Genomic DNA, 71,219 nt, shown 5'->3' on the forward strand with positions numbered 1-71,219 from the left:
TGGCCTCCCGAAGCACAGACATACTCACCTACGTGTACCTGCATACGTGTGGCTACATGCATACAAACACATGCACATAATACACACATACACAATTTTCCTTTGTCCAAGGACAACATACAGAGCTTATTTACAGCAGGTTAGGAGGCTTTTTGTTGTTGCTGCTGCTGCTGCTGCTGTTTTGAAACAAGGTCTCATGTATCCCAGGCTGGCTTTGGATTTAATATGTAGCCAAGGATGACTTTGAACTTCTGATCCTTTGGCCTCTAAATTCTGGGATTATAGGTATATGCCCATCTTGTTTATAGCAGGTCTAAATGAGGGATTTGAAATAAAGTGGTAGACCATTTCCCATACTCATTAAAGGAAGTTATCGTCTTACAACCCAGGTTGTGAGAGAACCTAAATGAATAACGAAACTCCCATAATCATGACCTGGAGATGGTTGTAAGAACTAGTTACAGTTCACCCAGGCCTAAGGTTTCTTGTGTTCCTCAGTTTGCAAGAAATATACCGTACACCTCTAAACCCAGACTGTTTCTGAAATGACACAGGATCCTCAAGCCACACCAAACTCAATCTTCAATCCTCTCCCTGGAGTGGCACATACCTCTTGTGGGGGCCAACCTATCATTTGGGAAGAAGGGAGCCTGGAAGAGGTTCTTTCCCATTCAAACACGTACAAGCCTGTGATACGATAGTGTAAAGGCCTCCCAAGATATTAGAGACTCCTGATAGGTGAGACTCACTTCCCATTTTGAGCGCCAGTAGAAAAAGGACAAAACAGTGTTTTTGCCAAGGATGGGTTCCTTTACAGCTAGACTTGTGGGGAAGGTTTTGTGAGGGAACTGCATGTGAAAAGTGTTCCACTCCTTAAATAGATGTAATGTTAAGACCAGGCTATTTTATTTTATAATAAAGCTTATATTTATCCAGCAGCTATGCTCATGAGCTGGTCATTCCTATGCTCAGATCATGGGGCAAAGAGGCTGGTCTGATCCTCTATACTGAATATTAGCAACAAGTAATCAGTAAATCGTGGCACTAGTTGATAATCAGAGTCTCCAAGTCTGTAGATAGCATTTATCACACCCTAGATAGAGGATCACTCTTTGAGCTGTTTAAAAATAAATCTGAATATATTCAAGCATCTTTCTTTACTTTCTTTACTCCAGTAACATAAGCTAGAGTGAGGGAGACGTATTTACTGATGTGGATGGGGACCAATGGGGGCGAGACTAAAAATGAGAGGACATTCAGGAAGAAATTAAATTGGTACCAAACTTCATAAAGTTCCGTTCCCAGGAACTGAAGGGGCTGAAAAGTGAGTACATTTTTCCTCAGCATTCGTTCGGTTGAGAAAAGAGAGTCACTTAAAAGTAGGTGCCTATCTTCAAAATATTTTCACTTTTTTTTTTTTTTTTTGCCTTCTATCTTTTTCAGTGGGTCTGTTTGTGTTCTGATGAGTTTCTTTCAATGTAATAAACACTTCGGCAAAAGCCAGAACAAAACAAGAAAGTCCCCACAGTGGTTCAAAAGTAGGACTCTCTCCCACATGGCCCCACAAACAAGCAACAGAAAATTCCTGAGGTACCAGGTGATGGGGTTAATTATCCAGGGCGCTTTCTCCGGAGTCTCCTTGCACCTAATCACAAGGCCCGAGGTAGGAAAGGGTAAATTTCTTCCCAGCCCCCACTCTAGCTGGCTTTAGTGCCCGAGGCAGCCTATCTCCCTTTGCTCTGCAGCACCCCCATGGGGCTAAGAGTGGTGTGGCAAAGGGAACACAGGGTGGACAAACTGTTTAAGGCTGTGGGTAGAAGAAGTCAAGGGATGAGGCAGATGGCTGCTTTGGCAAAAAAAAAAAAAAAAAAAAGTGGCCAAAAATCTCAGAAGTAATCCTGTTTAGAAGATCCACAATATAGCAGAGATCTATCCAATTCATACCCACACCACACCTACGCAGCAAAGAAACTCCAAAGGTAGAGATCAGATCTATACCTACACAAAGCAAATCACGTCAGCAAAATTGGGGTGTCATTTTTTTAGTCCAGTGGGATCCGTTTCAAACTCTAAAGTGAGAAGTAAGGGGATTGGGTTAAGAATTTAAAAGCAGCATGAATGTGCACTTGACAAAGTCGTGTGTCTCTGGGAGTGAAATGTTCAACAACAGTGACAGGATTAGGCCTATGTATATTTTTCAAAAATCCTTCACAAAACAGGGTTTCTGCAAAGACTGCAATAATCCATCTGTCAATACGCATTAAAATATTCTGATTTCATAGGGGCAGACAAGCGTAATTCCCAACTTCCAGCCTCCATGGAAAACACTCAGCTCCTCTGGGTCTCTGTCAGTTCTAGAAGCTGGGATGCAGCCTTTAGAAGGGATGGGGGGGGGGGTGCGTGGACCACAGCCCCTCTCACCATAGCTTCCTACTGGCCATCAAAAACCAACATTCCCCATTTTCCAGCAAACAATCAGCAGTCTTCCGAAGCTGTACCAAAATTTTAGGGTTGTGATCTGTAGATTCTTTGGCGGGATATCTTTATTAGAAATTAAGATGTGAAGAAATTTTGCAGAACCTTTAAGAACTCATCTGTGGGGTAAGGAGTCGCTTGAAGGACTCTCATATAAAGACAGCTCAGAACAGCCTGACCTTTGAAAGCATCTTCTGGTCCAAACACTTTGGGTTAATTCTTAAGGAATCTGAAATATTATTTTCCCCTCACACCCTTCTTTTAAGAGACAGACATACAAGAAACAAGAGTCTCCCTCATTCAGGGATGAGTAGGAGGGGGAAAGAAAAAAAAAACCCAACCAACTTTTAAATAGGGAGCTGGAAGGTCTGGACAAACAAACCAGGGCTCACAGAGAAAGGACTCTGCATTGCATTTGCCTTTTAAAATACAGGAAGAAAGAAGAGAAAGATTCTCTCCTCCGCCCCCCCACCCCAACTCAGTTCCACTGCAGGACCGGGCGGCGTGCAGGGCGCCTAGCTGCAGCACAGTCTGTTCCAAACACACGCAGTGTCTGGGGTACTGGCACGGCAGGCCTTCAGAATTCCCTCTGGCTGATCCCTTCAACACAGACTGAAGATTTCTTACAACGACCTTGAAATGAGCCCAGAAAAAGGGGGGCGGGAAGGGAGCAAGACTAAGAAAAAGCAGAACACAAACATGTATTTGGCTCGCAGAATTTTGTAGAACACAAGCGTTCACATACCCACACGCACACTTTTTCTTGCAACAAAAATTTTCCTAAGAGTCAACAGTAACAGAAAGAGTAACCCCACCACTTGCTGTCCTGGAAAGAACATACCAAAACAAATCCTTTGACATTTCTTTCAAGTGCAGGAAAGCCTCCCTTCGTAAAAGTCCAAGAGAATAAAAGGAAATTGCACCAAAGCAGGGAAGGGTTGGGGAGGGGGGGATTGCAGGATTGGGGTTGTCACATGTGACCAAAAATGTAAGCGTCTGTCAATGATATCGGTTTTGAAGTAATAACAATACATCTTAAAACCGTCTGAACCATCAGATAGGGAAAGGAAAAAAAAAAAACACAAAACAAAAAGCAATCGATGACAGATCCTAGGATTTACATAACAGCATAAACTTGCTGCAAAAGGCAAACATCAGGAGTAAAAATCTGAAAAATCTACAACCAGAAATCCCAACCCACCACACGTAAATAGAGAGAGAGAGAGAGAGAGAGAGAGAGAGAGAGAGAGAGAGAGAGAGAAACACCTCCAAAACAAAAACAACCCGCCACGTCCCAAATAAAAATAAAGCAAATGAACCCACCGAAAACTGCTTGGCAAATATTTTTCTCGTGGTTCCTAGTATTCTAGCTGGAAAGATCTGTTGGTGTTTATTTTATTTTTTGCCCTCCCCTCTCACTCTCTCTCCCTGCTCTCTCTTCTAACCCTGTCTATAGCATACAAGTCCCAAATGCTTCGAATCTCTCTCTCTCTCTCTCTCTCTCTCTTTTGTGTATGTAGCTGGAGAAGCTGAGTTTATGGGTAGGAGAGGAAGCCTTCGCCCCAGACCCCGGGATAGAAAGCGCACTCCCCCTCTTATGTCACGGAATAGCAAATTAGTTCTCAGAATTCCAGAGGCCGAGCCTTGCTCCGCCGAAGACGCCGACGTCACAGAGCAGGCGCCCACGTGACGGTGGCGGAGCGGGCTGTACCACCGCGCGGGGCCGCGGGAGGGGGGACCACTTCGTGTGCTCACGAGCCCCGGCCCGGATGCCGCAGACCCAGGACGGCCTTGCGGGGAGAAGCACAAAAGATGCCGGGCGGCGGCGGAAGATCGCGGATCGGAGGGGCTTTTAGGTGACAGAGGAAGGCAAGACCGCGCGGAGCTGACACCGGGTCCTCCCCTGCTACGCGGCAGTGGTAAAGTCCGCAGCTCAAATTCCGAGAATTGAGCTCTGTTGATTCTTAGAACTGGGGTTCTTAGAAGTGGTGATGCAAGAAGTTTCTAGGAAAGGCCGGACACCAGGTGATTATTGCTGTTGCTGCCGCCGCCGCTGCTGCTGCCGCCGCCGCCACTGTCGCCGCTGGTGCCGCTGCCGCCGCCGCTGCTCATGATCATTATTTTACCTTTTAATTCCTTTTTTTTTTTTTTCCGCTTTTGCCAAATGCTTTGGCTCCAAGTTTCCTATGTGTATCTATTGAGATAAATGTCTATATTTATTTATTCTAGCTGTCAGGTGTTAAAAAAAATAAATGCAGAAGATTAGTCCCACGTCTCTCCCACTGTAGGATATAGATTTCTATCTATTTAATTAGTATTCTTTTTGTTTGTTTGTCTTTGACGGAATCGGCCAGTTTGGGGAGGCTCTGCCGTCCTCCCCGCGGTTGTTTTATTTTATTTTTATTTTATTTTTTTTGGTGTTTGGAAAGGAGGTGGAGGAGAGCAGGAGGGAGTTAGGGGACGGCCGGAGTGTCTCCGGGGTTGGGGGATCCGGGCAGGTCGGGGCCGTGGGGCCCGAGGACGCGCTGGCGCTGTCGCTTTCTGCTCTGCTCGCGTGTGGCTTGTGATCGCGCTGGGTTCGTGCGGCTCCGCTTCGCCTGTCCCCGCTTGCAAACCGCCTGCCTGGCTCCCTCTCCTCTCCCTCTCCCTCTCCTCCTTCCCTCCGCTCGCCTCCCCGCTCCGGTCCACGGGGGAACTCCGGAGGGGAGGCGAGCACGGAGGCTGCCGCTCGCTCGCTCGCTCGTCCCGGCTCGCTGGCCGCCTTCCACCGGCCTCGGTCCTCCCAGCCGGGCCGAGATTCCGGAGGGGGGGGGGGAATGCAAGCGAACTCTTCGGGCTTTTTTTTTTTTTTTTTTTAACCCTCCCTCTTTTTGGTCATAAACCCAGATGAAGTATCGAGTCTGCTATTTCCTTGGAGAACCGTGATCTTCCCAAGGGTCGAGATAGTAGGGTATTTTTTGGGGGGGTGTGGGGGGAGTACCTTTCCCCTTGTTTGGGGAGAGGTTTAGTTTGCAGTGCGGGAGGGGCGGGCATGTTGAGTACTTTGGAAATTATTCTTTCTTGGTTGGAAGTCGGGACCCCCCTCCCCCAGCGCTCTCTTGTCTGCCCATCCACTGGAAAGGGGCTCGATGGCGGGACGGGGGTTGGGGGGGGTACGGTGGGTAGGAAAGGGGTGCGCGTTTGCACCTGCGGCGCCTGGCAGCGTGCGGGGACTCGGGGGGACCTTGAGAAACAGCCCCGGGAAGCGGGAAGGTGGCGGGATTTCTGGCGGCCGCCGTGTTTGTGTTTTGGGTGCCGTATGATTGTGTTGGCTCTCAGTGGTAGTTCCCTCCCTTTCCTTAAAATTTCGTATCATTTTTCCCCTTGGTGGGAGCTACGTAGACCAGCAGCCGTGGGCCTGAGGGTAGCGGACGCCAGCCTTGAGATTCCCAGGGTCCTGGTAGGAGGCGAGCAAAGATGCCCAGAGCCCCAGGCCCACGCTCCTTCCGAGCAAAGCCGGGGAGAAGAGAAGGACACTTGGTGGCTCTGACTCGGGGACCTAGCACGGGAGGAGCGGGCGCGAAAGGGAGACGTTTGTGAGTGATTTTGCACAAGAAAAAAAAGAAGAGAGAGAGATTGTGAGGTTGGTTGGTTGGATTTGCAACCTGTGGCTCTCCTCCAGGGAGTGGGAACGGGGAGAGCGGCGGCGGCGGCCGGCACTGGGGTGGGTTAGGGGGCGGCAGGAGCGAGGGAACAACCCCTCCGGATGTAGTGAACGCCGGGAATGTCTCGAGCCGTGGGGTAGCGCTGTCTTGTTGATACTGTCTTATTGGAACCCTGCTTTAAAAAAAAAAATAGAACTAGTATTGCAACCATGAGTTTGAAAACTCCCTCGTGGAAAACAAAAACACAAACCCACAGATTTCAGGCTATTTTTCCTTAAATAGTAAAATAAGGACCCTCTGTGTAGTGCTTCCTCCCCCAGAGGTAAACTTCTTGACAGGGACGGGGGGGGGGGGGTTCGATGGTAGAGCAGGGGAAGAATGACCCCTGTCCGGGTGCTGGAAGCCCACAGCAGTTACCAGGGTCCTTTTCCCGTAGCAGGGGCAAACATCCCCTCCCAGAAAAGTGATTTAATTCTTTAATGTTTTATTTTCAATCACTTTATAGTTTCCAGGAAGAAAATATTGTAATGCTTTACTTTTACTTTTTTAGTGAAGTGCCAGTGCATCATGTATTTTCCTTTTCCTTTTCTTTTTTTACTATCCCAAGCAAAAAAGAAAAAGAGGGAGAGAGAAAACGTGAGGCAGGAGAGAGGGAAGCCAGGGGAAGGGCTGTTTAGAAATACAGTTTGTGGCTCCGAGCTATACCACTGGCTTCCTCTGCAGAGACTGCCAGTTGCCCTTTTTCTTTGCAAGGTGTATGTGGTTTTAATAAATAACTGAAAAGAAGAGAAAAAGGCCAGCATGATCCATCAGGAGACAGGTATCTATTTTGCTCACTATTTACTACCAAAAGCCTTTGGCACTTGAACATCACCTCGTAAATCTGCAGCCCAAGTTGAAGTTCATCTGGCTCTAGTCCACACGCTATTCCTGGAGGTAGCAAACATGAGCTCAAAGGAGAGAGGTGAAATCATATTATTCTCTAAAATATATATGTATTTTTAAGAGGGGAAAAGATATTTGTCCCCAGGGGCAGAGTAAATGGAAAGCACCAGGAGATGTCTCTTGATACAAGCATTGCAGTTCAGTCTTCAAGCCAAACTAGAAACCCTTGAATGGGAAACATTTCCATTCCCCATTTCTCAATAAAACTAAATAAAATCTTCCAGTATCTTATTTGGAATATTTTCTAATCTTTTAGGATCTATTATTGGCTGTTTTGTGTCTGTTGACAGTGACAAGCAAGGCTAGATGCTGTTTGTTAGAAAAATTAGGTTAAAAAAAATGAGGGACAGCCAGGAAAAGAAGGGATTCTTTATTATCCTTTTCCTTTCCTGTTTTGAAGAGTTTTTTTTTTTTAAATTTAAAACAAAACAAGGCAAAAACAAAAATAGTGCTTTCTTGAAAAGACTAATTCTGGGTTTGGTGGATAGGGTTGGAACCCTAAGTTTTTAAGTTGTCGTTTGCTGAGCCCTAAGGAGTTCCAGTTATGGGTTGAGTAAATGCCCTGACTAGATGTCAAAACCCTTCCTTCCCTCTATCCCCTGCAGCGTAGCCACACTTAAAACCCACTTTGTTGTGAAAAAAACTTTTAAGTTTCTGAGGCGGTAGTGCGGCAGCGCCACCCCTTGGTGGGTGAAACTATTAGTAAAAGTCAAATATTTGAAAAATAATTGTGAAATGACCTTAATGAGGCATGTGGGTTCCTCGCCCTCCGTTCCCGCCCCCCCCCAATACATCAAGAGAATTTTTTTTAAATAGGGGAGATAAAGTCGTTTTTAAAAACAGTGCGTTGCCGTTTGTCTCAAATAGAAAACAACCCGTTTTCTAGCTAGTGGGCATATAGTTCCAATAACTTTGCGGACTGGCACAGGGGCGGGGGCGGGTGTCCCTAAGTACATGAGTGCTCTGAGCGGAGGTAACTCCTCTAACCCCTTTGGACTTGATTTCTCAGGACATCTGCCTGTCTGACGTTGAGATAAGGAGGAGTGTTTTGGTGTCAAAACAAAACAAGACGTGAGAGTGGCTGAAAGTGTTGTACTTTCCCCAGGGGCTGTGGTGGGAGAGGTTTGTGGATGGCAGGGGGCAGGGCCAGGCCGGCCCGCAGCCCTCTGCGAGCGACAAGCGCCGCGCGCCGGTTTCCTGCTCTGCGCAACAAGTGGGGCCGCGGTTGTGCGCGGGGTGCCGGGACCGCCCCTCCCCACCCAGCCCGGACCCCCAGCCCCACACCTGCAGCTCCCCATTCCCCTCTACTGAATGGCACCAGCCTTAGCCCTCCTTCCCCCGCCCCCCCCCCCCGAGCCCCTGGCCTCCGTGGAGATAATGCATTCACTCCCAACTTTCTTTTGTCTTTTTGGCAAGAGTCTTTCCTAATGCCGTCGAGCGAAGTTCTGCTTTTTGAAGATCAGTGCATCCCTTCTTTCCCTTCTCTGTATAGTCAGCTATTCGGAGGGGGAGGCAGAAGAAAAAAAATAACCGAGCAATACACGAAAGCAGTTCCAAATACCTTGTGGTGGTTGCTAGAGGCACGACTATGAGGAAGAACTGAATTACATCCGCTAAATTAAATGCTCTCCAGCTTTGGGTTTCGAGGCAACTCCAGTCCCACCTCCAAGACTGGAGAAAAAAAAAGCGGTGAGGGGTCCCGGCAATGGAAGAGGGCTGCAGGGTCATTTTAAGATGGGCTGAGCCCGCCACCTAGTGGTCAGTTTTGGCTGAAGTTGCTGCTTTGGGCCGTTTGACCTTTGCGTCCAAGCAGCCTGCTAGCACTGAGGGATGGCCCCTTGCCTCCAAAGTGTGACAATCCCATGGATGCTACAAAGGTCCCAGAGGCTCATCCCCGTCCGCAGTGGCTCCGCGGTCAGCAGCCATCCATCTCAACTAAGAAACTAACCCTCTCTGCGGATATTATGCACCTGGGGTGGCTATAGCCTCTCCATAGAAAAAGTGGGAAGTAGAAGGATGCCGCCTAAAAATTCAGGGGCTTTAGGAGTTAAAATTCGCTTTCTTTTTTTTTTTTTTTCCAACTGTGGAAACAGACCTAACAATGAGTTTCTGAATTCCAGAAGATTCGTCCAAAGATGAGTTCATTTCAGTACTTTTAAGAGGACAGCAGTCAGAACGCTGAGTTCAACTTCTTAGGTCACTGGAGTCTACTAAAAACAATGGAAAGAGCCCCCCCAGCAGTTTTGAGTACTTTTGCTTAGAAAGCATGGCCTAAGTTTTTTTGTTTTTGTTTTTGTTTTTTTTTGATAAAAAGATATGGAAAGCCTAAGGAGACGCTGAAGGTGTGCGGGGGATGGTAGAGTCTGAAAGTTCAGGTGTGTGCATTATCTGGGGCTGGGGTGACCAGGACTGTAGACTATAGAGGTGCACTTACTATATAGACTATAGAGGTGCCCACTATTTGGACTCCCACTCCATTTATCCTTTTGTTGTTGTTGTTGTTGCTTATTTTATTTATTTATTTGAGAGTGACAGAGAGAGAAAGAGGCAGAGAGAGAGAGAGTGAGAGAGAGAAGGAAATAGGCACACCAGGGCTTCCAGCCACTGCAAACGAACTCCAGACGCGTGCGCCCCCTTGTGCATCTGGCTAACGTGGGTCCTGGGAAATCGAGCCTCGAACCAGGTTCCTTAGGCTTCACAGGCAAGCGCTAAGCCATCTCTCCAGCCCCCCATTTATCCTCTAATTAGTGGCAAAGGGTCCCCAACAGTCTTGGAGGAATTTTGTTTAGAAAGTATGGCCTAAGTTTTTCTTTCTTTCTTTTTTCTTTTCTTTTTTTTTTTTTAAATAAAAAGATGCGGAAAGCCTACGGAGACGCTGAAGGTGTGTGGGGCCTGGTAGAGCATGAACGTTCAGGTGCATGCATTATCTGGGGCTGGGGTGTCCAGAGACTTTCAGAGGTGCACTTACTATCTGGACTCCCTCTCCTCCCATTCCATTTATCCTTTAATTAGTGGCTTGGCGAGAAACAAGGTGTGCACACGTGTGTGTGTGTGTGTGTGTGTGTGTGTGTGTGTGTGTCTGAGGGTCAGGGATAAGAAAAGCACTTCCCTCCTAGGATTTGTGCCACATCTCAGTAGGTTTTTCAGCGCGCTTGGTCCTCACGCGACGGCATGCTAGCGGTCTCTAGTGGCGACTCGCGGACTCGCCCCGCCTAGAGGCCGCGGCCGCCCCAGTCCAGGTCCACCGGAATCCAGTTCAGGCTCTCTCACAGCAGGAGCTGTCGGAGGCTCTGGAGGAGAAAGCGCCTCTGTTCGGGTTGGAAAGGAATCTGGGGACTTGTCTGAAGCGCGGTCAAGTTTGACTCATCGCTTTCCAAGGACAGTTAGTGACTTCCATCTTCATGAACGTGAATAAAGACCTTGACTGACTTCTGTCCAGATCAAATTTTAAAAGGCATTGTTTGCTTCTGGGGATCATGATTTTTCTCCTGCCCCGCAGGGCTTCTTCCCGCCCCGCCCCCCCCCGCCCCATTCCAAAGGCTGAGCCCAGCCTAGCCAGAATGGCTGAGATCTCTGTTCCGAGACGTGGTCTGCTGGCGTTGTCTGCAGACCTTCTGGAAGGCCGTCTCGAGCCAGGCGCACAAGGAGTTCTTTCTGCAGCTCTTCGGGCATTGATAAAACGCACCCCTTTAATTTTATTTCCTGGAACCTTGCAAGAGCTCTGAGGCAGGAAACGTATTAGAAATAGAAGGACCGAAGAACACCTGGGTTACCCAAACGCAGCTTGCTTCTATCTATTGCCCCCCCCCCCCGCCGTCCCCACACAAACGAATAAAAAGCAGGAAGTGTGCTCTCCGCTACCTACAGAAATGGAACTCGGCGGATTGACCTTATCCCTTGCCGCCCGAACTGGGTGGCTAAGATGGGAGCAGCGGGTCCGCGGGGACGCTCGCTGCGGGGAAGAGCGCTCGGGACCCAGCCCTGGTGCGTGTTCCGATGCCGCAGCCTCAGCCCGATGAAGTCCCTTGTCCCCGTCCCTCAACAGAACCTTGCACTTTCACATTCCTCTTTTGGATTTTTTTTATTTTTTTTCAGCGAGTTGTTTGCAATTAGATGACCAAAAAGCCAACATCTAGGCTGGATGGAGAAGAGGGGAAAGGATGGGGGGAGGCCTCGTTCTCCAGACTGAAAACGACTGGCCAAAGTAGGTCATTGGCAAGGAGGGGCGGGGCGAGAAGCGGGTTGCGCTTTCGGGCCTTGGTGGAGGGAGGGCGCCCTCTAGCGTTCGGCAGCGGTAAAGACGCCTTTAGGTTTGGGCTCCCCGGGCCCGGGGGACTCCTCATTTCCAGTAAGTGCACACTGTAACGCCCCAGGTGCTCACCCTTACCCCCCACCTCATCAAAATTCCAGCAGTTGCTTTCATGAGCCTTTAGTCCAAAAGAGAGGGACAAGAAAGCCACCAAACAACATCTCGAGGCGTTTAGAGACCCCGGACTTTGGGGACAGAGCCTGACCCCGCCTTCGCCGCCAAAGGATGCGCACGCGGTGCAGTGACGCCACCGGCTAGTCTTAGGACCAGGAGCCGAGGTCTGGGAGGCCGCCGCTGTGTGCAGCCCCCCCCCTCCCCCGCGCCGCGCCCCGAAGGCGACTCCGCTAAGGACAGCAGTTAGGCGGGGGCGCCCTGGCCGAGGGTTCCCGGGCCGGCGGGGCGCCCTGGCCGTGTGCTCGCGTGGAGCAGCTCCGCGGCCTCCTCCACCGAGTCTCCGCGGCTGCAGGGTTCCGAGATCCCGGAGCCTGGCCAGGTTCAGCCGGCTAGCTGGGACTCTAAACCCTTCGGGGGTGGAAACCCAGTTGAGCTGGATTTTCCCTTTCTTGCCAACGTAGGCGGAAGGGACTTTCGGTTTACTTTTCCTCCCAATTCCGCTAGGTTCTGGCAGGATGGCGACCCTTGGCCCTAGGGACTCCATCTTTTTGACCTTGATGTATACAAAGCGAGCGAGTGAGGACAGCACAAAGACAGAGAAAGAGAGAGAGAGAAAGAGAGAGAGAGAGAGAGAGAGAGGGAGAGAGAGAGGAGAAAGGGCGCGCCAAGGGACACCAGCGCCACAACCCAGCAACTGGAAGTCATAAAATGAGCCTTGGGCTGGTTCCAGACTGCTACTAACTTTCCCCATGTGGGGAGTCGCGGGGGGGGAGGGGGACAGCGACGACTAGGTGAACTCAGCCCTGGAGCCCGCGTGGACACAGGGATCGAGGGGAAAGGGTGCTGCCGCAGTCCCCGCGCCCCCCCCCCCCCCCGCCCCGCGCCCCGGCCGGCTCGGGCTGCGATCCTGGCGGCCGTCGGGGGCCCGCAGCTTCCTGGAAAGTTACTTCTCGTTGGAGCGGGCGCTGGGCAGGAGTGTTCTGTGAAATCCGCAGAGCTCAGATCAACTCCGTTCGGTTCCGGGAATGAGAGGGCTGTGCCATTCCCTTCATTGCCCCCTGCCTTGACGGAGTAACGGGGGGGGGGGGGGAGGCAATACACACCATGCTAGCTACCGAAGTGCATGCAAACGTTTGTTTGATTGTGACTAAATTAAAGGACGCCAACAGTCCTGCCACCCGGCCTCGGCAGCGCCTTCCCGGGCTTGGAGGCGGATGGGCAGAGGTGCCAAGCGATCGCCAGGGGGTGGGCGGTCCCCTGGAAGACAGGTACGGAGAGGTGGTGGCGTGTAAGTGTGCGCAGGGTCTGGACAGGTGTGTGTGCGCGCGCGACCGCGGTCGTCCGGGGTCAGCGCGATGGGTGAGGGAGGGAAAGGATGGGGTCTTGTGCATTGGCTCGCGTGCTCGCTTTGAACCTGCTGCTCATAGATCCTTGGGGGCTCCTTGCTTTTCCCTCCCTCTCGGTTTTGCTGCTTTCTTTCTTTGCTCACCCCCACTTCCATTCCCCCCACCACCACCCAGAGAAGCTCCTTTAGACAAGCTGTCTTTTCAGGATGCCTCACTTAATATAGAGATACCCAGCCGGGAAGTGCCGAAGAAGGGAACGGCTGTGGGAGTGGGCTAGACAGCCTTTAATTATAACTGGGGAGGGGGCGGGGAGAGTGTGACTGCCCGCGGACCTGGGCCTGGGGGTGGCCTGACATTCTTGGCGGTTGTTTTTGTGGTGAATCCTTTTGTGTGGTATTGGTATGACTGGAGCTGGTAGAGAAGGTTTGGGCAGAACTTTGTTAAGAGAATGATTTTGAGATCTTGGACAAATGGATCTACTCCCAGAGCCTGGGGTGTCCTTCACAGGGCGCCGGGCTTTTAATACAGAGAAGATAAAATCATGGGTGGGAAAGGACTGGGTGGTTTATAAAACACCCGAGTTGTGGTTGTGCTCCCAAATCTGAGGCTTCTGGAGGGAGGGCACCCACCTTAGCCTGTTAGCTGCGGAGTTGTGGGGCCTCTGAGGTGACTTAGAGAACAGAGACTTCTTAGGATAAAGACTGCTGCTGTCTGGACATTTGCTTTGTTGGGGGAGACAGAGGCTTAGGGTGAAAAGCCTAAGGCCAGGCTGACAGGGACCTAAGGGAAGCAAAAGTTTGTTTGCTTCGGTCCCGATCTGGAATGAGTCATTGGCACTTGTCATGGTGAAATGGCAAATCTGGACTTCCTGTGGTTCCAAAAAATCTGTGACTAGAAATCCACAAGTGAGCTGGTGGTTGAAACTCAGCCTGGGTATTCCAAAAGTGTTTGAGGGTCTCACTCATGAGTAAAGAGGAGACAGCTTATAAATTTCATGTGTCTTCAGCATGCTTTTGCAAAATGAGGCAGTCATTTGATTTAATTAAACCTTTTTTTTTTTAAACCCACCTTGAGTGGGAAAGAAGAGCCAGGTTCTTCTGTCTTTTTCTTTTCTCTCTCTTCCCCGTTTCCTTCCCCAGTCCCCACACACTCACATGCACACACTAATCTTGAAGCTGATGAGATTGAGTGACTGGCACTTGGGACCACAGAGAAATGTCAGTGTTTGGTTACAGACCCAAGGAAACCTCTCATTTTAGAGTGCTCATTTGGTAAGACTCAGCAGCCTGGAATGGGGCAAAGTTTGTGTGGGGGAAGGAACTTAAAAATGAGATTCACCCACCTCAGGGTGCTGTCTTGCATGTTCTGAAGCACGTAGGCTGACTTGGAAAGGGGACAGGAATCTTAGCCAGAAGACTTAGGGCCAGGCCATCAACTATCTGCGTGGCCCAACATGACCTCACTGGCCTCAGGCCCCTTTACCCGGAAAATAGTTCTAAAGGGTTGTGTTTTTTTTTTTTTTTTTTTTAAATGGGAGAAGAGAGTTCCACTATTGCTCTGCTGTGTTTTGGAGCCTACATTCAATCATAAATGAGGGTCTTACACCCATGATTTTAATGATTTTGTTTTAGAGAAACCAATTTGGAAAGAGTACATATTTCATTAAATGTCTAAGGTTTAGTGCTCCCTGGCCAGTTGTCAGCTAAACCACACAGTCAAATCTCTCACTAGCAAGGAGAAGCACAAACTTGGAAGTTGCAGCACTCTGTGAGCAGAGAGAGAAAGAGAGGAGGGGGGAAGAGGGAGGGAGGAAACTTCGAAAAGAGGGCAAAGATACTCAAGGAATGCACAAATGGGAGGATGTCTCAGGTCAGATTCTGTAGACTCCGTACTGAGTCTTAAGTGTTCTAGTGGATCAGGAATATTGCCTCCCTGTTTGTCCTGAGCAAGTCACTTGAACCCTGAGTTCCAGTTTCATCATCAGTAAAATAAGGATAAAGATATTGACCTTATCAGCCTTGTGGAATCATTCTAAGACTTGAAAGATAATATTTTTAGCAAGGTTTTTAATAGCGGCCAGTGTTTTTAGGCCCCTGAAGGGTCATTCTCATTAATATTGAAAAGACTACTCTTCTTATTGTTTTTTCTTATTTCCCATAAACTCAAGTGGCCTTTGGCTGTATAATTTTATTTTGAAAAAGAAAATATATGTGCGCAAGTATGTGTAATTAATGGACGAAGTTGTATTCCTAGCACTTAAGAAATTATTCCCAGAAAGTTTTGGATGCCTGTTGTTCTGTAAGAGCAGAACTGGGATGTGTTTGCTAGCTTGTGGTAAAACCACAGCAGCGGGCAGGCTGCAAGTCAAGTATCAAAGTAAAACCAACCACGTGTGTGCTAAAATAAGACCACAGTGGACAATCTCACATTCATTAGATCAATTTCTGTTTGTTCTCTTCTTTGCAGTTTTTAAGCAAAATTTTGGACTGTGAAGCAAGGCACTGGGTGAGTAAATCAAATTATATGCTTTAAAACTTTGTAGGTAAACTGTGTGTTTTTAATTTTGTCTGTGTATATGTTTCTGTGAAGTTTTCTGCTTACCAGTTAATGAGACAAAGAATAACCAATTCTTTCTATCTCGCTCTCCATCCTCACCCACCTTCCCTGTACTGTGGTCATTCTTTCCCTTACTCATTCGTTCAGTCTAGCTAGCTTAGTCTCTACCATGCCTCAGCAGTGCTAAGTATTCAAAGTACCAAAACAAAGCGACCCAGAATCCCGGATTGTGACTGGATCATGACGCGAGATACTGAGGAAAATAGCTCCCATGTGTTGGAGACCCTATTATGGTTGAGGCACATATTTCTACATTTTAAAACTGCATAGGTATTCATAGGTATTGTGGCTCCTCTCTTTTGAAAAAGAAAGAAAGAAAGAAAGAAAGAAAGAAAGAAAGAAAGAAAGAAAGAAAGAAAGAGGGAAAGAAACTGTAACAATCTACTCCAAATCACACAGCTGAGCAAAAGGCAAAGTAAGCCGGATAACACTCCAGACATGGTTTTTCTCTATTGCAACATAGTCGATGCATCTCAATGCTTGGCAGGGTATCGAGTATGTGAGAAAACACGTAACAAGCAGTCCTTCCCGTCCCCTTTCCCCCAAAGAGCTTTCTAGTCTAAACCTTTAGATAAATATTATTCTCTCCATTTGACTGTTATGAAGAGAGATGCCCAGTGATGAGCTATGAATTGTTTGAAAGTCCCTAGACGTCTGAGTTGCACTCTACTTAGACTTCATACAGACCTTAGCAGGCCAAGTCACCTGCCCTCGTATTCCTGGTTAAGTAGGAAACTGGCTGTCGAAGACTAATGAGAGTTTCATTTCTTTGGCTCAGGTGAAGACAAAATGGCCTCACCGGCTGACAGTTGTATTCAGTTCACCCGCCATGCAAGTGACGTTCTTCTCAACCTCAATCGCCTCCGGAGCCGTGACATCTTGACTGATGTTGTGATTGTGGTGAGCCGCGAGCAGTTCCGAGCCCATAAAACAGTCCTCATGGCCTGCAGGTGAGCTGTCTGGAGGGGAGGGATAAATGACCCCAAGGAGGGTGCTGGCGCTGGTGGCCAGCAGGGAGGAGTATGTGGCCCTTTCGCTGTTTCTACAATGATGGTCCCTGTGTTCTGGGACTTCAGTGCATGACCTGGAGTTGCTGTAGATGCCCAAGAAATGATCACTTGAATGCACTCTTAGAAAAGAATCGCTTTCTGTTCTGTGGACATAGTGGGTGAAGACATGATATACTAGTAAAAGAAAGAATGTGTTTGGAGCCTGCAAAGAGAGAGAACTTCAATTAACCAGTAGAAAAATGAAAAACTCAAAACAAATCATTAAGTAGCTTTATGCTGTAATCGTACTTAATATATACCTATATATGCATGTATTTCTATAGTTTTTGAGACAAGGTGTTATGTAGCTCATGATGGTCTTGAGATTGTTAAGCAGCTGAGACTGATCTTGAACTCCTGTTCTTCCTGCCTCTACTGTCCAAGTGCTGAGATTGCAGGAATGGGCCATCACACTCAGGCTCACTGTACTCAGTTTATACTGTAGCTGTGTAGCTCAATGATTGCTCAGGGAAGAGTCAGTGACTGATATACATATAAAATAATAGTTAATTTTAGTATTTATTATATATCAAGATCATTCTATACTCCCTAACATATTTTGTGCTTGTCACTACCACATAAAGTACATGCTATCATAATTCCCCCTACTTAGCAAATAAGGAAACTAGGCTACAGAGAAGACAAGTACCTTAGCCAAAGTTATATAGATGTTTATTGGGGAAAGTCTGGCTAACTTCTGACAGCATACACAGAAAGAACAGGATCAAGATGACAGTTGAGGAGTCAAGTTGCACATGAATAGTCATTCTTTCACTAGATAACTCGGTACCTGGATGCATGGTTGAGATTCGGCTTGAATCATCTTCTAGAAATAATTGGCCTGATGATCTGTGGGCTTTAGGAAAGGCAGTGGAGGATGGATAAGGATATATAATTGACCTGATAATCTGTGGGCTTTGGGAAAGTGATGTGTAGATAAAAATTCACAGATTTGTCATCTATATCCAACTTGTTCCTCAATACATAGCTTTACTAATAAGGATAATGTGATACAACACAAGGGGAAATACTTATCTTAAATGCAAAGATTAAGAATGGTGAACATAAATAAGTACCAAGCTTAACTCTGATAACTCAGAACTTCAGACTGAAAGGAAAACAAATGCTCTGATACTTTTGCCTACCGTCATCTTAGATCTTTCGTTTGTAAAGGTGTATCATGGTATGATGTGCCTTGTAAGGTTAGGAGAAACGTCTCCTAATGCTTCTCACTTGGTAGGCTCTCCGTGAGTGGACGTTATTAATTACCATGGGAGTCTGGGATCTAGGCCCTGGGCAGAGAAGCTGTGAGTTGATGCTGCTGTAAACCATCACAGAGTCTGCATGTCTAATGTGGTTGGCACATTGGTCTATTTTACAGTGGCCTCTTCTACAGCATCTTCACTGACCAGTTGAAGTGCAACCTTAGTGTGATCAACCTGGATCCTGAGATCAACCCTGAGGGGTTCTGTGTCCTCTTGGACTTCATGTACACATCTCGGCTCAACTTGCGGGAAGGCAACATCATGGCTGTGATGGCTACAGCTATGTACTTGCAGATGGAGCATGTCGTGGACACATGCAGGAAGTTCATCAAGGCCAGGTCAGCTGCTACTTAGGTGGAAGCTTTGAACATAGAAGGGAGGGTTCATTCATCACACACACACACACACATACACACACACACAAATAGCCCTAGTTGAGAGGTTATGATCTACCTTTCCGACCGCCTTCTTCCTCCTGCTCTCTAGGCAGACTTCACTGTTTGCAGCTGTGCAGGCAGATGTGTGTGCACGTACGTGTATTCCACTCCTGTTTTTTTTTTTTTTGTTTGTTTGCATCCCAGACTGTGGGCCATTCAAGTTTATAAGAGCTACCTTGCTCACATCTTATGTATCATTGTGCTCCCAAGAGGGAGAACATTTAATGAACTGAAATGAGTTCTCTGGGCCTAACCCCTGATCCAAGGGATGGGGGAGACATGAGCATCCATGGCAGGCGAGGACCCTGGCAGCAAAGGAAGAAGAGAGCAGAGACTCACAGCTTAATTTCTCCAGAAACCTTTAACCTAGCTGCTTTAACGTGACCGCATATTTACGGAACAGAAGGGTTTCCAACCTGTGTTTGGTCCCTTCCAGAGACCAAGAACTCAGTGTTCTTGGAGCCAAACAGTCTGCCTTGGGCAGTTGGGAAACCCCGCTCTATTGCCTCTTAACAACAGCTGGCTCCCTTAGCCTTTGCTCTCTTGGTTGTAGCTCTGTTAACTGTGAGCATGTGAGCATGCCCTACTTTTGTTCGCCCACATAAGGCCCTTTAAGTATCTGCAGCCAGAGTTCTTTGTCTCCTGTGGGTGATAATGGTGGCAAGATCATCACTGCTATCATCTGTGAGTACTTTCTACAGGCCAGGCCTTGTGCTCAGAGTTGTTAAGTAACTTGCTCCAGGTCACTTAGCCACTAAGCAGCAGAACTGGGTTTGCGAACCAGGTCTGGCTGTCCCTGAGCCAAGGCTGCTCCTGCCCGGCCTGTGCTCTGCCATACAAACTTCCCCGACAATGCACCTGCTCAGCATATAGGGAAGGTCTGCCAGTTGACCGACCCGGAGCCCTCTGCAAATGTAGGGCGGGCCTTGGATAAATTCTTCTTTCCTTGTTTCCATGCATGTAAAATGCCTGCTTGTCCTTCATTGTAGGATTTTGCATTTGTGAAACAAGCACTTTAAGTCCGCCATAAAATTCTCCAACATCAGGAGAGTTATGGATTCCCAGGCATGCATGCACACCTGTGTGCTTCACATTAACAAGATCATGCCTAAACGGAAACAGATTACAGGGAAACTTGTCTTCCTGCTCCGGGCCTCAGTTTCCCCAGAGGTAGCTGAGATTGCTAAACTTCTGGTGTAAATGCCTTGTGCTTGTAACACCCCCTAAGTCCAGGGCACAGATATGGTCACAAAACAGCGTCGCTGGAAGGTCATCTGCCTAGCCGCTCTTGTTTAGTGCTTTTTTGTTTTGTTTTGTTTTTAATCCCCTCACAGTGAAGCAGAGATGGTCCCTGCCCTCAAGCCTCCTCGGGAAGAGTTTCTAAACAGCCGGATGCTGATGCCCCATGACATCATGACTTATCGAGGCCGTGATGTGGTGGAGAACAACCTGCCACTAAGAAACACCCCTGGCTGTGAAAACAGAGCCTTTGCCCCCAGCCTGTATGGTGGCCTGTCCACACCACCAGCCTCTTACCCCATGTACAGCCACCTCCCGGTCAGCAGTTTCCTCTTCTCTGATGAAGACCTAAGAGATGCCCGAATGCCTGTGGCCAACCCCTTCCCCAAGGAGCGGGCCCTCTCCTGCGACAGTGCCAGGCCGATGCCCAGTGAATATAGCCGGCCAGCCATGGAGGTGTCCCCGCCCAGCATGTGCCACAGCAGCATCTACTCACCCAAAGAGGCAGTTCTGGAAGAAGCCAGGAGTGACATGCACTACAGCATCGTGCCTGAAGGTCCCAAGCCTGCTGCCCCCTTGGTCCGGAATGCCCCATACTTCCCCTGTGACAAGGCTAACAAAGAAGAAGAGAGGCCCTCTTCAGAGGATGAGATTGCCCTGCATTTCGAGCCCCCTAATGCACCCTTGAACCGGAAGGGTCTGGTTAGTCCCCAGAGTCCCCAGAAATCTGACTGTCAGCCCAACTCACCCACAGAGTCCTGTAGCAGCAAAAACGCCTGTATCCTCCAGGCCTCTGGCTCCCCTCCAGCCAAGAGCCCCACTGACCCCAAAGCCTGTAACTGGAAGAAGTACAAGTTCATCGTGCTCAACAGCCTCCACCAGAATGCCAAGCCGGAGGGGTCTGAGCAAGCTGAGCTGGGCCGCCTTTCCCCTCGAGCCTACCCCGCCCCACCGGCCTGCCAGCCACCCATGGAGCCCGAGAACCTTGATCTCCAGTCCCCAACCAAGCTCAGTGCCAGTGGGGAGGACTCCACCATCCCCCAAGCCAGCCGGCTCAATAACATTGTTAACAGGTGATTTCAGAAGCCAGCTGGGGCTGAGGTCAGGGATTATTTGGGAACAGTCCTAGGGTCATATTGTTTTTCCCCCGCTTTGGTCTGAAATGCAGGGCCACTTACAGAGTAAAATTAGTACCAGAGTAAGTTGGCCTGAGCAGGGAAGTATGTGACACTTCAGTAGTTTTTTTTCCACAGGCAAAGAGGTCATTTCCAAACATGTCCTGTCTTCTTAATGTAGCAGGGAATCCTCTTAGATTGAGAGAGGCTGTGGATTGCAGAACTATGGAGAAGCAGCGGGGCCTTGGGCGCTTCTTGACCTGGGGCAGCACTCTTGGGCAAGCCCTATTTGGGGACAAGCTTGAGGAAGGCTCTGAGTCCCAGAGCTACAAAGGGAGCTCTGGTCTCTATACTTGCTGAGTATGGGGAGAAGAGGTTGGCATAGGGGGCACGTGGGCCACTCTCCCATGTCCCCAGATGCTGATGCTCCTTCTTCTGGTCACAGGTCTCTGACAGGCTCCCCCCGCAGCAGCAGCGGAAGCCACTCGCCACTCTACATGCACCCCCCCAAGTGTACCTCCTGTGACTCTCAGTCCCCGCAGCACACGGAGATGTGCCTGCACACCGCCGGCCCCACGTTCTCTGAGGAGCTGGGCGAGACCCAGTCTGAGTACTCGGATTCTAGCTGTGGTGAGTCCCTTCCTTCCACCCCTACCTCATTGCCAGCGCAAAGGAAGAATCCTCTGCCCTGGGTGTTTAGCCGTTCCATTTTATAGATACTGCTGTCTCTGGGAGACGCCCCAGATTAGAAATCCACCGGCTTTTAAAACCCCCAGAGGTTATTACCTGCTTCTCCACCTCCTGGGGAACAGGGCTCCTCAAAGCCAGGGGTGAGTGGGGCACTGGAGTTGATCAGGGGTAATCACCCTGACCAAGCAGTTATGACCAAGTTAGCTCCATTCTGGCACTGGTAGCCAGCCAGGCTTACTGTAACTCAAAGAGCTTTCTCGGGCCTTCTGTGCCAACACTATTTGACTGACCTGGGTGCATGTCATCCTTCCCTGGTAGGTGCCGATTATCTATGGAGAAGCAGCTGGTCTCAGTCCTTCTGTGTCTTTCATAGGTCGTAGCAGTTCCCTAACATGGAGGAGTCTGAAAATGCTGAATTCAGTTAGTTGAACAGAATCACTAAATAAACATTTCTGCATAGCTGGTGTTGGCACCAAGTTGCCACAAGTTTTGGACAGTTTTTACCAAACTGAAAAACAACGACAACAACAAAAAATACCCTCACCTCAGTCTTCACCCATCTTCCTGCTATCTTACGGCCCAGTAAATACATAACCAGGGTTAAATTATCAAGCCATTTCCAAATTGTTAGTTGTTGACAGTGAGAAGTTTGGCACAGGTTCCTAGATCTTTAGTCAGAGGGAGATCAGGGACTCTCCCTTTTTGTCCCCTGGCTGGCTGCCTTGTTGTGTATTCTAGTTACTTCTCTCTGAGCCCTTGTTTCTATTTCTACCATCATTCTTTGGTCTCCTGGAATCACAGATTAGTTTTAGAGACATGTAATGAAAATAGTTGCAAAGATGACCATGGAGCCTTCATCACGAATTTGTCCTACTCCAAAGTATGATGTACACAAAGTAGAATGACATTCCCCTAATGCATCATGTCTGACTTTGTGTTTGTGTCCCTGTGAGGTGGGCAGGACGGGGGTTATAATGCTGATTTTGCAGATGGAGGCCAGAGAAAGGCTTAGGAGGGCTAGGATCTTTGCCACAGGGCTGCTGTGTACTAACATAAGTCACACTTTGATAAGAAAGTGAATTATGGGAGCTCTTGGGAGGAGAAACAGCCCTGTTAAATCTTTCTTGTACTGATGCAGGAAATGATTGCCTGCTGGGTGGAACTTCACTTTCGAATTTCAAGATTCAATCTATTTCTCTTCTCTTTTCCCCATGACTGAGATTCTAAATGCTAAGAAAAATAGCATGCCACAAGCTTTTTGCTCTGGGCTCTTATGGGTGTTGTACGTATGTGGAAGCACAGCACAGCGTGGCCTCAGGGTAGCTTCAGAGAAGGGAGGTCCTAGACCCCTACCTCCCCATCACATGCTGACATGGTATCCCTCCACTATCTTCCAGAGAATGGGGCCTTCTTCTGCAACGAATGTGACTGCCGCTTCTCTGAGGAGGCTTCGCTGAAGAGGCACACTCTGCAGACCCACAGTGACAAACCCTACAAGTGTGACCGCTGCCAGGCCTCCTTCCGCTATAAGGGCAACCTCGCCAGCCACAAGACCGTCCATACAGGTATGCCCCGCCCCACCCCCACGAGTGTTCCGGGAGTCTTAGGGACAGGACAGGCAGAGGATCTAGGGCAAGCCTGGGGATTTAGTAGAGTAAAGCAGAGAGCAGGTTCCAGCCTGGTCTAAACCAGGACCATAAACCCCATCTTATCTTTTTATTATTATTATTATTATTATTATTATTATTATTATTATTATTAATTTTGAGGTAGGGTCTCACTCTGGCTCCGGAGGACCTGGAATTCACTATGTAGTCTCAGGGTGGCCTTGAACTCACAGCAATCCTCCTACTTCTGCCTCCCTAGTGCGGGGATTAAAGGCGTGTGCCACCAGGCCCAGCCCCATCTTATCTTTGACCGGGGACCCGTCCACTCCCCACACTCTTTGCCGTTCTTCTGAGGCTCTCTCCTGCTTCTCTTCCTTGGCTGAAGTCAGAAGTGTTAACCCCACTGTCCAGGCCAGGAGACCAAGGCTGCTACAGACAACATGGGTTGGGATTTTAGAAAGCTAAGGGAAAAAAAGGAGCCCTTAAATAAATATCTTCCAAGGATGTGCTCCTTCTCAACCAGGCAGCTTCTCACAACCTGTGTGTCATGGGCATTTGCTATCTGTTAGTGTTTAAGAAGCCCCTTTACCTCAGGAACTTTCCATGGTGGAAGGCTCAGCCCTTAGATTGCTTTGCTCCACCCCAGCCTCTTCCTCAAGCCCTCTTGCAAATGGAATACAGCTGTAGCTGCCACAAGTGGGCAAAGTGTGTTTGCTTTGTACAAGAAACTAGAGCGGCCTGATCATATCTCTCTAGTGAGTGAGTGGACTATTGCATCATTCCACCCAAGAGGTTAGTGGAGAATTTCCAGATCATCTAAAGGAGCCCTGCCCATTCAGAGAGGGAAACTGAGGCACAGAGAAGGATATTGCCTCACCCAAGTCCTGAAGGTAGATGACCCAAGGACAACACTGGTTCTATAGGCCAGGCTTCCTGGAACCTTCCCCATGGTGACCCACACCTAGCGTGGTTTCCATCCCACAGTGCCACTGCTGGTTTCTTGGTCTGTCTCCTGCTGGCTGTGCTGCTGTGTATGTATGTGTGAGTGAGGGTGGCAGGCCCCAGATTCTTTCTCTGGCATACCTAGAGAGAAGGGGAAGCACACACAGCCCTGGAAAGGGGAAGTTGACCTTGCAATCCAAGGAGAGTGGAGACCTCCATGGAAAGCGGTTTCCTTTTTTTCCCTTTGTCTCCGTAATAGGTGAGAAACCCTATCGCTGTAACATCTGCGGGGCCCAGTTCAACCGGCCGGCCAACCTGAAGACCCACACTCGAATCCACTCTGGAGAGAAGCCCTACAAATGCGAAACGTGCGGGGCTAGATTTGTGCAGGTGAGCGGGGAGGCAGTGTTGGAGGAGAAGGGACCCTGTAGGAGCCAAGACCTGGTGGTGGGCCCACGGCACACCCTGGCAGTCTCTCATGATACGCTGCCCCCTCAGGTGGCCCACCTCCGAGCCCATGTGCTCATCCACACTGGAGAGAAGCCCTATCCCTGTGAAATCTGTGGCACTCGCTTCCGGCACCTTCAGACCTTGAAGAGCCACCTGCGCATCCACACAGGAGAGAAACCTTACCATGTACGTAGGTGACCCTGCGGGGGGGGGGGGGTGCATGGAGCATGTGGTAGCATGACTGCTTGCTCTTATCTTGAGTCATGGAGTCATGGTCAGGAGACCTGGAACTGGGCCTGACTGTCAAAGCCACCCTGCTCTACGATCCCAGGCCTCAGTGTAGTCCTCTTTGAAATGGGGGCATTGGGTGAGGTGACCTAAGTCTTAGGAAAGGAGTCTAGCTTACTGACACATAGATTTTGGGGGGTCATTTGTTCATTTCACAAGTGCTTGCTGAGAGCAGGAGGAGAACCAGAGAGGTATGATGCTACAAGAAAACAAAATAAAACCAAGAACAACCAACAACAACAAGCAGGAAGCCATAGCAAGAAAGAACGATTGCCTAGCTGTGTCCCACAGTGGTAGGCTCCGAACTGGCCACTGGAATCGTGCTCCTCTAGAGCAGAGTCCCAATAAACTAAGAGCTACAGGCTTGGTTTTGAATATTACATAAGCTAAAGTTGTGACATTGCAAATTACATGAAATTTAAATTTCAGTGGACATAATGTATAATCGGAACACAGCCACGCTGATGTGTTTACGTATTGTGCACAGCTGATCGAAGTAGTTTGCAGTGCCCACTCCAGGTGGCGCTGGCCATAACTGCTAATGGATGGATGGCGCACTACATCCAGATGTTAACCTGCAAAGCAGAGCTGTTTTTGTTCACTTGTTTCTAAGGCTTTGAGTATCTTTTTACTTGCTATTTGTTTCTGGGCAAATTTAATGACTTTCTCCTTAGAGCCTTAATTTCCTTATCTGCAAATTGAGCCTGAAAAGAGTACCTAGCTTTTGAAGTGGCCGTATGGCGTACAGTAACTCAGTGCTCTGGATAGCTCCAACACATAGCCCTGTCGTGATTTGCTAGGATCTTAGATGCATAGAATGTCAGAGTTGCAAGTGACCTTTGGCATGTACTGACCTAGTACCTCACAGGAGGAAGGACCCAGTCCCCGACAGAAAGGTGATGTGTTCATCGGTGGTATAAATGCAATGGAACTGTGCCTCTCAAGAAGACCAGGGCTCCTAAATCTCTGTCTTATCCATCTTCTAATTAATTAATTAATTTTCCAAGTGTATTTCCATTTATTATTTTAGATTGATAGAATATTTACAAAGATTTTACATCCAGTTTTCCATATGTACCCAGGTTCCCTTAGCCTTAACAATTTCTGTAGATTTGTCACTATTAAAGATACAACACTAATACAGATCTATAAGCTAATGGATAAATTTGCTTAGTTCTTACCTAAAATATCCCTTTTCTATCCCAGAAACTGATCTACGTTACCCCCATTTCACTTAGTTATCCATTTCATGTTTTTTAGACTATTTTATGGCTGGAAATTATGGCTTAGTGGTTAAGGTGTTTGCCTGCAAAGGCAAAGGACCTAGGTTGGATTCCCCTGGGCCCACGTAAGCCAGATGCACAAGGGGGCACATATGTCTGGAGTTCATTTGTAGTGGCTGGAGGCCCTGGTGCACCCATTCTCTCTCTCTCCCCCTCCTGTCTCTGTCAAATAAATAAATATAAATACAAATAAAATGATTTTATTTTTATTTATTTATTTGAGAGAGAAAGAAGCAATGAGAGAGAGAGCAAGAATGGGCGCACCAGGACCTCTAGCCACTGCAAACAAACTCCAGATGCATGCACCATCTTGTGCATCTGGTTTACGTGGGGCCTGGGGCATCAAACCTGGGTCTTTGGCCCTCACAGGCAGGTGCCTTAACTGCTAAGCCATATCTCCATCCTTCCATTTCATTTTTAAGTATCATTTCCTACTCAAACTATGGTCCCCTATTCTTTGAGGCAGAGTGAGTGATGGCCCCACTTGCCAGTGCCTTGCTAGTTTATCTAATCTAAGGTGCTTTGTCCTAGGGAGGAATATAGCTGCATTAAAAACATATCCCCAATTTCCAAATTTCCATGAATTTAGATTAGTGTAGTCTATTAGTGCTATTGTTCAGAATTATTGCACAATTTGCCTGCAAGTGTATTGTGTTAGGTACTAGGAAGATTATGAGGTTGGGGAAAAGAGCTTATTGTCTTCAAAGTCTTATGCATCTGATGAGGGTGTTCAATGCACAAGGATGGCTGGGGGCCAAGGCTGTCAAGGAAAGAGATTATTTTTATCTTAAAGAGATTCAGAAATGCCTTCAGTAGAGAAGTTTGCATTTGAATTTATCTTTTGGATAAGACCTGTACTCATGCAGTTAAGTCAGGGAAGGACATTTAGAGTCAGGGGAAGGCAAGAGTAGCACTTTGGAAAGGAAGGCAGGGACTGGCACAATGCTTACTTTCCTATATTAGAAGCCAAGATTAGAATGGATGCTTCTCCACTTGGCCTCCGAGAGGGCTAACACACTACTTCTGGTGTCTCTCTCTCTCCCAGTGCGAGAAGTGTAACCTGCATTTTCGTCACAAAAGCCAGCTGCGACTTCACTTGCGCCAGAAGCATGGTGCCATCACCAACACCAAGGTGCAATACCGCGTGTCCGCCACTGACCTGCCTCCGGAGCTCCCCAAAGCCTGCTGAAGCATGGAGTGTTGATGCTTTCCTCTCCAGCCCCTTCCCAGAATCTACCCAAAGGATACTGTAACTCTTTACAAAGTCCATCCCATGACGTAGTGCCTCTCTCATCACTAGTGCAAATCATAGTTGGGCTGGGGGTGGGGGGCTGGGGCCTGGGGGAAGGGGAGCCACGGCAGCTCCCCTCCCCCCACTGCCATAAAACATTAAGAAAATAATATTGCTTCTTCTCCTGTGTGTAAGGCCAACCATGTCAGCAAAAAACAAAATCATTTTATGTATCAAAGTAGAGGAGAATGCAAAAGTTCTGACTTGACTTAGGCTGCAAAATGAGGAATGTATATGTTTTGTGGGAACAGATGTTTCTTTTGTATGTAAATGTGCATTCTTTTCAAAGAAGACTTCGGTATGTTATCATAGAGAGGGCTTTAATTTTTTAACCAAAGGTGAAGGAATATATGGCAGAGTTGTAAATATATAAATATATATATATATAATATAAATATATATGAACCTAAAAAGATATATTAAAAATATAAAACTGCGTTAAAGGCTCGATTTTGTATCTGCAGGCAGACACGGATCTGAGAATCTTTATTGAGAAAGAGCACTTAAGAGAATATTTTAAGTATTGCATCTGTATAAGTAAGAAAATATTTTGTCTAAAATGCCTCAGTGTATTTGTATTTTTTTGCAAGTGAAGGTTTACAATTTACAAAGTGTGTATTAAAAAACCACAAAAAGAACAAAAAAAAAAAGCTGCAGAAGGAGAAATGTATAATTTTGTTCTAGTTTTCAGTTTGTATATACCTGTACAACGTGTCCTCACGGTGCCTTTTTTCACGGAAGTTTTCGATGATGGACAGGTGTGCGCCATCCCTTTTGGAAGTGTAGCCAGATACAGGGACTTGAAGTTGTCACTAACTAAACTCTCTTTGGGAAGGTTTGTCTCATCCCATTCTGCGTCATGCTTGTGTTATAACTACTCCGGAGACAGGGTTTGGCTGTGTCTAAACTGCATTACCGCGTTGTAAAAATATAGCTGTACAAATATAAGAATAAAATGTTGAAAAGTCACGCTGACTTGCTTTGAAGGTCTGCCTTGGTGTGGGAATGGAGACGTGGGTGGGTCGGGCTTCCTCAGCTCTCATCCTGGGGGTCGGGGGAGCACTCTGGGAGGGCAGAGGCCAGTGTTGGAAAGGAGCCTCCCTGGGGCTTGTCCAGGAAGCGTGGTAGCGACGTGTACTAGTCAGGATCAGCTGCAGATCCCAGATTCTGGGCCTGAAGGCCGAGTGGGGGATTCGGGTGGGTCCTTACCTAACTTTGGGCTGAATCCTTAGTGACTTCAGTTCGTGATCTTTTGATATAGACACACGCTAGTCTGTTCTTCCTCACTTTCCCCTTAAGTCTATAAAGTAAGAAGACTCATCCTGTCCCCTGGCTTTGTAAACAAATGTTGTTGTTGTTGTTTACTTGACTCCCCCAGGCAGGTCAAAGGTACCTGGCCTGAGCCACACACACTTCTCATACTCAGTGCATTTGGTGTCTCTTGGGTGACTGACAGGTATCTGTAGACTCAGAAGCTCATGATTTCCCAGAGGTCAAGCAAACCTTTGTCCCTATGCTGCAACTCAACTACCTGGTCTTGTGTGTCTTACGATTACCATTTTCCCTGTGCGTCCCTGTCCCAACCTGTCCTGGAGGAGATTGGATTAACTAGGCCATTTATGATTCTATGATTCAGACATAAGTTCAAACCAGTTTGCTTTGGCACTCACTTCACTTTTACCTCAGAAAACCCCAAGAACCAAGTTTGATTGACAGGACCAGAGAACAGGGAAGACAAGAGTGGTTCTGGTAAAGGGCCCAGAAGAGAAAGTCCTTTTCCTGTTCCTGGGTGGCAGTGGGGAGAGGTCATGTGCCGCCGACCAGACAGTGGTGTCCCTTGGCCTTGGCTTTGAAGCAGACTCTGAGCACGTGCTGGGAAGCCTTAGGGAACTGACCACTCAAAGCCCCAGAGAGAGCTTCCGAAAGTCACGCCACCCTCTGCCAACCGCATGGCCTTTCAGCTCAGGTTTCCTTTGAAAATGACTTTAAAGGACTTGCCAGCTCGAGGCCTCAGCTCACCCTGCTCTTTGAAAGGGGATAAAATGATCCCTCTGCTCCCATAGAAACCTGGCAGAAGAACTTACAAAACAGATGGCTTCAGGAATGATAGTTCACAGGCCTATGGAAGACTGATCCCAGGGTCCCTTTGCTCCCAAGGCCTCTGAGTCTGTTTATGTCTTAGTACTGTTGAATGGGGGGACTAAGGGGCCTGGACAGACATGGTGGGTGGTGGTCCAGCAAAAGGAGAAATCAAAGATTGAGTGGTTGTAGCAAGACGGCATTCAATAATAAATAAAAAGAAACTGTCACTAAACAGATAAGCCAGAACAAAGAGAACATAGTTATACCATTAGGAGCATGATATGAATGCAAATTCTCACAAACAGTATTCTTTTTTTTTTTTTTAATTTATTTATTTGAGAGTGACAGACACAGAGAGAAAGACAGATAGAGGGGGAGAGAGAGAGAATGGGCGCGCCAGGGCTACCAGCCTCTGCAAACGAACTCCAGACGCGTGCGCCCCCCTTGTGCATCTGGCTAACGTGGGACCTGGGGAACCGAGCCTCGAACCAGGGTCCTTAGGCTTCACAGGCAAGCGCTTAACTGCTAAGCCATCTCTCCAGCCCACAAACAGTATTCTTGATGTTCTTCTATATTATGAAGGTTTTTGGAAAGGTTTTTGAGGCTCTCAGCCTGAAGTGTGCATTAGGTAGATATATTACTTAACTCCTGGCATAACAAGGAGAGAAAGATTTCTTTTCTAGCCCACTGTTTTAGAGGTCTCTGTCCATAGTCCTGGCTCTGCTGATCCTGGGCCCATGGTGGGATAGGACATCATGATGGCAGGAGCATATGGCAGAGGCTATCATCCCCATGGTGGAAAGGAGATAGAGGGGCTGGAGAGATGGCTTAGCAGTTAAGGCACTTGCCTGTGAAGCCTAAGGACACATGTTCAACTCTCCAGATCCCACGTTAGCCAGATGCACAAAAGTGAGGCAAGCACAAGGGTGCACATGCGCACTACGTGGTGCAGGCATCTGGATTTGGATTATAGTTGCTGAGGCCCTGGTGTACCAATTCTCCTTCTCTGTCTCTCTCTCTCTCTCTGTCTCTCTGTATCTTTCTGTCTTTCTCTCTCTCTCTTTGAAAGAAAAAAAGGAGAGAGAGGAGAGAAAAGAAGAGAGGGAAGACAAACTTCCAGAAACATGCCCCTAGTGACCTATTTCCTCCATCTAGGCCCCACATTCTAAAGTTGCTAGAACCTCCCAAAATAGTGCCACCAACCTGGAGCTAAACTTTTAAAACAAGAGCCTTTTTGAGGAGTGTGATAGTTTGAATGGATGTCCCCCAAGAGACTCAGGAGTTTTATTAAAGCTTGTAATTTGGATTTCTAGCCCCCTAGCCTAGCGGGAAGAGGTGTGTGGGGGGGGGGGGCGGGGGGGGGATGGATCCTAAGGTCTAGTGCAAAGGTGTGTGTGGAGGCACCAGCCTAAGGGTATGCAGAGTGTCTGAGCTCTGCCTGGCTCCCTGCTGTTTTACTGTTGGTTTTTGTGCTTGCTTTCTTGTGGTGCTGGTTTGGGGTGTCTCTCTGTGCTAGGATCTGTGAAAAGGGGCCAGTCTTTTATGCCATTGATAGAACTTCCCCTTGGATCTGTAATTGTCAAATAAGTCCCGTTCCTCCCATAAACTGTGTCTGACTTGGAGGTTCATCTCAGCAGCATGGAACTGTCTACAAAAGAGGGTCATGCCATATCCAAACCATAACAGTAGGTTTTAAAAGGTGGGTGGCTACACACAAGCTGAGCTACTTAGGAGCTGGAAGACACAGGGTAACAAGGACCCTGTCATTCAAATGTCTCTTCTGGCTCATGTGGTGACCAAGGCATGAGAAGGAAAGAGACTGACTGGCCTGGTATCATCCAATTATGAGTAGGTAAGGAGAACAGGCTCCTGTTTCTTATCCCAAGAACAGATGCAAATATTCCATTTTAGTAATGAAATGGAGCAGTTCATCTACCTGAATGTCCCAAGCTATTCTGAGTTCATTTATACTATCAGTTGGTTGGTTGGTTGTAGAACCTTAGCGAGCCAATCACCCATTAGATCCTGCACTTCCTCAGAAGCCTGGTCTTTCATTTCTATATATCACACATAGTAGTAACTAATAATAAACAGTTCTGTATTCCTTTTTTTTTTTTTTTTTTTTTTTGATATTTTGAGAGAGGGTTTCACTTTAGCCCAGACTGACCTGGAATTCACTATGTAGTCTCAGGGTGGCCTTGAACACACGATGAGCCACCTACCTCTGCCTCCCAAGTGCTGGGATTAATGGCATGCTCCACCATGCCCGGCAACAGTTCTATATTTTACCCGAGGGATGTTTAGGAAAGCATTAAGAGAATTTGGATTAGGAAGAGAAGCAGAGAGAAGCTGACCCTGGGCAGTAGCTGGGTCACACAAATGGCGGAGCACTGGGATGACCTTCCAACAGTGGGTTCCATGGAGCTTGCCACTGTTTGTGGGTTTTTGTACTTAAATTTCCAAGAGATTCCACATCACTTACAACTACTGTATAATAAAAGCCCTATGTCCACTCCTTTCCCTTTTCTTGGGCTGGTCTGTGTGGTTACCTATTTTCTGGAGCCAAGGAGCATAGTTTATGCTGGAAGCCATAAATAGCATTTGGCTAGGTCTAAACATCTTTTTAAAATTTACTTTGGCTTTAAGTTATTTATTTAAAATATTCTTACTAATATAACTACTTTTAAAATACAGCAAAAAAAAAGCTCCTTAATCTCTGAAGTGGCAATGTATAAAGTATGGAAAATAATTGATAAAGTATTAAAGCAGATAATTGAAAAATGTTAACTAATGTCACTTCTCAGCCTTTTGGCTAAGATCAGTTGTAAAACTGTCAACAATGAAACCTTTGCAATACTTCCTAAATAGATAGGAACTAAAAATATACTTACTCATAAGAACTTGATCATTTTTCATGATTGATATAAGAAATAATTCCATGAAAGATAACATTAGGCTTTGGGAAATCTAACAGTGAATTCCAGTTTGACATTTAATTATAAGGCAACAATAAAAACCAATCATATACATATCTATGCATTTCACAGCAGATTAGAAAATTGATGTCTATTTTATGGCTTTAAATAGAATATAAACAATCTTTGCCACAATTTTCCCATGGCCATATCTTTTGGAACTAAATTCAATACATAATTAAACTGAAGCAAAATTTGCTAGTGGCTACAATAAAAATATATTACTGTCATTGGAGTAAACAGGATGGAAGCTGAAGTATGCTGGGATTCTTCCAAGACAAAAAAATGGTTTATTCAAAATACTGTGACCACTAGGTAAGACATTGCTCCTCCAGTGTCCAAGGCATAGAAACCCAGCTTGCCATGAGTATGTTGCCCACCACACCCAACGTAGGAGTATCCGGGGCATCCTCCCTGAAAAGAGAGAAAGCTTCAGTGATCACTAGGAAAGCTGACCTTTAGAAAGAGAACTACCAAGGCAGAAGGCATTTAGAGTCTGAAGAACGTGACCCTGGGCTAATGGAGTACTCTTTGTGTCTCTCCCTCCTTGTTCTCAAATAACTTGCTTAACCCCAGTTGCTTAGTACAATTAAAAGATGAGTCAGTGTCCTCCCTGCCCTTGTCCTTTTTTGACACAGGATCTCTCTATGCAGCTCAAGCAGGTCTCCAAATCACTATGTACCCAAGGTGGTCTTGAATTTGCCACCTTCCCTTCTCAGCCTCCAGAGTGCTGGGATGACACACGTGCCATACCACGTCCAGTTTCGCCTTCTGCTTTGTACCAGAAGCAGGTGGATGGTTAAGTGGCAAACATGTATGTGTGGAGTCAGAATCACAGAATTTTTTTATTTTGATTTTCTTTCCCTTCCTCCCACCCCTCCTTTCTGCCTTCCTTTCTTTCTTTCTTCCTTCCCTCCCTCCCTCTTTTTTGTTTTCTTCCTTCTTTATAAAGCAAAGGAGATTTATTGTGATAAAAAGTAGAAACGCCCCCAAATGTCAGGGCAAGCATGCTTAGAGTTTCAACTAGCATCCATAAAAGAGAAAGTGGGGGCCAGGGAGAGGAAAAGAAACCAAACCTTTGGGGTTGGAACTTGGAAAAGCAGGTCGACTCAGTAGTGAGAGTCTGTGAACAACTGCTACTTTTTTTCTTTCCATTTTATTTATTATTTTTCTTTTCAATTTTTTTTATTAATAACTTCTATGATTATAAAAAATATCCCATGGTAATGTCCTCCCTTCCCCCACTTTCCCTTTTGAAATGCCATTCTCCATCATATCCCCTGCCCCTCTCAATCAGTCTCTCTTTTATTTTGATGTCATGACCTTTTCCTCCTATTATGATGGTCTTGTGTAGGTAGTGTCAGGTACTGTGAGGTCATGGATATCCAGGCCATTTTGTGTCTGGGGGTGCACATTGTATGGAGTCCTACCCTTCCTTTGGCTCTTATATTCTTTCCGCCACCTCTTCCACATTAGACGCTGAGCCTTGGAAGGCGTGATATATTGCAGCGACTGCTACATTTTTGACAATTTGTGTACGTATACATAGTGCACTTTGATCATCATCCTTTGCCATTACTTTCTTTTATCTCCCCTCCCCCATCTTTTTAGGCTGAACCACTCTTCTTTCCAAGTAGTTCCTCTTCTCTTTTGCTGACTGGTTTTGTTTTGCACTCCTCCACCACCCATAGTGACATGTTAATGGGCCCAACATTGTTCAGGTCTTGCATAGGTAATGATAGCCCATTGTGAGGCCATGTGTGCAACAGACACTCTATGTCTGAAAGACAGCATTCCGAAACACTTCTCTCTTTTTGTCTCTTACATTCTCTTCACTACCTCTTCAATGGTACCCGAGCCTTAGAGGCTGTGACATGGACATCTCATTTAATGCTGAGTACTCAATGGTCACTTCTCAGCACTTTGCTGGGTTTTGAGTATCCCCAGCAGTCTCTGTTACCTGAAAGGAGATGCTACTCTAACCAAAAGTGAGAGTAGCTCTAATATATGGGCCTAGATGTAACTATTTAGAGTGGAGTTTGTGGGCACAGTACATCCATTTAGTCACATAACAGTAGTGGCTTCCCCACTAGGGATTAGGACTTTCTTGCGCATGGGCTTTTGAATCGGCTTTTCAGTACCAGGCATGAATTTCCTCCTTCCGAGTGGGCTTCAGATCGAATGGGAGTGTACTTAGTCAGCCCTACAACAGACACGTCGCTGTTGGACCAGTAGCACATCTGGCCTGGCTGGCAAGTTGTGCAGCTTGCAGAATTGACTACTTGCTAAAACTGTGAATGGCCTTTCTCCCCCAGTAGATGCATAGCCATTGTCAGCAGTAAGACAGCTATTAATAGAGAAGCTTCCAGCACAGTTCCAACCTTGACCTTGACCTTTTTATGTCACCATGATTTCTCAGTGAAGAATCACAGAATAGTCTTTTAAAGAATATATTTAGGGCTGGCAAGATGGCTTAGTGGCTATGGCACTTGCATGCTAAGCCTAAGGACCCATGTTTGATGCTCCAGATCCCATGTAAGCCAGATTCACAAAAGTGAGATAAGCACAAGGTAGCACATGCCCGCGAGATGGTGCAAGCACCTGGAGTTCGATTACAGAGGCTGAGACCCTAGCACACCAGTTCTCTCTCTCTCAGTCTCTCTCTATAAAAAAAATTAAAATATATTTATATGCAATGAAGAGAGAGATAGAAATGGACACACCAGAGCCTCTTGCCACTGCAAATGAACCCCAGATACATGTGCCACTCTGTGCATCTGGCTTTACATGAGTACTATGGAATTGAACCTAGGCTGTCAGGAAGTGCCTTTAACTACCAAGCCATCTCTCCAACCCAACAATCACAAACTGAGGGATTTAATGTATTACAATACTTTCATATAGTCAAATAAAATAGGCTCAGAAAAGGAAGACAGCATATCAAGGATTACAACAAGAATTTTGAACAGAGAGATCATCTAAATCCTAGTTAAATTTGTCCCAGGTCAACAAAGTGTTCAACTTGGACTACCTAACATAGATAATAGAGAAGTAAAATCACAAGGAAATACTGAGAGATATAAAAATTGTGACCAATATATCATGACCGTAAGAATTCAGAAACCTTGAAAAGGTCAAGTTCAGACAGCCATTGTTCTCTCAGGACAGCTCACGGTACACAGCCGTGCTGAGCTGTTGAGCTGAGGAGAAGCACTCTTGGGGTCTCACATGTTTCCCACCTTTTCTGTGGAACAGCAGTGTCTCCTGCTACCTGACAGAGCTGTCTTCTTTTTATGTCACCATCTCTAGAATGCATTAGTTTGCCAGGGATTCTCTAACAAAATGCCATAGAATGTCTTCATCAACAGAAACTATTGTTCCACAGTTCTAGAGGCTGGATTTCTAAGATATAGGTGTTGAGAGGATTGATTTCTTCTAAGAGCTGTGAGGAGACTCTGTTCCAGGCTTTTCCTGTAGCTTCTGGTGGCTTCCTGGCAATCTCTGATCCTCTTTGGCTTGTAAAATCATCATCCCTGACTCTTCATCTTCACAAAATGTTGTGTATGTAGCCCAGTCTCCCCTCTTCCATAAGTGCATGGCTAAAGAGTTTCTGCCCAGCAAGGAGTCAATCAGCACCATAAAGCGATGGCATATAGAGTGGGAGAAAAGCTTTGCAAACTATGCAACTGACAGAGAGCTACTATCTAGACTGTTCTTAAAGGGTACAAACAACTGAGGGAAAAGAGAGAGAGAGAGAGGAAGGAAGGAAAGAAAGAAGGAAGGAAGGAAGGAAGGGAGAAAGAAGATAGAAAAAGAACAGATTAAAATGAATATAAACTTAAAGAGATATTTATCTGAAAGAAAAATTCAATGATGGTCAACAGAAACTTGAAAAATGGTCAACATTATTATTGATGAGGGAAATGCAAATCTACAGCACAATGAGCTATCATCTTATCCCAGCTAAAATGGTTATGATTAAAAATTAATCATATGCTGGCAATGATGTGGAGAAAGGGGAACTCATACACTACTTTTGGGAATGTAAATTAGTATAGCCACTATGTAAAACAGTGTGGAAGTTCCTCAAAACATTGTAAGTAGAATTACTTGATGACCCAGCAATTAGACTGCTGAATATATATCACCAAAGGAAACAAGATCATTATATTCAAAACATGGGCACTTCTCCATTCATTGCAGCATTATGCACAGTACCTAGAAATGGAAACAACCCAAGAGTCCATCAGCTGATGAGTGGGTAAAGAGCACATGGTATGTATGTACAACAGAATATACTCCTTTAATCCCAGCACCTGGGAGGCTGGGGTAGAAGAATCTCTGTGAGTGAGTTCAAGGCCACCCTGAGACTACATAGTGAATTCCAGGTCAGCCTGGGATAGAGCAAGACCCTGCCTCGAAAAATCCAAAAAAAAAAAAAAAAAAAGGATGGAATCTATCATTTGCAACAACAGAGATGAACCAAAGATCGTTTTGTTAACTGAAATAAAACATGATAGAAAATCAATATTGCAAGATTTCACTTATATGTGGAAGCTAACGAAGTTGATTACAAAGAAGTAAAGAGTAAAATAGATGTTACCAGAAACCAGGGGGAGCAGAGCCAGAGTAACTGGAAGAGATGGTCAATCTCTTCTTTCTTGCTCAGTATACTTCCATTGTCCTGCATCCTTAGGGGTTTAATTATAATATGTCAAGGGGACATTCTTTTCTGATCTACCTTCTCTATCTGCATTGGCACTTCTTTCCCTAACATAGGGAAATTTTTTACCATGATTCTTGTTGAAAACGTTTCCCAGAGCTTTAGAATGAAATTCTCCTTCATGCCTGTGAGTCTTAGATTTGGTCTTGGCATGGTGAACTGAGTGTCCTGGATGTCTCTTTCATATCTTCCTATTGATTTATATTCATCGTTGTTGGAATGTTCCAATTCTTCCATTATTACAGGTATATAGCAGAAATGAGTTCTGTTATTTGATAACACAGAAGAATTACTCCTTTTAGCTGTAATGTATTGAATATTTCAAAAATAGTGAGAAGAAATGTCGAATGTTTCCATTGCAAAGAAATGATGAGTAAGGAAGATGTTGATTTGATGGTCACAGAACTACATATGTATAAAAGCCACACAAGCCTTATGTGAAGATATGAAAGAGACGTCCAGGACATTTAGGTCACCATGCCAAGACCAAATCTAAGACTCACAGGCATGAAGGAAAATTTCATCCTAAAGCTATGGTAAAACTTTTCAACAAATATCATGGAAAAAATTTCCTCATATTAGGGTAATCCAGGTACAGAAGGCATATCAGAAAGGAAGGTTTCCTCATTATATAATTAAGCCCCTAACTCTACAGGACTAAGGAAATATATGGTGAGCAGCAAGAAAGAAGACCCATCACAGTAATGGCAGACTTCTCAACAAAAACTTTAAAGCTAAAAGAGCTTGAAATGATGTATTTCAAGTTCTGAAGGACAACTACCATCCCAGGCTGCTCTGTATAACAAAGTTGTCTATCATAATGGAAAGAGAAAGAAAAACTCTCCATGATAAAATCAGGCTAAAAGAATCAATGGACACTAGACTAGCCCCACAGAAAACATAGAAATCCTTCAGACAGAAGACAGTGACAAACATATCCATGTGGCTACAGGAAAGAATTGACCATGCTTGAATAATACCTAAGCAAGGGAAGAATATGAAAACACTAAACACTACAAAATCAACAAAATGACAAGAATTAATATACATCTTTCAACAACAGCTCTAAATATTAATACTCTCAATTCCCTAATCAAAAGATACATATGGGCAGCATAGATTAAAAGGCAGGATTCCTTTATTTAGTTTATTTACTTGAATGTGTTTAGGGGGTAGTGCACATGCGGAGGTCAGAAGACAACTTCAAGGTATCTGTTCTCCAAGTTCTGCAACACAGGGTCTCTCACTGCAGCAAGAGAACTGCCAAACTACACACTCCTCAGTCTACCTGGCCTGTGAGCTTTAGATTCTCCTGCCTCTGGGTCCACCTCCCACTATCATAGGTACAGTGAAACCACAGATGTATGTTACTCTTTGCATCTGTCTTATGCAGTTACTTGGGAATTAAACCCTGGTTGACAGGCTTTGAAAGCACACACCTTTAACTGCCAAGTCTTTTCACCAGCCTTATGATCTATCTGTTTATTGTTGCCAAGAAATGTATCTCACTATCAAAGAGAATTCATAGTATGGGAACAGGTATTTCAAACAAATCAAGCTCAGAAACAAGGAGTTATCATTGCTCTAATAGTTGAGGAAATAAATAGAAACAAAACTGGTAAAAAAATAAATAAAAGAGGTAGAGAAGATCACTGTGAGTAAGGAACAATCCATCAAGAAGACATTACAATTCCACATATATGAATTAAACATGAAGCTACTCAATTTCGTTAAACAAATACTACAAGTCTTAACAGACATCTTTTGAATATTTCATTCAATTACTGCACGTTCTCCTCAATAGCCTATGGGATTTTCTCTAAAATAGATATACACTAGGATATAAAACAGGTTTTAGCAAATATATGAAAATGGAAATAATTCCTTGTATTTTATTTGACCACAGTGAAATAAAGCTACAAATCAACAATAAGAGAAACAATATAATATACATAAACTCATGGAGATTAAACAACATACGATTACATGATGAACAAGTCATTAAATAAGTCAAGAAGGAAAGAAACCCAGCCGGGCGTGGTGGCGCACGCCTTTAATCCCAGCACTTGGGAGGCAGAGGTAGGAGGATCACCATGAGTTCGAGGCCACCCTGAGACAACAGAGTTAATTCCAGGTCAGCCTGGACCAGAGTGAGACCCTACCTCGAAAAACCAAAAAAAAAAAAAAAAAAAAGGAAAGAAAAACAACTAGAATATGGGGCTAGAGAGATGTCTTAATAGTCTCTTAAGGAACTTGCCTACAAAACATAAGGACCCAGGTTTGATTTCCCAGTACCCATGTAAAGCCAGATGCACAAGGTTGTACATACATTTGTAGTTTGTTTATATTGCCTAGGGGCTCTGCTGTGCCCATTCTCTTTCTCTCTCATCTATCTATCTATCTATCTATCTATCTATCTATCTATCTATCTATCTATCTATCATCTATCTCTATTTATCTGCCTCTTTCTCTCTTTCTGTCTTAAATAAATAAAATTTTGAAAAAGAAGAAAAAGAACGAGAATGGAATGAAAATGAAACACAACATATTATAACCTAAGGGATACAATGAAAGTAGTAGTAGTCCTAAGAGGGAAATTTATAACTCTCTGTGCCTACATTAACAACTCAGAAAAGCCAGACGTGGTGGCACAAGCCTTTAATCCCAGCACTCGGAAGGCAGAAGTCAGAGGATCACCGAGAGTTCAAGGACACCCTGAGACTACATAGTGAATTCCAGGTCAGCCTGGGCTAGAGTGAGACCCTACCTTGAAAAACAAAAACAAACAAACAAAAAAATCAGAAAGATCTCAAGATTTCAAATAACTTAATGATATACCATAGGACCATGAAAAAAAAAAAAGTCAAACCCCAAATCAGTAGATGAAAAGGAATAATTAAGATCTAGTCAGAAAATTAATGACATGGAAATAATAGCAACAACTATAACAATAGTACCAAAAAAAAGTCAATGAATCAAGGCACTACTGTTCTTTGGTGGGGAGGGCGTTGGAAACAAGATCAGCAAACCCTTAGCCAAACCAGTCATAAGAAAGAGAGAAGACTCAAGTTGATAAAATTGGAGTTGAAAAGGGGGCCATTATGACCCAAATAAAAATCAGATGTGAATGAAATTCAGAAACTCAGTAGGGCATTTCTTAAAAAGGAACATATTCTATTCAACTGGAAAATCTAAAAGAACTGGATGATTTTCAGATGTATATGCCCTATCAAAATTAAACCAAGGGTGGGGGCCTAGAGGGATGGCTTAGAAATTAAGGCGTTTGCCTGCAAAACCAAAGGACCCAGGTTCGATTCCCTAGGACCCACATAAGCCAGATGCCCAATCTCTCTTTCTTTCTCTGTCAAATAAGTAAATAAATAAGTAGTAAATGAAAGGGCTGGAGAGATGACTTAGTGGTTAAGGTGATTGTCTGCAAAGCCTAAGGACCCAGGCTCATTTCCCCAGTACCCATGTAAGCCAAATGCAGAAGGTGACGCATGCATCTGGAGTTTGTTTGCAGTGTCTAGGGGCCCTGGTGTGCCCATTCTCTCTTTCTCTGTCTGCTGCTTTTTGTCTCTCACTTAAATAAATAAACATAAATAAAATATTCTTAAAAATTCAACCAAGATGACATGATTTTTTTTGTTTGTTTGTTTTGAGGTAGGGTCTCACTCAGGCTGACTTGCAATTCACTCTGTAATCTCAGAGTGGCCTTGAACTCACAGTGATCCTCCTACCTCTGTCTCCCTAGTGCTGGGATTAAAGGCATGCACCACCACACCTGGCTTGAGATATTGTAACAGACAACTTCAGGTTTGCTGAGATGAATTTCCAGACCAGGCACAGTTATGGAGGAATGGATATTTACTGATGCTTATAGATCCAAGGGAAGTTCTATAATGGCAAAAGAAGCCAGCCCACTTTCATAGGTCCAAGCAGAGAAAGAGAGAGAGAGAGAGAGAAGGCCACAGGCCAAAAGCCACATGACACACTTCAGGAACTCCAGATAGAACTAGCCACTTTGCATATCTTTAGATTGGAATTTCAAACCCACCACACCTAAGGGCAGGACCCTAAGATCTGCCCAGTGACACTACCTCCAGCCAGGTGGCTGCAGATGCAAACTACAAACCAATAAAACACTGAATATATTGGAGGGCATCTCCTCAAACTACCACAGATGTATAACAAACAGTGAGATCAAAACTATAATAAAATACCTCCCAAATAAAAAATGTCCAAGTCCAAATGTACTCATTGATGAATTCTACCAGACCTTCAAAATTAACTAACACTAAATGCTCTCTAACCATGCCATAAAATAGGAAAGGGAGGAAAATTATCCAGCTTTATTTTTAAAATAAAGACAGTGTTATCCTGATACCAAACCAGATAGACACATGAAAAAATAAAACTATAGACAAATGTCCCTGATGAACATAGATGCAAAAATTCTCAACAAAATACCTGCAAACAGAATTCAAGAATACATCAGAATGATTACTGATGATGGTCAAGTTGGCTTCATCCCAGAGATAAAAAGATGGTTCAATATATACAAATCAATAACTGCAATACATCACATAAATGGACTTAAAGGAAAAAGTCACATGATTATCTCCATATATGTAGTAAAGACTTTTGTAAAAATATCCAACTTACCTACATGATAAAAGTAATAAAGAAGGTTGGAGAGATGGCTTAGCTGTTAAGCACTTGCCTGTGAAGCCTAAGGACCCTGGTCCAAGGTTCGATTCCTCAGGATCCATGTAAGCCAGATGTACAAGGTGGGGCATGCATTTGGAGTTAGTGTGCTGTGGCTGGAGGCCCAGATGTACACATCCTCTCTCTCCCTCTTTGCCTCTTTCTCTGTTTGTCTGTCTCTCTCAAATAAATAAGAAAAATAAATGAAAAAAATTTTTTGAAAAGTAATGAAGAGTACTTACCTGGCAAGGGAGACATCATTATCATGAAGGTGGTTTTCCCAGGGAGAGGCTTATCCATTGCACTCCGGATGTGTTGACCCATGCAATTTACCCAAATGTGGGAAACTGGGATGCATAATTTGTGGTAGTGGGGACTGTGTTTGCACTCTCCCCTGAAAAAAAAAAAAAAAAACAGTAATGAAGAAACTAGAAGCACAAGGAACATGTCTAAACATAGCAAAGACAGTCCGAAAAACTGATAGCCAACATTGTACTAAATGGGGAAGAACTGAAAGTATTCCCACTAAAATAGAAATGAGACAGGATTGTTCACGTTTTTCTCTCTTAATATAGTAAAGGAAGTCTCATTAGACCAATAAGGAAAGATAAGGAAACATAAAGGATAGAAGTAGTAAAGGAACAAGTCAAATATCCTTACTTACCAATGATATGGTTTTCTATGTGACAGAACCTAGAGGCTCCATAAGAAAACCCTTAGCACTGAGAAACACTTTCAGAAATGTTGTAGGAATATAATAACTTGGTACCAAGATCAGTAACTGTCCTGTGTACCAAAGGCAAACACACTGAGAAAGAAAGTAGGGAAATAATTCCATTCACAATTCAAAAACTAACTTGGAATAAACCTAGTTAATGAAGTGAAAGACTGCTGTAATTACATTCAAACACTCAATAAAAAAAAATTACAGCATGGTTTAGCAGTTAAGGTGTTTGCCTGCAAAGACAAGGGACCCTGGCTTAATTCCCCAGTAACCACATAAGTCAAAGGCACAAGGTGGCACATGCATCTGGAATTCATTTGCATTGGCTGGGTAACCTTGGGCACCGATTCTCTCCTGCCCAATATCTCTCTCTCTCTCCCTCTGTCTCTTTATCTCTCTCTTAAATAAATAACTAAACAAAAAGAAAATTTAAAGGTGACACTAGAAGACATAAAGACTTTTCAATGCTTCGGAAGAATCACTATCATGAAAATGACTATTCTGTGTAGAGCAATCGATAGATTCAATGCACTCTCCATCAAAATTCCAATGCCATTCTTCAGAAATAGAGAACAGGATTATTTTTTAAATTATTAAATTTAAATTATTTCATTTATTTGCAAGTAGAGAGAGATAGAGAGAAGAGAGACAAAAAGAAAGAATAAGCACACCATGGTGTACAGTCATTGAAAATGAATTACAGATGCATGCTCCACTTTGTGGGTACTGGGGAATCAACCCAGAGTTGTTAGACTTTGTAGGCAAGTGCCTTAACCACTGAGCAATCTTTCCAGCCCAGAAAAAAAAAATCTTAAAAATAAAATTTATTTGGAATCACAGAAAACCTCAAATAGCCAAAACAATATCCTGAACAAAATAACAATAATAATACCAATTGCACTACTATACCAGATTTCAGGTTACATTACAGTCATAGTAACCAAACAGCATGTTATTGACACAACAAACAAACATGTAGATCAAAGGAGTAGGACAAAAGATCCAAATGTAATCCCAGGCAGCTACAGCCACCTATGTTTGATAAAGATGCCAAACATACTCACCGGAGAATACAAAGCTTTTTAACAAAGGGTTCTGGGAAAACTGAATATCTACATCTAGAGGAATGGAACTAGATGCTCTCTTGCCCTGTGCAAAAATAATCTTCAAATGCATTGAAGGCTTTAACAAAAGATCTGAGATTTAGAAACTCTTAGAGGATAAAGCAGAATAGGGAAAACACTTCAAAATATAGGGATAGGCAAGGACTTTTTGAATAGGAGTCCAGCTGTTCAGAAAATACAGCTACAATTGACAAAGGATACCTCATAAAGTTATAAAGCTCTGTGCAAAAAGGAAACAGTTAATCAAGTGAAGAGACAGCCTGTAGAAAGGGAGAAAATCTTTGCCAGCTATATAACTGACAAAGAATTAATATCTAGAATATAGAAAAAAAAAAAAAAAACCAAAATACCTAAACAAGAAAATAAGCTACCCAGGCAGGTGAGATTGCTTAGTGGTTAAGATGCTTGCCTGAAAAGCCTAAGAAACCAGGTTCAGCTCTCAGAATTCACATAAACCAGATGCACATGGTAGCATATGCATCTAGAGTTTGTTTGTAGTGGCTGGAGGTCCTGGCACACATATTCTCTCTCTCTTTCTCAAATAAATAAATAAAAAATTTTAAACACCAAAGTTTTTTAAAATGAGCTACAGAACTGAACAGAAACATCTCAAAAAGAAAAAAAGAAATGTTCTCTGTATCCTATACATATTGATCAGGGAGTCACTTGAGGTCCCCAAAATGCTACAGGCAATTGCCAGTGCTCTTGTTCACCTCCAGGACTAGATGTAAAGATCCTAGTGCTGAATACCCACAGTGAGAACCTTTCTCCATGCTAGCTAGCTTTCAAAGCGTGGGAAGGTGCTATGTTGGCAGTGGAGGAAGAAGTATTATCAGATGCACTAGATTGGGCTTATCAAGATTTCAGCATGGCTGGGGGAGGACCTTGTGAAGCCCCACCCTCCCTGGAGATTTATAGGATGCTAATGCTTGCTTAGGGAGGAGAGACATTAATTTCATGCTGTCTGTCGCCACTGGTTAATTGGCCATGTTTCTCTAAACAGCCCTTTATCCATGCCCCAGTATCCATCTGTATGAGTTACTCTCTCATTACTGGGACAAAATGCCCAGATCAGAAGGAAAAGGTTTATTTCAGTGTAGTGTTTTAAGAGAAAGCTCCACCAAGGTGAGGGGAGCACAACAGGAGGCAAGAAGCTGGCTTGGAAAATCACATCAGCAGAGAGGAGGTAGAGAGGGTGAGAACACCCAGTAGGGCTAGGCTATAAAACCTCAAGGGTGGCTCCCAGTGACTCACTTCCTCCAGCAAGACTCCAGCCCCTAAAAGTTCCACAAACTTCCCAAATAGTGTCAACCAGTGGGAAATTAAGTATTAGAACACATGAGGCCACAGGGGTATTTTATGTCCAAACCACCACACAACCTTAATGAAACTCACTGGGCCACAAAAAAAGGCAAGAAAATAGACGTAATTGAGAAGAGGAAAAAGGGGATCAGTGTGAGTGGGAAGAGAATCAGTGAGTGTAATGGGGGTATGACTAAAATATACAGATATATGAAAATGTCATAACACAGCCTATTATTACTTATAATTAATATATGCTGACAAAAGTGTTAAAGCAGGAGAAAATGAGTTGAGCACCAGGTTTCATCTATCCCTGCATTATGAATGTGGACCCGATATGACCAATGGTCCCACTTTCTTGATGCCAATGCTTCCCTGCCTTGAAGGACTGCATCCTCTGAAACTGTAAGCTAAAATAAGCTCTTCATGCCGTAAGTTTCTTCTTGTTAGGTATTTAGTCACAGCATTGAGAAAAGTAACTGCTACAGAAAATTGGGATCAAGAAGAGCTGAGCTGGAGAGATTGCTGAGTATATATAGGTGCTTGCTTGCAAAGCCTGACAGCCTGGGTTCAATTCCCCAGTGTCCTCATAAAGCCTGATGCACAAAGTAACACATGCATCTGGAGTTTGTTTGCAGTGGCAGGAAAGCCTAGTATGCCTATTCTCTCTCTCTCTCTCAAATAAATGTTATAAAAGAAAAAAGAGCTATTGCTGTGATAAGCCTCATCTTGCAGTCTTAGTAAGCTTTTAGAACTGGTATGTGGGATGAATGTAAGAGTTTCAAATATTGTGCTGGAGAAGCCTGAGACTGCTGTAATGATAGCTTAATGGGTTGTTCTGGTGGGAGCTTGGAAGACAAGAATGCCAGGAGGAATGCAGATAGTGGAGGTACAGCTCATGAGGTTTCAGAGGATCACCTGAACTTAGAACTGGATTAGAGGATCTGGCTGCATTCTACCTGTGTTATAAGAACTTTAATGATGTGGAATTCAAATATAATGAACCAATTTGTTTCACAGAAGAAACCTCAAGGCAGGACAGCACTCAAGCTATGTAATGGTTACTGCTCACTGCTCTTATCCAGGTCTACAGTGAGATAGAGTAAATGATTACCAAGAACATTAAAAAAATGTGCAATTTGGTGGGGAAAGTAGGGAGTTTAAAGTTGTAGACAAGGCTGGTGCTAGGAAGTCTACTATAGCTATTAAAGGAACCCCTTGCTCTGCACTTGGACAATTAGAAATATGCTCTGAGGACAGGACTCCATCCGTTGAAAGCACCATCAGGAACTCACAGAACTTTGCAACATCATCCAAATGGTACTGTTTTTGTAAGCATGCAAGGGGAAGGGTGTCATGGACATTTGTATCAAGGCCCCTAAAAGCTGGCAATGTGTGGCAAGGTTGGAATCCCTGCAAGGAAGGTGAAACGTAAGTTCCAGTGGAGACTTGTGGTGGTTTGATTCAGGTGTCCCCCATAAACGTAGGTGTTCTGAATGCCAGGTTCTCAGCTGATGGAAATTTGGGAATTAATGCCTCCTGGAGGGAGTGTACTGTTGGGGGCAGGCTTATGGGTACTATAGCCATAGTGTTTGGCACATTCTCCAATTTCTGATGTCCACCTGATGTGGGCCAGGGGGTGATGTCCACCCTCTGCTCATGTCGTCATTTTCCCTACCATTGTGGAGCTTCCCCTCGCGTATGTAAGCCAAAATACCTCCCCCCCCCCCCGTTTTTTCTCAAAAGCTGCTGTTGGTCAGTTGATTTCTGCCAGCAATGCGAACCTGGCCCCAGGATGTTAGAGATGCCAGAACCATGGGTCAGCCACTGAGGAGAGGTGTAGAATGGAGCCGAGCTGGCTCCAGAGAGAGGCTGGTCTGTGTGTGTCGCAGGCAGTGGAACTGCAGGCGCAGCTCTACCACACCAGTGGAGCCTAGATGGTTCTATTAAAACCTGAGATCCCAGACATGGAGATTCAGGACTTGATGTCTGTCCTATTTCTTGCTATGCTCCAATTCCTCTCTTTGGGAATAAGAACTGTGCCATTTGGCCAGGTGAAGTAGTGCACACCTTTCATGCCAGCACTTGGAAGGCAGAGGTAGGAGGATCGCCGTGAGTTCGAGGCCACCCTGAGACTATGTAGTGAATTCCAGTTCAGCCCAGACTAGAGTGAGACCCTACCTTGAAAACAAAAAATGAGACAAAAAAGAATTGTGCCATGTGTATTAGACCTATGTAACTTATTTTTGATCTTAGTAAGAGAACACTGTTAAGAGAATTATTTGAGCCTAAGAATAGATTTAAATTGGGAACTTTAAAGCAGTGTTGAAAGTGTTAAAGACTAGGGACTTTTAAGCTGGGCAAGGTGGCGCACACCTTTAATCCCAGCACTTGGGAGGCAGATGTAGGAGGATCACCACGAGTTCGAGTCCACCCTGAGACTACACAGTGAATTCCAGGTGAGTCTGAGCTAGAGTGAAACCCTACATCAAAAAACAAAACAAAAACAAAAAAGACTAGGGACTTTTGAAGTTAGAGTGGATGTATCTTGCAATACAAAACACAAAGCTGCAATAACCCCACAGGGGAAGGTTATGACTTAAGAGTGATAAGCTTGAGCATCAAGTTGACAAGGGGAGGTCAATGTTGATTGTCACTTTGGTAGGAATCTGGAATCACATTGGAGACAATTTGTGGGCATATTTTTGAGGAAGTTTCTACATTCTGTTAAGTGAGGTGGGAAGGCCATCTTTAAATGAGAGCAGCACAATCAAGTGAATACACTGAATAAATGAACCCTACCTATCTTAAGCAGCTTCTTGTCAGGTATTTGGTCCTACCAACGAGAAGTCACTAATGTAATTATTTTACAATAATCTTTTCTTCCCCCCAAACAGTATCATGTTATGACGTATTAGGGGTTAGGACTTCAATTTTGAAATTCTGGAAGAAACACAACTCAATTCACAGCAGGGCTGTTATGGGAGAAGGATGGTGAAAAGTTCTCAGAAATGGCACCAGCATCGGCTCTCTGTTGGGTTCTCCTACCCGCTACAGGTCCAGGGAGTTGAGTCCTTTTCTTGGCCTGACTCTGCAGCCATGATGTAGGGCACCTCTTCCTACCTCATCTCTTACTGGTGAGGAGGATGAAGGATGGAGGTCGTGGCCCTGGTCTAAGGCTGGAGAGTATTTATTTTCTACCTCTGCTAGCTAGTTTTGTCATTCATGTATTAGTGGGTCTTACAAGAAAAGAGTATTAGAGAACAAAATAATTGTGCTCAGTGAACCTCACACTTTGCTCACAAAGACGTGAGAAAGTAGAAATCCAAGCGGGCATCTGAATCCAAGTAGGAATTATAAGGTATGTACATATAAGACCATAAGACTGATAAAAAAAATCTCTTGCCACTGACTGGAGATTATTATGGTTCATAATCACTTGGCGGCTGGGTTGTTCTGGGCACAGCATGGTGAGAGCAGGTCTGTTCTATGGGTGGGAGGAATCTGGGCCATTTTGGGTAGTGCTGGATAGAGCTAACCTGCACAGTGTCAAGTTGTTTATACTTGTTTTCCATCTCATAGCCTGGCTCGGTCTAGGGGATCAGCCTTGCCCTGCCTTTGAGCCACGTGGAATGTGCCATCCCAAAGCCATGAGGCTCTGAGGTCTGTGCTTATCATGCCCTCTGCCTGCTGTGGCTCTTTCTGCTTGAGCTTCCATGATGGTACTGAGAGAGGGAGGATATGAATAAGGATTCCAACTTGTTTTTACATTTTTATTGAGATAGGGTCTCACTCTAGCTGAGGCTGATTTGGAACTCACTATGTAGTCTCAGGCTGGCCCTGAACTTACCATGATCCTCCTATTTCTGCCTGCTGAGTGCCAGGATTAAAGGCGTGAGCTAGCCACACCATGGCGGGCCTTCTAGCTTTGTAGCCTTGTCTTTTTTTTTTTTTTTTTAATAAATATCTTGAGCTGGGCATGGTGGCACATGCCTTTAATCCAGCACTCGGGGGGCAGAGTAGAATTGCCGTGAGTTTGAGGCCAGCCTGAGACTACATAGTGAGCTCCAGGTCAGCCTGAGCTACAGTAAGACCCTACCTCGAAAAACCAAAAGCAGATAAAATATAAAATAAATAAATAAGATACTTATTTATTTATTATAGAGAGAGAGAAAGAGAATGGGCACCCAATGACCTCTAACCTCTGCAAACAAACTCCAGACGCATGAGCCACCTTGTGCACCTGGTTTATCTGGGTACTGCTGGATGGAACCTGGTTCGTTAGGTTTCTCAGGCAAGTGCCTTGACCACTAAGTCTCTCTCCAGCCCCCAGCTTCTTTTTTAAGACAAAGCCTCACTCTACTACAGCCTAGCTAATCTTGAATGCACCCGTAGTCTAGCGTGGCCTCAAATTTACAGTAATCCTCCCGCCTCCACATCACAGTGCTGCTGTAGGTCTCTGTATCACCATGCCCATCTGTCTAGATTTTTTCAAGTCATTTGACCACTTTACTTGCGCAGTCTTGAAAATGGCCACAGGGGGGCAGAATAGGACAAGCAGTGAAAGCCGCCAGCGCTGGTTTTCTGGCTCCTAGAAGGAAAGTGTGAACAGAGCCATGTTATTTTGGACTCTCTTTATCCGTGCTCACCTTTGTGTCTGACTTCACAGCCTGTGACCAGCACATGAAACCTATGGAGAAGTAGCCACATAACAGACCTCTGGGGTCCTCCAACCTAAAGGCAAGAATGTGATCAGATAACCTCTAAAACCTATGGCCAAGATTTCCCCACTGGGCTGCAAGCCACTTGCACCAATGTATTTGAAAAGTGCCTGGATTTATGACTTTTCTTTTGTTCTTCAACTATAAGATATTTATGAAAATGTCACTATGTTGGAACATCATAGCATTTGGGGTGAACCAGTTGCTTTCTCACTGCTGTGAACACATACCTGACCAGAAACAACTTAAGGAAGGGGAGAGTTTGTTTCAGCTTTTACAGTTTCACTTCAGAAAGACTTGGCAGCAGGACCATGCATGCATCAGGAAAGGACTGATGTCCTCACTGAACAGCCAGAGAGTGAATTCAGCCTTCCTCCACTGCCTTTCTGATTTTTTGGTTTTTCATTCCTTTTAGTTTGGATGGTGCTCAAAGGTCAATACCCATCCTACTTGTTCAAATGCTGATCTCTTCCAGAAACACTCATTCAGTCACACCCTAAAATACTATCTAATCAGGTATGGGCAACCTGTGGCCATGTGAAGTTGACATAAAATTAACTATCACATATGGTTTGCCCCAGCAAGTCCTCATACCACAAGCAACTATTTTAGACATTTTAGTGGAATTTCTTTTCTGTTTTGATAATCATGTCCCACACAGAGGCAGTATGTGATAGCTCCACAAGATACCGCTTGAGCAGTAAGGAGAATTTGTGAGCCAGTGTTGTTCCAGCTGCGGCTCTGGTTGTGGCTTCCAGTAGAGGGCACCACCAGCCAACGCAGGCCCACAAGACGACGTCTGTCTCAGAACATTATGTACCAAACTGGGAAGATACCAATGTTATAAGCCTGTAGCTACTATAAAATAATATAGTTTTAAAAATTAACCAAGTAATATGTGCGTGGTCGTGCACCCCTTTAATCCCAGCACTTGGGAGGCAGAGATAGGAGAATCACCATGAGTTCAAGGCCACCTTGAGACTACATAGTGAGTTCCAGATCAGCCTGGCTACAATGAGACCCTACATCAAAACAAAACAAAACAAACAAACAAGAAAAATCAACCAAGCAGATTCTGAATTTTGAAAAATGAAGGGTAGGGGAGGAAAGCAATGATAAGAATGTGGCAGTGCCATTAATCAGTTAGCGTACTTTTTTATTGTTTGAAGTGTTATGACTTTATTGTTTTTAAGAATGGGCCTGAAAGATATCTCAGTGTTTAAATACAAATGGCATGTTGTATGGGTCCTAATCCTAGACCTAACAGCTATTAACTATGTGACCTCTAATAAATCATCTAACAGTTCCGAACTTTAGTTTTCTTTATCAAATGTACAATGAAGATTATAGTTATTGTATATACTACTTTAAAGGGTTCTTGTGTGATTCAATGAGATGATATGTTAACTTAGAGAAACTCATGGCACAATATTAACTTATGGCACCACTATGCCTCTTTTTTTTTTTTGTTTTTTTGAGGTAGGGTCTTACTCTAGCTCAGGCAGACCTGGAATATACTAGGTAGTCTCAGGGTGGCCTTGAACTCATGGCAATCCTACTACCTCTGCCCCCCTACCCCTGGAGTGCTGAGATTAAAGGCGTGCGCCACCATGCCTAGCTATGACTTATTATTATTGAGGTATACTTAAGATCCTCTCTTAGCCACCCTGACATTTTATTTGTTTGCTTTATTTATTTATTTGTTGAGGTAGGATCTCACTCTAGCCCAAGCTGACCTAGAATTCACTCTATTCTCAGGGTGGCCTCGAACTCACGGTGATCCTCTTACCTCTGCCTCTCGAGTTCTGAAATTTAAGGTGTGCACCACCACACCTCGCTATGTATGCTTTTTTTGAGGTAAGGTTTGCTCTAGCCCAGACTGACCTGCAATTTACTCTGTAGTTACAGGCAGGCCTTCATGTTTGCAGAGTAGGTGCTATTGACTACTGAGCCATGTCTCCAGCCCTCTAGGCTGTTCTGTCATGTATTAGAACAGTGACACTTGTTTTCTAACCACTGCTAAACTTTGCTTCCCAGAACCCACGTCAGTATCTGGGTGTGGCCACGTCTGTCTCTATCCCCAGTCTCATAGGAGAATAGATGCCCAAGATCTCTAGAGCTGAGAAAGACAGTAAGCTGTGGGATCAGTAAGAGACTTTAGCTTAAGCAAGAATGGGTGGAAGAGTGCTGGAGAGGAAAACCCGAGGTTCCACTTCAGCTCTACAGGTGAGTGCACCCTGCGTCAAGTGAGCATATAGGGCACCCCATGATGAGCCACACCACACCACCCATCAGCCCCTACAAAATACAATAAAAACAATGACAGACTGCAAACCAACTTTAGTTGGAAGAGATAAAAAAAAAGTCAATGTATACTGGTAATGTAACAATCCAACAACATAACATTACACTTTTAAACATATAGACACGGAACATGGGTACAAACAATTTCATTAAACAAACATTACTAGCTGTTCAGCCACAGATTAACTCCAGCACAATAGTAGTGGGTGACTTCAATACCCCACTCACCTATTAATAGGTCATTCTAGCAAAAATTAAACCAAGAAGCACTGGATTAAATAATATCATAGAACAAATGGACCTAACAGATGTTGGTAGGGCATGCCATCTAAATGCTGGAGAATACAAATTCTTCTCAGGAGTGCATGGAACTTCCTTTAAAATAGATCATATAGCCAGGTATGGTGGCACAAACCTTTAATCCCAGCACTTGGAGGTAGAGGTAAGATGGTCACTATGAGTTCGAGACCATCCTGAGATGACTACATAGTGAAATCCAGGTCAGCCTGTGCTAGAGTGAAAACCTACCTTAAACAAACAAACAAACAAAAAAGGTCAACTATTAGGACACAAAGCAAATCTTAAACAAATATAGGAAAATAGAAATAATAATTCCCTGTATTTTTCCTGATCACAATGGAATAAAACTAATCACTAGCAAGAGAGATTATAGAGCATACACAAACTCATGGAAATTAAACAACACCCTATTGAAAGATGAGTAGGTCATTGTGGACATCAGAAAATGGCTAGAATCAAATAATAAGGAAAACATATATGGTGGTTTGAATAGAATAGATGGCCCCCAATATATTCAGTTTTTTATTGTTTGTAGTTTGCATCTGCTGGCTACCTGGCTAGAGAAAATGTCACTGGGTGGATATTAAGCTGTGGTGATGGGTTTCCAATTTCAATCTAAAGATATGCAAAGTGTGCCTAGCTGGAGTTCCAGTAGTGTGCTGTGTGACTTTTGACCTTTAGGCTTGTGCTTCTCTCTCTCTGCTTGGGCCTATGAAAGCAGGTCAACTTCTTCTGCCATTATGGAACTTCCCCTGGATCTGTAAGCTTCATTAAATATCCTTTCCTCTATAGCTGTGCCTGGTCTGGAAGTTCATCTCAGCTAACCTGAATCTGTCTGCTACAACACAACATACCAAAACCTGTTGAAGATGAAGTAGGCTGGATTGTGAGGGAAGTTTCAGCTCTATGAACTTATACTAACACATTTATGATCCACCTTAGGGCCTTGGAAAAACAACAAGTCAAACTAAAAGTCAGTAGGTGGAAAAATAATTAGTATTAGAATCGAAAATTAATAAAATGGAAACAAACAAACAATCCCCCCCAAAAAAATATTAAAAAGAGTCCAATGAACTAAAGAGTTTTTTAAAAATACTTATTTGTCTGCAGAGAGAGAGAGAGAGAGAGAGAGAGCGAGCGCGCGCAAATATGCCAGGGCCTCTAACCACTGAAACAAACCGCAGATATATGCACCACTTTGTGCAACTGCTTTATGTGGGTATTGGGTCGTTAGGCTTTGCAGTCAAGTGCCTTAATTGCCAAGCCATCTCTCCAGTCCCAACAGTTGGTTTTTTGGAAGGATAAACAAGATGGATCAATCTGTAGTGAAACTAACCAAAACAGAGAAAAGACCAAATTAATAAAGCTAGATATGAAAAGGCATACCTTAATGCAACAAAGTGTATTTATGATCAAAGTATACCAAACATAATGCTACATGGAGAAAAATGAAAAGCATTTCTACTAAAATCAGGAAAAAGGCAATGTGTCTACTTTCTCCATTCTTGTTTAATATAGTAATGGAAGTCTCAGCTGAGCAAAAAGACAAGAAAATCAAATAAAAGAGGTACACATAGGAAAGGAAGAAGTCAAATTATCTTTAGCTGCCAATGATATGAATCTCTCTATAAAAGACCCAAGATATCTCACCAGTAAACTGTTGGAGCTGGTAAGCACTTCGTAGCAGGATAAAAAGCTAATGCACAGACATCAGCAGTCTTGCTGTATACCAATCACAATCATGCTGAGGGTGAAATCAGGGAAATAATTCCATTCACATTTGCTTCAAAAAATTTTGGAAGAAACCTAACCAAGGAAATAAAATATTTCTACAAGAAAACTAAAACTCTCAGGAGAGAAACTGAAGAAGACACTGAAACATGGAAAGACATCCATCTGCACTCATGGATGGGAATAACCAATACTGTGAGAATGATTAATTTATCTAAAGAAATCTACAGATTTAATACAATCCCCACCAAAATGCCAAATCCACCATTCACTGTCATAATATCTATATATCTATATCTATATATCTATATCTATCTATCTATATATATATATATATTTTTTTTTTGGGGGGGGGTTCAAGGTAGGGTCTCACTCTTCTTCAGGCTGACCTGGAATTCACTCTATTTTCTCAGGTTGGCCTCGAACTCATGGTGATCCTCCTACCTCTGCCTCCCAAGTGCTGGGATTAAAGGTGTATGCCAATATACCTGGCATAAAATAAATAATTTTAAGATTAAATTGTAATAATAAAAGACCTCAGATAGCTAAAACAATCCTGAACAAAATAATATAAATTTGGAAGTATGACCATACCTGATTTCAAAGTATATTTCAGAGTGATAGTAATAAAAACAGCATGAAACTGGCACCAAAACATACATGTAGATCAATGGACTAGAAGAGAAGATCCAGATATAAATCCATGCAGCTAAAACCATTCAAATTTTTTGTTAAAAAAGTAAAAAATAGTTATTACCCAATTGATAACAAGAGGAGTTGGAGAAATGAGCAAGAGTTCTGCTCTCTTGGTGAACCTGGTGCCAGCACAAAGGTGAAGGAGATAGACAACGAGAAAACTCAGCTCCTACCAAGCCAGAGATCCAGAGACACTGAGGCTTCCAAGACCTCATCACTGAAGTAGACTTAAAATGAACCCAACATGGCTCAGGGTAATTTGCGGTATAGGAGGCAGAAAGATTGTTAGAGCCATACATTGGGTCATTATGCACAGAGACATTTTCTCTTCCCTATAACTGATGGCTAACCCCACAAGGCATGACCCACATTCCCAATGAGGAGGGTCTCTGGGGAGGGAGGAGGACAGGGAAGAGGCTAACGATGATACCGACATGGCTGTATACACGCTGTTTACATAACTAATAATAATAAAAAATAAATAAAAAGGACAGCCTCTTTATCAAAAGGTGCTAGGAAAACTGGCTATCTATATTTGCTAGAATGAAACTAGATCCTTGTGTCTCTCCATGCACAAGCACCAACTCCAAGTGGAGTTTTATTTTGCAAAGTAGATTATAACTCCAGAAGAGTACTTAAAGCATAGACCTACAATTTGTAGAGTAATTGTACATTAAATCTTGGAAAAACAGATATCCATAAAAATTTTTTCCAGTCTCTGGGAAGTTCTCCCACCCCTAAGCCTTAATTATCCATGATGACAATCACCTTTTTCTCTCCCCATGGACATTGTTGTGCTTTTGACATTTATGGTAGTCATTTCCCAGCTTTACAAAAAAAGCCTTTGTGAGTGGGAAGATGGCTCCACGGACAAAGTGCTGGCCACACATGAGTGAGTACTTGAGTTCATAGCCCCAGAACTCACATCAAAAGCCTGATGTTGTCACAGGCACTTGTAATCCCAGAGTACCTAAGGAGAGGTGGGAAGTGGAGAAAGTTCCCCAGAAGCTTGTGGGTAAGCTGGACAAATGCACTGTGAATGAAGAGACCCAGCCTCAAGCAAAGTAAAAAGGACCATAATCTGATCCCCGTGTGTACAATGGCGTGTATACTCCCACTAATTCATGTGGGCGTGTGTTCAAGCATGCACACACACACAGACACACAATGTAAAAAAGCCTTGTTCAGGCTGGAGAGATGGCTCAGCGCTTAATGGTGCTTCTTTGCAAAGCCTGATTCCCTCCCCCCAACTCCCATTTGAAATTTCAGTACCTACGTGAAGCTAGATGCACAAAATGCTGCCTGGGTGGGTCTGGAGTTTGTTTTTGCAGTGGCAGGAGGCCATGGTGTGACCATTCTTGCTCTTTTTCCTTGCAAATAAATACATAAAATATTTTTTTCAAGCCTTTGCTGCTGGGCGTGATGGTGCACGCCTTTAATCCCAATACCTGAGATGCAGAGGTAGGAGGACGGCTGTGAGTTTGAGGCCTGCCTGAGACTACAGAGTGAGTTCTAAGTCAGCCTGGGCTGGACCATGACCCTACCTCAAACAAGGAAGATAGGAAGGAAGGAAGGAAGGAAGGAAAGAAGGAAGGAAGGAAGGGAAGGGAAGAGAAGGGAAGAGAAGGGAAGGGAAGGGAAGGGAAGGGAAGGGAAGGGAAGGGAAGGGAAGGGAAGGGAAGGGAAGGGAAGGGAAGGGAAGGGAAGGGAAGGGAAGGGAAGGGAAGGGAAGGGAAGGGAAGGGAAGGGAAGGGAAGGGAAGGAAGGCAAGCAGGCAAGCAAGCAAGCAAGCAGCCAGCTTTTGCTACACACACACACACACACACACACACACACACACACACACACACTCACCCACATCATAAAACCACACAGTGTGGGTGGGCTTTGAACATGAGAGAGCGGTCTGCATTCGGCCACCCCAGTACTGAAAGTACACTAGTCATGTGTGCCATGATGGGCTTTCTTTTCTTTTAATAGTATCGATATTTTAATAATATCATTTATGTTTTCAGCTTGTAAAACTTTAGCATTATCATATGCAGGTACTTCTTTTCTCAACATTGTGAGACTGTATTCCAATATGGGCATCTATTCTTTTGTTGATGGATATTTGTGGAGAAGAATGGAAAAGAATGGCACAGAATGTAAAGAACAGAATTAAAAGGGGAAAAGTGGAAGGCAATTTTTGTTGTTATAAACAAAAATGATATGGACACTTTCTTTTTTTTAATTTTTCTTTTAGTATTTCAAGGTTGGGTCTTACTCTAGCCCAAGCTGACCTGGAATTCACTATGTAGTCTCAGGCTGGCCTCAAATTCAGTGACCCTCCTAGGTCAGCCTCCTAAGTGCTGGAATTAAAGGCATGGACCACCCCACCTGGCTGTTCTTGGCTTTTGAAAGGCAGTGGAACAGCATACCCTTGCAGCACAGTGCCTGGAAGCTACAGGAATTCTTCCCAGCACTGGAATGGGGGAAGGTAACTGTGTTGTAATCTCTCGGGTGGAGGCGATATAATTTTTAAATGTTTCCAGATGATTTTGAGTCCCACACTGTTTCAGTTTTTCATCACTTTGATGTGCCTAGTATTCTAACAAGTAACATTCAAATAATCAATATTTTACAGAAGTATTTATTAATTCACATTCCGTATTAGCAGACAAAAGTTTCCAATTTTGCTTGCAGGTTTTGATGCAAAAGACACAGCTCTCACCTCAAAGGGGATGAGAGATAGTTTATTCTGGAGCCAAATATGAGTGGCCTTGGTCTGGAAACACCGCTGTCCACACAGTTGACAGCCATCCAGTGCTCTTCCGAGAAAACCAAGGCAGTCTCTCTCGCTCATGGTTATACCACAAGGAAGCTCTTTCTTGAGTAAAAACAGTGCTGTTGTGTAGAAGGATGAGCTATCTTGGTCTCTGCTTAGAGGATTCCTGCTGTGAATTAAAGCTGATGCCAGGATTGCATCACTGGGGAGGCAAAACAACCAAATGAAGCAGATAAGCCCTGACAATTCTCTGCCTTTTGTTTTCCCTTCATTGCCATCTGCTCTGGGAACAGTGGTACACTCCTTCTCCCTCAGAGCTTTGCTCCAGTAGGCAGGCCAAGGCTCATCTTGGCTTCATTCGATTCCTGGAAATTCATGGGTCCTACATGTCACTTTCTCTGGAAGTTGTCTTCCAGGAGTCCTCAGTGACATGTGCGCAGCCCAGCAAGCACTCCCATTCCTAGGCCCCAGGAGCCCTAATTCAATATCATGAGGTTTTGTGTAAGAAATGGAGAGTCTAATAGAGAAATCAGATGCTTTAAAATAACACGTCCTCCTAGAGCCATACCAACCAGTGGCTCTACAACTCGGTCTTGAGGTCTTCCACACAGAGTTAGTGGGAGAGCGTGTACCTGTTCTGAAAGATGATCCAGTGCCATTGCCCTGACTTCTCCCGATGTGGAAATCATTTGGAGGTAAGTGCCAGGTTTGGAGCCCAACACTGAAAATGTCATGTTCCTAGTAACCCTTTCCAGTTGTGCCTACTCTCCATGGGCCTGGTGGGAGTACGGTTCCAGGCTAAAGAACAGTAAAATGATCATAGCTATTGTCACAGAAACCTTACAGCAGTCTAGGCACAGCCAAGTAAGCACCTAATCCCTTGGTCTTTTCCTGCTCAAGGCTGCCTTTATGCAGGGGATTACCTTCCTCTGAATTATGCAAATGTGGAGTCAAAGTCCCCCATGGTCTCTAAAGCATTCAACCTGGGCATCAGGGAGCTACTGTAGCAGCTGAGGCAGCAGGAGCCTGCAGCTCAGAGACAGCTCAATCCTCCAGCCTCAGCCTCACTCAGGCTTGGGACCAGGAACTGAATATGAGTTCTAAGAGCTGAGATACTCCAAGCAAAGGGATACATGTTACTTCGCTCTCAGTCTTTCTATGTTAGCAGCTCATTAGTCCTGCAATAACTGGTCAAGTGGGAGCAGTTTTGGAAGGCCTGGGTCTGTCTTGTGGATGCGCGGCTTAGAGGTGCATGTAAACCTCTGGGATGTGGGAGCAGCATGTCCTGCATTTCCTTGGCCTTCGTCCTCTCTGACTCCCTAGGGTGTTATAGCTGCAGAGCAGTGGGTGGAGCCCATGCACTGACTACGTAGTGCTGGCCTCCTGGAGGCTTCTGGAGGCCTGGGGACAGTTTGGTCCAGAGTGGGGCCTCCCACCCTGCTTGCTTTGGCAGAGTTATCACCCAGCCTGCCCAGGCAGCCTCGCTCAGAACCCTGGGACCTACCCTTGGGACTTCCCTTCTCCCCAGCCCTGGCTTTTGGCACCTGCCTGGCTGCCATAGCAACAGGTTCCACGGTGACAAAGGAGGAGGCTGAGTCCTGTGGATGAGGGTTTTCAGACCATAGAAACCACCCTGCCCACACCTATCCAGGCCTTTTCTTCTTCCACATTCCACTCCTGCCAGCAGGACCATGTCTACCAGCCTGACGACCTGTGAGTGGAAGAAAGTCTTTTATGAGAAGATGGAGGTGGCCAAGCCAGCTGACAGCTGGGAACTCATCATAGACCCCAACCTCAAGCCCGACGAGCTGGGTCCTGGCTGGAAGCAGTACCTGGAGGAGCACGCGGCCGGCAGGTGAGAGGCCGGGCAGGGAGGGCCATGCAGGCGGCTCCTGGGCCACCCGGCTCGGGACATCCTCCAAGGAGAGGCAGCCTGGGCCCGCAGTAAGTGCCACTGTGTGTCAGGTCAGTTGGCAGTTCCGGGACAGCCGGGAGGGTCTCAGAGGCCTTGGTTCTAAATGCAGCTCTACCAGATCCCCTAGTGACTCCGAGAAAATTATGCTCCATCTTTTGACCCTAGTTTCCCCCGCCAAAAAATAAAATAAAGTAAAATAAAATAAATGGAGGGCTGTAACGTCTTCAGTGTCCTGCAATGCTAGATGTTTGAAGAGTAGTTACAATGGAGAGGAAGAGGTGATGAGGTCCCTTGGAAAAAGCCTCAACCTAGGAGTCAGTAAGTTTGTACTCTGGGCCTGCATCTCTCTGGTTCATTTAATTCAGCTTATTTGAGTATGGAGTAAGGTACTGACCTCCTGCTGTGTACCAGCAACCAGCTCTAGAGCTCCGTAGATGGGTGAAGTTGGGCACACCACTCTCCCCTCTGACTTTCAGCTTCACATCTCCCTTAGCTCATCCCTTAAATCCAGCTCTGCTACCTACAGACCTGTGGCAAAGACTTCCAGCTTTGGGCGGGACTTCCCTTGGGTATTAATGGCCCAGGGTTCCTGACTTTATAAGTGCTCTACATCTTCCAGCCTACAAGGTGTTCTTGAGGTTAGAGGTACCTGCCTTTCTACAGTCTACACGGGGATTTGGGATGGGGTCACGGCCTTCCCTGTTCACACTCCCTCAAGTCCTCCTGTAGAGTGAGAGCACTCTTCCTTCTTGGGCCTTTGATTCAAGGGAGACCAACAGGAGCCTGTATTTTGGAGGTGTGAACAAAACACAAACACAGAGGCTGGGTTGTTCACATGTGTGTGTCATGGCACAGAATAGGAGCCTTACAGCTGTACTCTTGCTATAAGACCTGCAAACAATTAGCTGGGACCTATCTTGACAAAAAGCAGAGAACAGAGGTTGATAGATACATGCTGGTTCAAATCAATTCAAGAAACATCTGCTGGGGCTCATTATCAGCTGAGCCCTGGCCTTCTCTCTAGCTAGCTGTGTGTGTGCATAGATGGCTCTAATTCTCTTATGTCTGTCTCATCTCAACCAAAGTGTTCCCCAAGTCTGATATTTTTGGGTTTAAGATGTAAGATCTGGGGCCAGAGAGATAGCTCAGTGGTTAAGTGTGTTTCCTGCATAAGCAGGAGGGCTCGAGGGGACTTGAGACCACCACAGTTCTGATCTCTAGAATAGCTGGTTTTTGGCCACGCATGCCTTGTAACCCTAGCCCTGCAAGGGAGCCGAAATTTGAGACTCCCGGGAGCCCTGAAAGCTCTGGAATCAGTGGGCACTCTGGTTCAAAGCAAGACTGAGTGAAACACTGATAGAGCCGGACGCTCAGTGTTCCAGGCTGGCCACTATAGGTGAGTGATCCCTGTCAATAACTCATTTGTGTGCACGTGCACACACACACACACACACACACACACACTCTGGAGGGGAGCCAAGTCTGCATTGTCTTACTTAAAAAGGTTGAGCCCTTCATCAGAGGTCTTTCAAAGCCACTGTGGAATGGGCAGAGCCAACAATGAGGGCAGAGTCAGCCCAGTGGATACTCAGTTGCCTCAAAAGCCTTTGTGACAGTGGCTTAGAACAGAACCTGTCAGGGATGGTGGCGCTGCTGAGTGCTCCATCACTGAAGGTGCGCACCACCGGGGACTACAGGGTATGGGACTTGACCAGGTGACCCACGGGCCACCCTCCCTGCATGCTTCCTGAGGCCCTGACTCTAGGAACCCAGTTTAGACAAAGCAACCTGTATGTCTGTGTGTGAGGAGGGCGGGGGGAGACAGGGGGACATGGGAGTAATAGAGCACAAAATCCATATGCCCTGTCCTTACCTCAGGACTTTAGCGGCACCGAGGGATGAAGTGTGAAGATCTAGGAAGCAAACACGGCAGTCTGTCATCATCCAATTCCATCTTGTGTATCTCGGTGGTCTACTGAAGATCCACAGTGTGCCGGGTCTGTGCTTGGCAGCTCTTCTCCCCAGAGAAGACAAGATCTCCGAGTCAGATGGTGTATGTCACCTTCTTCTCAGAGTCATAGGAGGTCCCAGCGGAAAGTTCCATACCGGGCACCATCACACTGCATTTCACAGACACAAAATGAGGCCTGAGAAGGTGGTGGGGGAGGGGCGATCCTTTGTGCAATGACCAGGTGCACGCTGTGTGCTAAGCTTCGAGGAGCAGAAGGGCAGGAGGGCAAGAGGAGCCCCCCGCCCACCCCGCCCCAATGGTCCCAGCGCTGGGCCCCTGGGGCTGCTGCTCTGATCCCAAGGCTGTGCACTTGGAGGTGGCAGTAGCTGGAGTCCTGAGAGTGCTAATGAGCCCACAGAATGATAAACATGCCCAGCTCTATTTTCAGACGTGGGCACCCAGGCCTTTCTTTTTCCGGACTTCCCTGGGAGGGACCACCACCACCACCACCACCACCACCGGCTCCACTTCCCTTCCTCTTCTCTGCAGGTTCCACTGCTCGTGGTGCTGGCACACCTGGCAGTCACCCCACGTGGTCATCCTCTTCCACATGTACCTGGACCGGGCCCGGCGGGCGGGCTCGGTGCGCATGCGCGTCTTCAAGCAGCTGTGCTACGAGTGCGGCACGGCGCGGCTGGACGAGTCGAGCATGCTGGAGGAGAACATCGAGAGCCTGGTGGACAACCTCATCACCAGCCTGCGCGAGCAGTGCTACGAGGAGGACGGCGGCCAGTACCGCATCCACGTGGCCAGCCGCCCGGAGCACCGCGGGCCGCACCGCGCCGAGTTCTGCGAGGCCTGCCAGGAAGGCATCGTGCACTGGAAGCCCAGCGAGAAGCTGCTGGAGGACGAGGCCAGCGGCCCCTCCGACGCCTCCAAGCTGCAGGGCCTGGCGGGCTCCCGCTACAACTTCTTCTCGCTGCGCTGGTGCCTCCTCTGGGGCTCCCTCGGCCTGCTCTTTGTCTACCTGCAGTGCACCTTCGGAAGCTTGGGCTTCCTCTAGTGCAGCCTGGTCAGGGGTTGGGGGACGGGTGTGTGGGGGGGACCTGGCATTGAGAGTGGGAAGGGTTCCGTCTGCTCTGGATTCTGCCAGGGATTCAGCGTGTGACTCTGGACCACACAAGGCCCCTTTGCTGGACTCCGTTTATGCCGCTGTAGAATGTGGGGAGTGGTTTGTGTTAGAAGATATTCAGTGGTGCTTTCATTAGATTGGCCAGCAGTGAGGGGCAGAGGCCAAGGGTCTACAGGAGGGTTAGGATCTTGTAAGGTTTGGTGGAAGTCAGAAGTCCTCAGGGAAGTCTCCGCCTATCTTACCTTGCTCTGCCTCCGACTCCAGGCTTCCTTTTCTTCTTTTCTTTTCTTTCTTTTTTTTCTTAGGAAGATGACCATTGTTTAATTATCTTTTATAATCTTTAAAAAATCAGCACATAAACCCTTTCTAGGTAGCTTTGTCTCCCCACCTGCCATATGACAACTCTTTTTCTCTTTTTCTTTTTCCTTTTCTTTCTTTCTCTCTCTCTTTCTTTCTTTCTTTCTTTCTTTCTTTCTTTCTTTCTTTCTTTCTTTCTTTCTTTCTTTCTTTCTTTCTTTTTTTTTTGAGGTAGGGTCCCACTGTGGCCCAGGCTGACCTGGAATTCACTATGGAGTCTCAGGGTGGCCTTGAACTCTTGGCGATCCTCCTACCTCTGCCTCCCGAGTGCTGGGATTAAAGGCGAGCGCCATCTCGCCGAGCTCCAGGCCTCCTGTTGCTTCCACATCCTGCATCCTGTTATGTCCCCTCATCTGGACCCCGGTCCCCATGCTTCTCATCAGCAGATTCTCACTCCCCCCGCCCACCCACATGCCCCTCTTGAGACAGCAATGCCGCGACCCACGTACTGCATGGGAACAAGGCACTTGGTCCTTCTCCCGCAGAGCCCGCTCTCGTTGTTCTGAAATGCTGAGGCTCTCGCTCTGGGGCTGGGGTCCGTGGGCTAGGATGGTCTGCAGTTGCACTAGCCGCTGGCCATATGTGACTGTTTTGATTTCGATCAACTAAAATGAAACAAAATAAAAATCAATTCTGATCCTCAGTAGCACCAGCCTCAGCCCGACTGGTATAATGTGTTTGTGTGTGTGGGGGGGAGGGGGGTCCTGAAGGGCTGTTGCTCAACTGCACACATGGGTGGCTTCTGGGAAGATAAATGTCAAGGAACTAGGGAGTCAAGTGTCCCTAGAGGCTGCCACCCTTCCTGTTTTGCCCACCCTGGGTGCCTCAAGGCAACACGGAAGGACAGGATTGGGATGAAGAGGCGCCAGCCAGCATCTCTTGCTAAAATGTGGTTTGTGGGTCTAGGGATAGATCACCAGACTGTGTCAGGGTGGGGTGGGGGATCATGCCTCAAGTAGCCAGTGCATCTGAGGCCTGCAAGTGGAGGGAGGAAGAGCCACTGGAAATGGATGTGTGGACAAGGACACTAGACTAGGTGAGGTGAAATGAGGTCAGGGGAAGCTTCCAGAAGATAGACATACGCTTCTTCTGTCAGTCCATTTTTCTCAGGATCTGAACATTTTCGTGCCCTTTTCACGTTTAACTAGAGCAATCTTTCTGTGACTTCACATCCCTCCTAACAACCACAGTGTATTTTTAAATGTTTATTATTATTATTATTATCAACATATTTTGTATGGATACATCATGTGTTGGTACCCTCTTTTCCCTCATCCCTGCCCCCATTTCATTGGGGAAGCTCCTCAGTGGAGTTGTAGGTATTCCCCATGGGGTTGTAGTTTATGTATTGCGGGGGCAGTAGTCAGTTCTTTTGGGAGGGAATGCCTCTGGGCATGATGTCTCAACCTGTGGCTCTTATAATCTTTCCATCCTCTCTTCCCCAAAATTCCCTGAGCCCTGGTGGGTGAGTTTTAACATAGTGTATTTTTTTTTTTTTGTAGTCTTTTCAGAATCAAGGAAGTAGATTACATTGATTTCACTGTTCATTTCCTTCTTCATCCACAGAAATCTCACATCTGTGTCTCTGAAATTGTCACTCCATAATACACTACCAAGTCACTGGCTGCTTTTCCACTTCCATATTACTTGCTGTTTCAGCCACATTTTATATTCATCTTTTTAAAAATTTTTATTAAATATTTTATTTATTTATTAGAGAGAGAGAGAGAGAGAGGCAGATAGACAGAAAGAGAAAAAAATGGGTGTGCCAGGGCCTCTAGCCATTACAAACAAACTCCATATGCATGCATCACTTTGTGCATCTAGGTTTACATGGGCATTGGGGAATTGAACCTGGCTCATTAGGTTTTGCAGGTAAGTGCCTTAACCACTGAGAAATCTCTCCAACCCTCAAAAGTTTGTCTCATTTAATTCTGGAAACAACCTTTTGAGGCAGCCACTATGATTAGCTCTGATTTTTTTGGAAAAACATTTTTTACTGATAACTTTCATAATTACAGATACTAAACCATGATAATTTCTCCCCAAATCTATGCCCCATCATATCCCCTCCCTATCTCAATTAATCTCTATCTTTCTTTTGGTTTTTCATGATAGGGTATCACTCTGGCCCACACTGGCCCACAGTGACTTGGAATTTACTATGTAGTCTCAGGTTGGCCTTGAACTCATGGCAATCCTCCTACCTCTGCCTCCCGAGTGCTGGGATTAAAGGCATGCGCCACCATGCCCAGCTTCTCTCTCTCTTATTTTTTTGACTTATTTTATAGACAGCTTCCATAATTATAGACAATAAACCATGGTAATTCCCTCCCCTCCCACTTTCCCTTTGCAACTCCATTCTCCATCATATCCCCTCTCCCTCACAATCTCTTTCATTTTGATTTCATTTTCTTTTCCTCCTATTATGAGGGTCTTGTGCAGATAGTGTCAGGCACTGTGAGGTTATAGATATTCAGGCCATTTTGTGTCTGGAAGATTGCATTGTAAGCAGTCCTACCCTTCCTTTGGCTCTTACTTTCTTTCTGCCACCTCTTCCGCAATGGACCCTGAGCCTTGGAAAGTGTGATAGACATGTTTCAGTGCTGAACACTCCTCTGTCATATCTTCTCAGAACTATGGTATCTTTTGAGTTATCCCAGAGGTCACTGCCATCTAAAAAGAGAAGCTTCTCTAACCAAAAGTGAGAGTAGCATTAATACATGGGTATGAACATTAAGAGAAGTGCTTACCAGACACTTTGGTGAGCATAGTATATATGTCTAGCCAGACACCAGCAGATGTTACTCCCCTAGGACTCATTGTTTTCATTATCAGGCATGTATCCCCCCCCCCACAACCTACAGCAGGTCTCTAGTCCAATTAGAGTGGTTGGTTTTCCCCATAACAGACATGTCACTATTGTACCCATTGGCTCATTGGGCCTGGCTGGCCAAATTTAAGGCTTGCAGTGTCCACTGTTGTTTATTTCCATTAGTAATTTCTCTCTCACCTATGGAACTGCATAGACTGTAGCTTTTTCCAGCTTTCTGTCAGCTGGTTTATACCATGGAGGTTTTCAGCTCAGTTCCAGCAAGAACTAAGTGACTTGCAGCCCAAGTATGTGAAGTCTTTAGCAGTAGGGTCTTTCTATCAATTCCTGGTGGGAAACCAAGAGCCTCGGCAATGGCCTGTAATGTTTTGGGGGCATCAGGGACTTCCCTGGCCAACAACTCACTGGATGGTATCCCATCCCTATCACTGACATTTTTCTAGTAACAATCTATGGCTTCTGGGTGTGCCATTGTCCAAAAACATAGGTTTCCATATGACTTATTCATACCTTCTTAGATTTTGATTAACCCTCCCCCCACCTTTCCTTTACTTAATCTTTTCCCCTGACCTCACTTCAGCATTACCACCCCCATTAATCTGTTCTTCCATTTACATATATATAATAATTTATGGCTAGGGTTTATAGAGGTTACAAAACAGCTTCACAGGACATGATCTAGTTAATCAGTGGCAGTGCTGAGGTCTCTCTTAACCCACAACTTTGCTTTAAATCACTATGCCACCCTGCTGATGTGCCAAGCCAGGGCTCTTCCATCTCTGCTATTCAGTCTCTCTGAGACCCTGATATCAAAACCAGTCTTCACAAGTTATCCTTTCATCTAAACTCGAGCCCTAGCTCTGGGTGAGGTGTGTCACAGCTCCAGACAGTGACAGGACCTTGAAGCCACCTCTGCTGCTCCACTGCCCATTCTTATTGTCACTGTGACTTTGCATGGACCTCACTGTCAGTTATTTTCCATATTTCTATCCCTGGTACCCTGAGCAGGGTAGCTGTTTAATTAGCTTGGCTGACTGACCAAATTCTTGCCTTGTTGCTTCCTGCATTTGTTTTGCAGTGCTGAGGGTTGAACCCCAGTCCTTGCACATGGTAGGCCAACACTGCTTCTGAGCTACACTGCCAGCCCTTCTTGCTTTGTTGAATGTAAATAATATTCCTTACGTCACCTTCTCACTCTCCCTTCCATCCCCAAGAGTGTGTATGTTCATACATTATGATCCCTCTGGGATGGACAGTTAAGGGCACCTTGACTTTGCACAAGCTATCATGTTTAATTTCTCTCTCATAACTCATGATTTAAACACTGTAACTATTAACATTCATAGATGAGGAGTGGAAGCTTAGTGAATTGTGTAGTCTTATGAGGATTATGGCTAGTTCAAACCTGGCATGAGAGCCCAGGCTACCAGGAAATGAAGACGTAAGCTTGTCTGAGCCATATGACTCCTAGTAAGGCTTATTTCAAGGGCCACACCAGGGACCAGGGCACCTTTTCAAGACAGCGGAGTCAACTCGCTAACATCTGGATGACATCTGGGCTTCAGATCATTGTCTGAACACAGAGACTGAGTTGCATTGATAGAATTCTAAAAATAGAGATGTCTGAGAACTGTGCCAAGTTTGAATAGTTGGCACGACCTTAGCAGATTCTCGTTATCAACCCTTGGTATGAGATGAGCCTGGTGCTCATGTAAGCTTGCTGCTATAAAATAGAATAAATGTTTGTTCTTGTGACTGTTGTGTGTGTGTGTGTGTGTATCCTGTAGCTGCCTCTGTGTTGTTGGTGTTAGCAGAGGGATTGCTGTCTAACCTCCTTGTGCTTCTTTCTGTTTATTTTTGCACCATGGAGTAAACCACCAAGATGCCTCTCACAGATCACTGGTTGGCAGGTAGCTAGTGCAGGTGATGAAAAGGACAGGAAGGGATGCAGAAGACTGCTATGGAGCTGGGTTTCCATAAATCTGCACCAGTCCAACAATATATGAGCCAGGACAGGAATGAGTTAGCACAAACCTTTACCACACTTGGAAAAGCCAGGCATGGAATGTGCTCTAAGGAAGACAACTGTGTTTCGTATGCATTTTCATTCATAATTTAACATTTAGATGGTCTGGTTCGTGTTAGTCCTTCTTTGTCCTAGTTCTTTTTGAAAAAATAGCTTTACTTATTTATTTATGAGAGGGAAAGAGAAACAAATAGGCTCACCAGGGCCTCTAGCCACTGCCAACATATTCCAGACACATGCACCATTTTGAGCATCTGACTTTTTATGTGGGCACTGGGAAAGTGAGTCTAGGGACAGACTTTGCAAGCAAGTGCCCTTGACTGCTGAGCTATATCTCCCCAGTCCCTAAAAATAGTTTTTATTTATTGATGTGTATATGTATGAGAGAGAGAAAGAGAGGGAGAAAGAGAGATCATGAGAATGGACATGCTACATTCTCTTGCTGCTGCAAATGAATTCCAGATGCATGTGCCACATCATGCATCTGGCTTTAAGTGGGTTCTGGGAAATCAAACCCAGGCTGGCAGGATTTTCAAGCAAGCACCTTTAATACTTAGCCATCTCCCCAGCCCTGTCCTACATTTTAGAACCACAAAGATAATTAGAAATAGTCTCTAGCCAAGCGTGGTGACACATGCCTTTAATGTCAGCACCCACGAGGCAGAGGTAGGAGGAATGCCATGAGTTCAAGGCCACCCTGAGACTATACAATGAATTCCAGGTCAGCCTGGGATAGAGTGAGACCCTACCTCAACCTCCCCTGTCCAAAAAAAAAAAAAAAAAAATTAGAAATAATCTCTAACTTGGAGAGCTTGCAATGAGAGCAGTTCAATGCATGCTAGTCAGTATTGTGTTAGGAAAGGGAAGACCCTGACCATACCCTAGAGTTAAGGTGTTAGGAGGCTCTAGGAGGAATCATGAGAGTGTTTGTACCACTTTGCTCAGCTAACGAGGAGCTGAGTACACTCCAGACAAGTGAAGACAGGAGCTCTAGAAGCAAGGCTTCCTCCATGCTCAGGAAGCAGGAGGCACTCAGGCACCAGAAGACGGCAAGAGGGTCAGGAAGGCAGAGGGGGACTTGGAGCTCTGAGATCACCGGCTGGAAATAGGACAAAGATCAGAGTAGGCTTGAGTGGGATGAAGACAATTCTCTTAGCTCAGGCAATGGGCAAAGTTCCGTGAGCCCGAGGGAAAATTGTGATTTCTGGTCGACACTTTTTTTTTTTTTAATATATTTTTTTAAAATTTTATTTATTTATTTATTTATTTTGAGAGCGACAGACACAGAGAGAAAGACAGATAGAGGGAGAGAGAGAGAATGGGCGCGCCAGGGCTTCCAGCCTCTGCAAACGAACTCCAGACGCGTGCGCCCCCTTGTGCATCTGGCTAACGTGGGACCTGGGGAACCGAGCCTCGAACCAGGGTCCTTAGGCTTCACAGGCAAGCGCTTAACCGCTAAGCCATCTCTCCAGCCCGGTCGACACTTTTTTGGGTCAGGGTTTCTTCAAAAACAAAAATAAAAGTGCTGAACAACTTTACCCTTGAATCTTCTGCACACATCTTAACATCTATGTTGTCTTGGCACTATGCATGCTGTGAAAGAAGCATTCAGCTCCTCCCCCCACTAATCTTCCTCCATTCAGCTTTGTTCCTTACTCATGTAGCTGCGAGCAGTCTTGCTTTTCACCTTTAAGTGAAGAAATGAATGATGTCTTGAGCCCTCTGTGAGCAGTGACGTCTGGGGCGGCAAATACCAAAGCTAATAACTCAGTCAGACTGCACAGAATGTATTGTTTGTTTAATGCCAAAATTAACTCAATTAACTTACTTAATAATCAGTACAACCAGGAAGCTTATTTCTAGTTCCAATTGCTCATACATGCTTACTTCAACTACAGCAATGACAAGTGATTGGCTTTTGTTCTTTCCCCTTTTGTTTCTTATTATGACAAAATGAATTATTTCCTCCTTAAAGACTTAAATATATCCATATGTGTAGACGATACAGTAAGAAGGGTGACATGTTCTTAATAAATCCATTTATGTTAATATCTTTATTTTATTATTTATTTACAAGCAGAAACACACACACACACACACACAGAGAGAGAGAGAGAGAGAGAGAGAGAGAGAGAGAGAGAGAGAGAGAAAATGGACCTGCCAGAGCTTCCAGCCACTGCAAAGAAACTCCAGATGCATGCACCACTTTGTGCATTTGGCTTTACATGAGTACTTGGGAATCAAACCTGGGTCTCTTTATGCTTTGCAGGCAAGTGCCTTTATTTATTTTTATTTATTTACTTATTTTTTTTCAAGGCAGGGTCTCACTCTAGCCCAGACTAACCTGGAATTCACTCTGTAGTCCCACAGTAGCCTCGAACTCACTGTGATTTTCCTACCTCTGCCTCCCAAGTGCTGGAACTAAAGGCGTGTGCCACCATGCCTGGCTGCAAGTGCCTTTAGTGCTGAGCCATCTATTAAGGCCCAATTTAAAATTTTTATTGGCATAATATCTGTACCCATTATGAAGTACAGTAATGTGATATTTTCATTCTTGTATATATGGAGTTTTTATAAGCTTATTTAGGGAAACCAATATCTGTCACCTTAAACTTTTATAATTTCAAAATTGGGAGTACAGTCAAAATTCTCTATTTCACAATAAATAATTAATTGATGAATAATAATAGATCATTTAAATAATATTTTATTTACTTACTTATTTATAAGCTGAGAAAGAGGGAAAGAGAGAAAAGGGTAGGGGGAGAATGGGCACACCAGCGCCTCCAGCCTCTGCAGAGTTCCAGATGCTTGGGCCATTTGGTGCATCTGACTTTCCATGGGTACTGGGGAATAGAACCCAGGTCATTAGGCTTTGCAGGCAAGTGCCTTAACCACTGAGGCATCTCTCCAGCCCAATAATTAACCTTTTGAGATGAAGTCTTGCTATCTAGTTCAGGCTGGAATGTATGATTCCACCACCTCCATCTCTTGCATTCTGGAGTCACAGGTATCCACTGCCATGCTGAGAGGAGCAATAGCTTGTGATTGTGTATGCATGTGCATCTCTCTGTGTATGTGTACATGATGAGGACGAGGAAAGCAGCCCTTGCTATTCGGGAGCTAGCCCTGCACTCATAGCCAGGCTGCAATGATTCTCTGTTTAGCATAAACAATTCTACAGAACCCGAATCTCATCCACTACCAAAACTTAGAAGGCACTGTCGCGATATGTCCTAGAATTCATTCTGGCTGGCATAAACCTAATTCTTTTTTCCATTTATATTGCCTGTTATAAAAACCTGTACTACTTCAATAGTCTCAAACATCTTTTTGAGAATACAAAGCAGAGAAGATTCAAGTGTTTTTGTTTTCTTGTTCCCTGTTCTGACCTTGTTGGTATGAGGAGAAGAAGGCATTTGCTTTGATTCTTTAGATTATTTCTATGTGTCTGGGCCACAGTTTTTCCATCCACTGAATGACTTTGCTTTGCTGATTTCATAGCAGGAAAACTGGGGAGAGTCATCTTATACACAGTGTGATGTCTCTTTATATTATTCGGTCTTAGACAACAGTAGGAGGAAAATGCCTGAGATCACAAACATAGTCTTCATTAGAAGAGAGATAGCTTCCCATAGGGAATTGGGATACGGAGGAACTTCCCTGTGCTGCACCCGGTCTGTGGGGATAGACACATGGCAAAACATTTCTATTCCATGTAGATTGTAGATTGTGTTGCATGGT

The 71,219-nt window shown here is 45.1% G+C and overlaps 2 protein-coding genes and 1 non-coding gene across 5 annotated transcripts; all 3 read left to right on the plus strand.

Moving 5' to 3' along the window:
• The first annotated feature begins 4,287 nt into the window (after positions 1-4,287).
• Bcl6 (BCL6 transcription repressor) lies at positions 4,288-28,074 on the plus strand. 3 transcript variants are annotated; one of them, XM_045149669.1, is made up of 10 exons: positions 4,288-4,394; positions 15,300-15,338; positions 16,228-16,399; positions 17,880-18,101; positions 19,535-20,512; positions 21,000-21,184; positions 22,642-22,809; positions 24,053-24,183; positions 24,292-24,429; positions 26,860-28,074. In XM_045149669.1, exons 3-10 carry the CDS (start codon positions 16,239-16,241, stop codon positions 27,001-27,003), a joined length of 2,127 nt encoding a protein of 708 aa, XP_045005604.1. In that variant the 5' UTR covers positions 4,288-4,394; positions 15,300-15,338; positions 16,228-16,238; the 3' UTR covers positions 27,004-28,074. The 3 variants fall into 3 exon arrangements, with proteins under 3 accessions (XP_045005604.1, XP_004654340.1, XP_045005603.1); XM_004654283.2 differs by lacking the exon at positions 4,288-4,394 and adding an exon at positions 4,431-4,500; XM_045149668.1 differs by lacking the exon at positions 4,288-4,394 and adding an exon at positions 12,466-14,104.
• Positions 28,075-41,826: 13,752 nt separating this feature from the next.
• Positions 41,827-41,988, plus strand: LOC123460996. The gene has a single exon (XR_006637332.1). It is a non-coding gene; the product is annotated as a U1 spliceosomal RNA (small nuclear RNA).
• A 16,964-nt stretch (positions 41,989-58,952) lies between these two features.
• Rtp2 (receptor transporter protein 2) lies at positions 58,953-62,190 on the plus strand. The gene is made up of 2 exons (XM_004654285.2): positions 58,953-59,116; positions 61,677-62,190. The coding sequence occupies exons 1-2, from the start codon at positions 58,953-58,955 to the stop codon at positions 62,188-62,190; spliced, it is 678 nt and encodes a 225-aa protein (XP_004654342.2).
• The last annotated feature ends 9,029 nt before the right edge of the window (positions 62,191-71,219 follow it).

Source organism: Jaculus jaculus, chromosome 5 (assembly GCF_020740685.1).
Source record: "Jaculus jaculus isolate mJacJac1 chromosome 5, mJacJac1.mat.Y.cur, whole genome shotgun sequence".
In the NCBI taxonomy this organism is placed as follows: Eukaryota; Metazoa; Chordata; class Mammalia; order Rodentia; family Dipodidae; genus Jaculus; species Jaculus jaculus.

Bases quoted from the DNA above. Each gene is read 5' to 3' on its own strand.
- Bcl6 (XM_045149669.1), top strand. From the start codon at position 16,239: ATGGCCTCACCGGCTGACAGTTGTATTCAGTTCACCCGCCATGCAAGT. The intron at 18,102-19,534 runs GTCAGCTGCTAC...ATCCCCTCACAG, and splicing joins AGGAAGTTCATCAAGGCCAG to TGAAGCAGAGATGGTCCCTG. The intron at 21,185-22,641 runs GTGAGTCCCTTC...ACTATCTTCCAG, and splicing joins GTACTCGGATTCTAGCTGTG to AGAATGGGGCCTTCTTCTGC.
- Rtp2 (XM_004654285.2), top strand. From the start codon at position 58,953: ATGTCTACCAGCCTGACGACCTGTGAGTGGAAGAAAGTCTTTTATGAG. The intron at 59,117-61,676 runs GTGAGAGGCCGG...TCTTCTCTGCAG, and splicing joins GAGGAGCACGCGGCCGGCAG to GTTCCACTGCTCGTGGTGCT.